This window comes from Pongo pygmaeus, chromosome 1, assembly GCF_028885625.2.
Source record: "Pongo pygmaeus isolate AG05252 chromosome 1, NHGRI_mPonPyg2-v2.0_pri, whole genome shotgun sequence".
Lineage (NCBI taxonomy): Eukaryota > Metazoa > Chordata > Mammalia > Primates > Hominidae > Pongo > Pongo pygmaeus.
In genome coordinates this window covers 738,880-799,827 of record NC_072373.2, presented here as the reverse complement: position 1 = coordinate 799,827, position 60,948 = coordinate 738,880, and the positions used below count along the sequence as shown (strand labels likewise).

Here is a 60,948-nt window from a genome sequence, read left to right as displayed (position 1 = left end):
GTATCTGTTTGCTTTGGAGACATATTCTTTTTGGAAAACTCCATCAATAATGTATTAAATATTGTTATTCTAATATTTCAGTTGAGAAAAAGGACATTCTGAAGAGAAACTTAGGACAGGCTCCATAATTTTATCAGTGAGGCAGTGCTGAAAGAACACATTTTGTTCTGATTCTATACTTTTTGAACTTTTAGTTTCTTACTTCTGGTCATGCTGTATTGATCACTGACCTGCAAAATTTACCACAGTCACATGCTTTATAAGGTACTGGGTAAAGTTTTACCAAATCAGTGAACTGGTTTTGTGTTACTAGGTAAAAGGCACATTCGTCATGGCATGGGTGAATCAGACCTTCAACTCTGACTTCATCCTCCTGGGAATCTTCAGTCACAGCCCCACCCACACCTTCCTCTTCTTTCTGGTCCTGGCAATCTTTTCAGTGGCCTCCATGGGAAACTCTGTCATGGTTCTCCTCATCTACCTGGACACCCAGCTCCACACCCCCATGTACTTCCTCCTCAGTCAACTGTCCCTCATGGACCTCATGCTCATCTGCACCACCGTACCCAAGATGGCCTTCAACTACTTGTCTGGCAGCAAGTCCATTTCTGTGGCTGGCTGTGCCACACAAATTTTCTTGTATGTATCACTGCTTGGCTCCGAATGCTTTCTGTTGGCTGTTATGGCTTATGACCGCTACACTGCCATTTGCCACCCTCTAAGATAAACCAATCTCATGAGACCCAAAATTTGTGGACTTATGACTGCCTTCTCCTGGATCCTGGGCTCTACGGATGGAATCATTGATGCTGCAGCGACATTTTCCTTCTCCTACTGTGGGTCTCGGGAAATAGCCCACTTCTTCTGTGAGTTCCCTTCCATACTAATCCTCTCATGCAATGACACATCAATATTTGAAAAGGTTCTTTTCATCTGCTGTATAGTAATGATTGTTTTTCCTGTTGCAATCATCATCGCTTCCTATGCTCAAGTTATTCTGGCTGTCATTCACATGGGATCTGGAGAGGGTCGTCGGATAGCTTTCACGACCTGTTCCTCTCACCTCATGGTGGTGGGAATGTACTATGGAGCAGCTTTGTTCATGTACATACGGCCCACATCTGATCGCTCCCCTACACAGGACAAGATGGTGTCTGTATTCTACACCATCCTCACTCCCATGCTGAATCCCCTCATCTACAGCCTCCGCAACAAGGAGGTGACCAGAGCATTCAGGAAAGTGTTAGGAAAGGGCAAGTGTAGAGAGTGAGTACTTTGTAAACTTTATGCTTTGCTGTCTGCTAAATTCTTTTAAATGTCCCTTTTTTTCCATTAAGTCCTCAAAATAGCTTTCATTTCGTATATAAATGGGCACCTATATAATCTATTTCAGATAAACTATTTTAAATATTTCTTGTTTTATATTCAATTCGGTTGTTACTACAATATAAGGCATTTTCAATAACGACATTAAAGTTTATTAAATTTTTTTATTTAAATAGGTTTTTGGGGAACAGATAGTGTTTGGTAACATGAATAAGTTCTTTAGTGGTGATTTCTGAGATTTTGGTTCATCCATCACCCAAGCAGTGTTCGCTGTACTCAATGTTTTTTCTTTAATCCCTCTTCACCCCTACCTTTTCTCCAGGTCCCCAAAGTCCAATGTATCATTCTTATGCCTTGGTGTCTCATAGCCTGGCTCCCAGATATGAGTGACAGTATTCAATGTCTGGTTTTCCATTTCTTCATTACTTCACTTAGAATAATAGTCTCCTATTCTATCTTGGTTTCTGCAAAATGCTATTATTTTTTCCATTTTTTGGCTGATAGTATTCCATGGTATATATATATAAAACACCTTTTCTTTATTCACTTGTTGATTGATGAGCTTTTGGGTTAGTTCCATATTTTTGCAATTGCAAATTTTTGTGCTATAATCATGTGTGTGCAAGTACTTTTTTTGTATAATGACTTCTTTTCCTCTGGGTATACACCTAGTAGTGGTGTTTCTGGATCAAATGGTAAATCTACCTTTAGTTGTTTATGGAATCTTCACAGTGTTTTCATCTTCACAGTGTTTTCCATAGTGGTTGTACTAGTTTACATTCCCACCAAGAGTGTAAAAATGTTCCCTTTTCAGCACATCCTGCCAACATATATTTTTTTTTTGATTTTTTGATTTTGGCCATTCTTGCAGGACTGAGGTGGTATCACATTGTGGTTTTGATTTGCATTTCCCTGATAATTAGTGATGTCCAGCATTTTTCCATATGCTTGTTGGCCATTTGTATATTTTCTTTTGAGAATGGTCTATTCATGTCCCTTAGCCCACTATTTGATGGAATTTTTTTTTCTTGCTGATTTGTTGGAGTTCTTTGTAGATTCTGGAAATTATTCCTTCATCAAATGAATAGACTGTGAAGATTTTCTCCCACTCTGTGGGTTGTCTGTAACTCTCCTGATTGTATCTTTTGCTGTGCAGAAGCTTTTTAGTTTAATTAAGTCACATCTATTTATTTTTGTTTTTGTCACATTTGCTTTTGGGTTCTTGGTCATGAAGTCTTTTCCTAAGCCAATGTCTACGAGGGTGTTTCTGATGTAATCTTCTATAATCTTTATGGCATCAGGCCTTAGGTGTAAGTCCTTAATCCATCTTGAGTTGATTTTTGTATAAGGTGAGAGATGAGGATCCACTTTCATTCTCCTACATGTGGCTTTTTAATTATTCCAGCACCATTTGTTGAATACCTTGTCCTTTCCCCACTTTATGTTTTGGTTTGCCTTGTTGAAGAACAGTTGGCTGTATTTGACTTTATTTCTGGGTTCTCTATTGAGTTCCATTGATCTATGTGCTTATTTTTATACCAGTACCATGTTGTTTTGATGACTATGCCTTTATAGTATAGTCTGAAGTCAGTTAATATGATGTCTCCAGATTTGTTCTTTTGCTTAGTCTTGCTTTGGCTATGCAGGCTCTTTTTTGGCTCCATATTCATTTCAAGATTGTTTCTTCTAGTTCTGTGAAGATTGATGGTGGCACTTTGATGGGAATTTCATGGAATTTATAGACTGCTCTTGGAAGTATTGTCATTTTCACACTACTGATTTTACCATCCCTGGGCATGAGATGTGTTTCCATTTGTGTGTATTGTCAATGATTTCTTTCAGCCGTGTTTTGTAATGTTCACTGTAGAGGTCTTTCACGTCCCTGGTTAGGTATAGTCCTAAGGTTTTTTGTTCTTGTTGTTATTGTTGTTTTTGCAGCTATTGTAAAATGTGTTGAGTTCTTGATTTGATTCTCAGCTTGTTCGCTGTTGGTGTACAGCAGAACTACTGATTTGTGTACATTAATTTGGTATCCTGAAACTTTGCTGAATTTATTTACCAGTTCTAGGAGCTTTTTGGATGCATCTTTAGGGTTTTCTAGGTATACAATTATATCATCAGCAAACAGCAACAGTTCTACTTCCTTTTAACCAATTTGAATGCCCTTTATATCTTTCTCTTGTCTGATTGCTCTAGGTAGGACTTTCAGTACTATGTTGAATAGAAGTGGTGAAAATGGGCATCCTTTTCTTGTTCTAGTTCTCAGGGGAAATGCTTTCAACTTTTTTCCATTTGGTATAATGTTGGCTGTGAATTTGTTGTAGATAGCTTTGATTATCTTAAGGTATGTCCCTTCTATGCTAATTTTTCTTAGGGTGTTAATTGTAAAGGGATGCTGGATTGTGTCAGTTTTTTTTGTGTGTGTCTATTGAGATAGATGATCGCATGATATTTGTTTTTAATTCTGTTTACGTGGTGTATCACATTTATTGACTTATGTTAAACCATCCCTCCATTCCTGGTATGAAACCTTCTTGATCATGGTGGATTATCTTTTTGACATGCTGTTGGATTCAGTTTGGCCGTATTTTTGAGGATTTTTGCATCTATATTCATCAGGGATATTGATTTGTAGTTTTCTGTTTTTTGTTGTGTGCACCCCTGCTTTTGGTATTAGGGTGATAGTGACTTTATAGAATAATTTAGAGAGGATTCCCTCTTTATCTTTTGGAATAGTGTCAATAGGATTGGTACTAATTCTTCTTTGAATGTCTGATAGAATTCAGCTGTGAATCAGGTCCCGGACTTTTTTTGTGTAGGCAGTTTTTTTTTTTTTTTTTTTTTTTATATATATATATTTTTTATTATACTTTAAGTTCCATGGTACATGTGCACAAAGTACAGGTTTGTTACATATGTATACATGTGCCATGCTGGTGTGCCGCACCCATTAACTCGTCATTTACATTAGGTATATCTCCTAATGCTATCCCTCACCCCTCCCCCAACCCCACAACAGGCCCCGGTGTGTGATGTTCCCCTTCCTGTGTCCAAGTTCTCATTGTTCAATTCCCACCTATGAGTGAGAACATGCGGTGTTTGGTTTTTTGTCCTTGCAATAGTTTGCTGAGAATGATGGTTTCCAGCTTCATCCATGTCCCTAAAAAGGACATGAACTCATCATTTTTTATAGCTGCATAGTATTCCATGGTGTATATGTGCCACATTTTCTTTTCTTTTCTTTTTTTTATTTATTTATTTTTATTTATTTTATTATCATTATTATTATTATTATTATTATACTTTAGGCTCTATGGTACATGTGCGCAACGTGCAGGTAAGTTACATATGCATACATGTGCCATGCTGGTGTGCTGCACCCGCCAACTCGTCATCTAGCATTAGGTATATCTCCCAATGCTATCCCTCCCTCCTCCCCCCAACCCCACAACAGTCCCCGAAGTGTGATGTTCCCCTTCCTGTGTCCATGTGTTCTCATTGTTCAATTCCCACCTATGAGTGAGAATATGCGGTGTTTGGTTTTTTGTTCTTGTGATAGTTTACTGAGAATGATGATTTCCAATTTCATCCATGTCCCTACAAAGGACTTGAACTCATCATTTTTTATGGCTGCATAGTATTCCATGGTGTATATGTGCCACATTTTCTTAATCCAGTCTATCATTGTTGGACATTTGGGTTGGTTCCAAGTCTTTGCTATTGTGAATAATGCTGCAATAAACATACGTGTGCATGTGTCTTTATAGCAGCATGATTTATAGTCCTTTGGGTATATACCCAGTAATGGGATGGCTGGGTCAAATGGAATTACTAGTTCTAGATCCCTGACGAATCACCACACTGACTTCCACAAGGGTTGAACTAGTTTACAGTCCCACCAACAGTGTAAAAGTGTTCCTATTTCTCCACATCCTCTCCAGCACCTGTTGTTTCCTGACTTTTTAATGATTGCCATTCTAACTGGTGTGAGATGGTATCTCATTGTGGTTTTGATTTGCATTTCTCTGATGGCCAGTGATGGTGAGCATTTTTTCATGTGTTTTTTGGCTGCATAAATGTCTTCTTTTGAGAAGTGTCTGTTCATGTCCTTCGCCCACTTTTTGATGGGGTTGTTTGTTTTTTTCTTGTAAATTTGTTGGAGTTCATTGTAGATTCTGGATATTAGCCCTTTGTCAGATGAGTAGGTTGCGAAAATTTTCTCCCATTCTGTAGGTTGCCTGTTCACTCTGATGGTAGCTTCCTTTGCTGTGCAGAAGCTCTTTATTTTAATTAGGTCCCATTTGTCAATTTTGGCTTTTGTTGCCATTGCTTTTGGTGTTTTAGACATGAAGTCCTTGCCCATGCCTATGTCCTGAATGGTAATGCCTAGGTTTTCTTCTAGGGTTTTTATGGTTTTAGGTCTAACATTTAAGTCTTTAATCCATCTTGAATTGATTTTTGTATAAGGTGTAAGGAAGGGATCCAGTTTCAGCTTTCTACATATGGCTAGCCAGTTTTCCCAGCACCATTTATTAAATAGGGAATCCTTTCCCCATTTCTTGTTTTTGTCAGGTTTGTCAAAGATCAGATAGTTGTAGATACGTGGCATTATTTCTGAGGGCTCTGTTCTGTTCCATTGATCTATATCTCTGTTTTGGTACCAGTACCATGCTGTTTTGGTTACTGTAGCCTTGTAGTATAGTTTGAAGTCAGGTAGTGTGATGCCTCCAGCTTTGTTCTTTTGGCTTAGGATTGACTTGGCGATGCGGGCTCTTTTTTGGTTCCATATGAACTTTAAAGTAGTTTTTTCCAATTCTGTGAAGAAAGTCATTGGTAACTTGATGGGGATGGCATTGAATCTGTAAATTACCTTGGGAAGGATGGCCATTTTCACGATATTGATTCTTCCTACCCATGAGCATGGAATGTTCTTCCATTTGTTTGTATCCTCTTTTATTTCCTTGAGTAGTGGTTTGTAGTTCTCCTTGAAGAGGTCCTTCACATCCCTTGTAAGTTGGATTCCTAGGTATTTTATTCTCTTTGAAGCAATTGTGAATGGGAGTTCACTCATGATTTGGCTCTCTGTTTGTCTGTTATTGATGTATAAGAATGCTTGTGATTTTTGTACATTGATTTTGTATCCTGAGACTTTGCTGAAGTTGCTTATCAGCTTAAGGAGATTTTGGGCTGAGACAATGGGGTTTTCTAGATATACTATCATGTCATCTGCAAACAGGGACAATTTGACTTCCTCTTTTCCTAATTGAATACCCTTTATTTCCTTCTCTTGCCTAATTGCCCTGGCCAGAAATTCCAACACTGTGTTGAATAGAAGTGGTGAGAGAGGGCATCCCTGTCTTGTGCCAGTTTTCAAAGGGAATGCTTCCAGTTTTTGCCCATTCAGTATGATATTGGCTGTGGGTTTGTCATAAATAGCTCATTATTTTGAGATACGTCCCATCAATACCTAATTTATATTGAGAGTTTTTAGCATGAAGGGTTGTTGAATTTTGTCAAAGGCCTTTTCTGCATCTATTGAGATAATCATGTGGTTTTTGTCTTTGGTTCTGTTTATATGCTGGATTACATTTATTGATTTGCGTATATTGAAGCAGCCTTGCATCCCAGGGATTAAGCCCACTTGATCATGGTGAATAAGCTTTTTGATGTGCTGCTGGATTCTGTTTGCCAGTATTCTATTGAGGATTTTTGCATCAATGTTCATCAAGGATATTGGTCTAAAATTCTCTTTTTTTGTTGTGTCTCTGCCAGGCTTTGGTATCAGGATGATGCTGGCCTCATAAAATGAGTTAGGGAGGATTCCCTCTTTTTCTATTGATTGGAATAGTTTCAGAAGGAATGGTACCAGCTCCTCCTTGTACCTCTGGTAGAATTCGGCTGTGAACCCATCTGGTCCTGGACTTTTTTTGGTTGGTAAGCTATTGATTATTGCCACAATTTCAGCTCCTGTTATTGGTCTATTCAGAGATTCAACTTCTTCCTGGTTTAGTCTTGGGAGGGTGTATGTGTTGAGGAATTTATCCATTTCTTCTAGATTTTCTAGTTTATTTGCGTAGAGGTGTTTGTAATATTCTCTGATGGTAGTTTGTATTTCTGTGGGATCGGTGGTGATATCCCCTTTATCATTTTTTGTTGCATCTATTTGATTCTTCTCTCTTTTTTTCTTTATTAATCTTCCTAGCGGTCTATCAATTTTGTTGATCCTTTCAAAAAACCAGCTCCTGGATTCATTTATTTTTTGAAGGGTTTTTTGTGTCTCTATTTCCTTCAGTTCTGCTCTGATTTTAGTTATTTCTTGCCTTCTGCTAGCTTTTGAATGTGTTTGCTCTTGCTTTTCTAGTTCTTTTAATTGTGATGTTAGGGTGTCAATTTTGGATCTTTCCTGCTTTCTCTTGTGGGCATTTAGTGCTATAAATTTCCCTCTACACACTGCATTGAATGCATCCCAGAGATTCTGGTATGTTGTGTCTTGGTTCTCGTTGGTTTCAAAGAACATCTTTATTTCTGCCTTCATTTCGTTATGTACCCAGTAGTCATTCAGGAGCAGGTTGTTCAGTTTCCACATAGTTGAGCGGTTTTGAGTGAGATTCTTAATCCTGAGTTCTAGCTTGATTGCACTGTGATCTGAGAGATAGTTTGTTATAATTTCTGTTGTTTTACATTTATTGAGGAGAGCTTTACTTCCAAGTATATGGTCAATTTTGGAATAGGTGTGGTGTGGTGCTGAAAAAAATGTATATTCTGTTGATTTGGGGTGGAGAGTTCTGTAGATGTCTATTAGGTCCGCTTGGTGCAGAGCTGAGTTCAATTCCTGGGTATCCTTGTTGACTTTCTGTCTCGTTGATCTGTCTAATGTTGACAGTGGGGTGTTAAAGTCTCCCATTATTAATGTGTGGGAGTCTAAGTCTCTTTGTAGGTCACTCAGGACTTGCTTTATGAATCTGGGTGCTCCTGTATTGGGTGCATATATATTTAGGATAGTTAGCTCTTCTTGTTGAATTAATCCCTTTACCATTATGTAATGGCCTTCTTTGTCTCTTTTGATCTTTGTTGGTTTAAAGTCTGTTTTATCAGAGACTAGGATTGCAACCCCTGCCTTTTTTTGTTTTCCATTTGCTTGGTAGATCTTCCTCCATCCTTTTATTCTGAGCCTATGTGTGTCTCTGCACGTGAGATGGGTTTCCTGAATACAGCACACTGATGGGTTTTGAGTCTTTATCCAATTTGCCAGTCTGTGTCTTTTAATTGGAGGATTTAGTCCATTTACATTTAAAGTTAATATTGTTATGTGTGAATCTGATCCTGTCATTATGATGTTAGCTGGTTATTTTGCTCGTTAGTTGATGCAGTCTCTTCCTAGTCTCGATGGTCTTTACATTTTGGTATGATTTTGCAGTGGCTGGTACCGGTTGTGCCTTTCCATGTTTAGCGCTTCCTTCAGGAGCTCTTTTAGGGCAGGCCTGGTGGTGACAAAATCTCTCAGCATTTGCTTGTCTGTAAAGTATTTTATTTCTCCTTCACTTATGAAGATTAGTTTGGCTGGATATGAAATTCTGGGTTGAAAATTCTTTAAGAATGTTGAATATTGGCCCCTACTCTCTTCTGGCTTGTAGGGTTTCTGCCGAGAGATCTGCTGTTAGTCTGATGGGCTTCCCTTTGATGGTAACCCGACCTTTCTCTCTGGCTGCCCTTAACATTTTTTCCTTCATTTCAACTTTGGTGAATCTGACAATTATGTGTCTTGGAGTTGCTCTTCTCGAGGAGTATCTTTGTGGCATTCTCTGTATTTCCTGTATCTGAATGTTGGCCTGCCTTGCATTCTCCTGGATAATATCCTGCAGAGTGTTTTCCAACTTGGTTCCATTCTCCCCGTCACTTTCAGGTACACCAATCAGACGTAGATTTGGTCTTTTCACATAGTCCCATATTTCTCGGAGGCTTTGCTCGTTTCTTTTTATTCTTTTTTCTCTAAACTTCCCTTCTCGCTTCATTTCATTCATTTCATCTTCCAGGGCTGATACCCTTTCTTCCATTTGATCGCATCGGCTCCTGAGGCTTCTGCATTCTTTATGTAGTTCTCGAGCCTTGGTTTTCAGCTCCATCAGCTCCTTTAAGCACTTCTCTGTATTGGTTATTCTAGTTATACATTCTTCTAAATTTTTTTCAAAGTTTTCAACTTCTTTGCCTTTGGTTTGAATATCCTCCCATAGCTCGGAGTAATTTGATCGTCTGAAGCCTTCTTCTCTCAGCTTATCAAAGTCATTCTCCGTCCAGCTTTGTTCCGTTGCTGGTGAGGAACTGCGTTCCTTTGGAGGAGGAGAGGTACTCTGCTTTTTAGAGTTTCCAGTTTTTCTGCTCTGTTTTTTCCCCATCTTTGTGGTTTTATCTACTTTGGTCTTTGATGATGGTGATGTACAGATGGGTTTTTGGTGTGGATGTCCTTTCTGTTAGTTTTCCTTCTAACAGACAGGACCCTCAGCTGCAGGTCTGTTGGAGTACCTGGCCGGCCGTGTGAGGTGTCAGTCTGCCCCTGCTTGGGGGTGCCTCCCAGTTAGGCTGCTTGGGGGTCAGGGGTCAGGGACCCACTTGAGGAGGCAGTCTGCCCGTTCTCAGATCTCCAGCTGCGTGCTGGGAGAACCACTGCTCTCCTCAAAGCTGTCAGAGAGGGACATTTAAGTCTGCAGAGGTTACTGCTGTCTTTTTGTTTGTCTGTGTCCTGCCCCCAGAGGTGGAGCCTACAGAGGCAGGCAGGCCTCCTTGAGCTGTGGTGGGCTCCACCCAGTTCAAGCTTCCAGGCTGCTTTGTTTACCTAAGCGAGCCTGGGCAATGGCGGGCGCCCCTCCCCCAGCCTCGCTGCCGACTTGCTGTTTGATCTCAGACTGCTGTGCTAGCAATCAGCGAGACTCCGTGGGCGTAGGACCCTCTGAGCCAGGTGCGGGCTACACTCTCCTGGGGCACCGTTTCCTAAGCCCATCAGAAAAGCACAGTATTCGGGTGGGAGTGGCCCGATTTTCCAGGTGCCGTCTGTCACCCCTGGAAAGGGAACTCCCTGACCCCTTGCGCTTCCCGAGTGAGGCAATGCCTCGCCCCTGCTTCGGCTGGTGCACGGTGCTCTCACCCACTGACCTGCGCGCACTGTCTGGCACTCCCTAGTGAGATGAACACGGTACCTCAGATGGAAATGCAGAAATCACCCGTCTTCTGCGTCGCTCGCGCTGGGAGCTGTAGACTGGAGCTGTTCCTATTCGGCCATCTTGGCTCCCCATGTGCCGGCAGTTTTTTTTTTTTTAATTACCATTTCAGTCTCACTGCTTGTTTTTGGTCTGTTCAGAGTTTCTATATCTTCTTTGTTTTAGCTAGAATGGTTATATATTTCCAGGAATTTATCTATCTCCTCTAGGTTTCCCAGTTTATTCACATTAAGGTGTTCATAGTAGCCTTGAATACTCTTTTGTATTTCTGTGGAATCAGTTGTTATATCTCCCATTTCATTTCTAATTGAGCTTATTTAGATCTTCTTTCTTTTTCTTGGTTAATTTTACTAATGGTCTATAAATTTTATTTATCTTTTCAAAGAACCAGCTGTTTGTTTCATTTATCTTTTGTATTGTCTTTTGGTTTCAATTTCATTTAGTTCTGCTCTGATCTTTGTTATTTCTTTTCTTCTGCTGGGTTTGGGTTTGGATTGTTCTTGTATCCCCAGTTCCACGAGATGTGGCTTTAGATTGTCTATTTGTGTTCTCTCAGACTTTTTGATGTAGGCATTTAATGGTATGAACTTTCCTCTTAACATTGCTTTTGCTGTATTGCAGAGGTTTAGATAGGTTGTGTCACTATTATCATTCAAGTTAAATAATTTTTAGTTTCCACCTCTATTTCATTGTCGACTCAATGATCTTTCAGGAGCAGATTATTTAATTTCCATGTGTTTGCATGTTTTTGAGTGTTCTTTTGGGAGTTGATTCCAATTTTATTCCACTGTGTTCTGTGAGAGTACTTGATATAATTTCTATTTTCTTAAATTTATTGAGATTGCTTTGTATCCTATCATATGGTCTTAGAGAATGTTCCATGTGCTGATGAATAGAATGTATATTCTACAGTTGTTGGGTAGAATAGTCTGTAAATAGGCTGGGCACGGTGGCTCACGCCTATAATACCAACACTTTGGGAGGCCAAGTTGGGCAGGTCAGCTGAGGTTAGGCGTTCGAGAACAGCCTGGACAACATGGCGAAACCTCATCTCCATAAAAATAAAAATAGCCAGGTGTGGTGGCAGGCACCTGTAATCCCAGCTACTCAGGAGGCTGAGGCAGAAGAATCACTTGAAACCCAGAGGTGGAGTTTGTAGTTAGCTGAGATCATGCCATTGCACTCCAGCCTGGCTACAAGAGCAGAACTGCATCTCAAGGAAAAAAAAAAAAAAAAGAATGTTGTGTAAATATCTGTTAAGCCCATTTGTTGTGGGGTATGGTTTCAGTACATGGTTGACTTTCTGTTTTGATGACCTGCATAGTGTTCTCAGTGGTTTATTAAAATCTGCCATTATTTTTTATAAGAATTTTTTATTGTATTTATTTTATATATATATATATATTTTTATTATACTTTAAGCTCTAGGGTACATCGAACACCACATGTTCTCACTAATAGATGGGAATTGAACAATGAGAACACTTGGACACAGGAAGGGGAACATCGAACACCACCACTATTTTTGTGTTGTCATCTATCTAATTTCTTAGGTCTAGTAGTAATCGTTTTATAAGTTTGGGAGTTCCACTGTTACGGGCATTTATATTTGTGATTGTGATATTTTCCTGTTGGCCTAGTCCTTTTATCATTATATAATGTCCCCTTTTGTCTTTTTTAACTACTGTTGCTTTAAAGTTTTTTTTTTCTGATATAATAATAGCTACTCATGCTCACTTTTGTTGTCCATTTGCATGGAATATCTTCTTCCACCACTTTAAGTTTGTATAAGTCCTTATGTGTTAGGTGAGTCTTTTGAAGATGAAGAAACATCTTTGGTTAATTCTTAACCATTCTGCCATTCTGTATCTTTTATGTGGAACATTGAGGCCACTAACATCTATGTCAGTATTGAGATGTGAGGTACTATTCTATACATTGTGCTATTTGTTGCCCGAATACCTTGGTTTTTTTTTTCATTCTGTTATTGTTATGTAGATCCTGTGAGATTTATGCTTTAAGGAGGTTCTATTTTGGTGTATTCTAAGAATTTGTTTCAAAATTTAGAGCTCTTTTTAGCAGTTCTTATAATGCTGGCTTGGTAGTGTTGAATTGTCTCAGCATTTGTTTTTCTGGAAAAGACTGTCTCGTTCTTTCATTTATAAAGGTTAGTTCCATTGAATACAAAATTCTTGGCTGATAACTGTTTTGTGTAAAGAGGCTGAAAATAGGTCCACAATTCCTTCTAGCTTGTAAGGTTTTTCATGAGAAATCTGCTGTTAATCTGGTACGTTTTTCTTTATAGATTACCTGCTGCTTTTGTCTCATAGCTCATAAGATTCTTTCCTTCATCTTGACTTTAGATAACTTGTTGATTATGTGCCAGGTGATGAGATCTTTTGCAATGAGTTTCCCAGGTTTTCTTGGAGCTTCTTGTGTTTGGATGTCTAGATCTCTAGCAAGGCTGGGGATGTTTTCTTCAATTATTCCCTCAAATATGTTTTCCAAACTTTTAGATGTCTCATCTTATCAGGAACATCAATTATTCTTAGGTTTGGACATGTAACATAGTCCCAAATTTCTTGGAGGCCTTGTTCATTTTTTAAAATTCTTTTTCTTTGTCTTGGATGGATTGAGTTAATTAAAAAACCTAGCCTTCAATCTCTGAGGTTCTTTCTTCTGCTTGTTCGATTCTATTGGTCATGCTTTCCAGTGCATTTTGCATTTCTCTCAGTGTTTCCTTGATTTCCAGAAGTCGTGATTGTTTTTTATTTATGCCATCTATTTCATTGGAGAAATTTCTTTTCAGATCCTGTATCATGTTTTTGATTTCTTTAAGTTGGACTTCATCTTTCTCTGGTTCCACCTTGATTAGCTTAATAATCAACCTTCTGAATGCTTTTTCTGGCAATCCAGAGATTTCATCTTGGTTTGGATCCATTGTTGGTGAGCTGGTGTGATCTTTTGGGGGTATGAATGAACCTTGTTTTGGCATATTACCAGAATTGTTTTTTGTTTCCTTCCCATTGGGTAGACTTGTCAGAAGGAAGAGCTGAGATTCAAGGGCTGCTATTCAGATATTTTTGTCCCACTGTGTGTTCCCTTGATGTGGTGTTCTCCCCCCTCACCTAGGAATGGGGCTTCCTGAAAGCCAAACTGTATTGGTTTTTATGCTCTTCTGGGTCTAGCCACACAACAAAGCTACCAGACTTTTAGCGGGTACTGGGGAATGTCTGCAAAGAGTCCTGTGATGTGATCCCTCTAAAGGTGTTGCAGCCGTGAATACTAGCACCTGCTCAGGTGGAGGCAGCAGGGGATTTAAGTGGACTATGTAAGGGTCCTTGGGTCCTTTTTGTGTTGGTTGTGGTTGGCCTCCAGCCAGGAGGTGGCGCTTTCCAGAGTGCATCAGCAGTGGCCCTGTAGGGAGGATGCAAACTTGCCCTACCTACAACTGGTCAAGTATTCAGGTTTCTAAGGTGGTGGGCAGGGCCACAGAGCTCACAGAGATTATGACCTTTGTCTTGAGCTACAAAGGTTGGTAGATAAATACCACCAGGTGGGGGCAAGTATAGGTGTGTCTGAGCTCAGCCTTGCCTTGGTTGGGCCTTGCTGCTCCTGCTGCTGTAAGGGATGGGGGTATGGTTTCCAGTCTAATGGAGTTATATTCCCAGGAGGACTATGGCTGTCTCTGCTGCAGCACAGAGGTTACCAGAGAAGTAGCAGAAAGCCAGCCGTCACAGGCCTTGCTCAGCTCCCACACAGCCTGCAGTTCTGAAGGCCAATCTTACTTCCCTGTTGCCTCCACAACAGCAACAAGTCTATTTGCAGGCAGCTGGTGACCAGGGCTGACAACTTGCCCCAGACCATGGGCCTGTCTTTTGAGAAACCAAACAGGCTCACAAGTTCTGAGCATCTCGGGGAGCCTGCATCAGTGATCCAGTTCCTTCAAAGGGTCTCTGGATTCTCTCAGCTTTCCTGGTATGTTCCTGTAGTAGTTCTTGGTGCAAACATTCACAATGTGAGTTTCCACATGCTACTCTGTCCATCTGAGTAGGAGCTGAAAGCTAGTCCTCCCTCCTATCCATCATCTAAATCAGGATGTTAAATTTCCATGTTTTTTCAGTATTATAAACTGCATTGTGTGCAGCCACGTAGCAAAGAAATCTTCCTTTCCAAAGGTATAAACTCAAAATTTTATTGAACGTCTTGAAATTCACTTTGAAATAAAAGTTAATACACCAATTTTTACATATTTAGTCAGCGTTTCTTCTTGATTTTTTTTATTTTTGGTGGCTCTTGGAAGATACTGCTGTAACTTCAACCCAGACAACATCTTAATTTTTCACCTCTAATTGCTTCCATCCAAAAAATTTAACTTATATTATGGGATACTAGATCCAACTCTCTTTCAAGTTGTTAAAATTAATCAAATCTTCATGCACTGATCCAACAAAGAAATAGTTTTGTTATTTAGATTCCCAGTGAATAGATAATTTACAAGTGCCCCTAAATTACACACTGATACTTAAATATTTTAGTAATGATTATTGGACTTACATTGAAATTCACAATATAAGTAAACTTTTCTGAATTTTCAAATGTAAATATCTTTTTACATAATAGTAAGAATAAAATTTTTGTAACTCTGTTGCTGTCACATTCCCAATAATGAAAAATCATTTAATCTTAGTTGGACTGACTTTATTTGTCTTATTGATTCATGGGTGAAGCAAATTTTTCTATAATTGGTAAATGTTTCAGTGGTTCTGCTTATTGAAAAGGATTAGAGTTTTTGGAATATATTTCCAGTCCTTGAAGTTGTTTTAAAGAAAATCATATCAGGCATATGGATTAAATGGCCAAAGACATATATCCACAGTGGCTCAAAGTAATAAACTAAGAAAATAACATTTAGACTTTATTCCATGACTATAATAGATGTTCCTTACCTTGAAATGAGTAGTGAACCTGTACATAAAACAAAAAGTATGGTAATAGCTAACAAATATTTTTAATATTAATCCATAATATTATACATTAATGACTATGCATCACAACAATGTATATATTGGGTTGAAGGAAATAAAGAGAGAATATTCAATAATCCTTATGTTTTTTTATTATACTTTAAGTTCTGGGGTACATGTGCACAATGTGTAGGTTTGTTATATAGATATACGTGTTCCATGTTGGTTTGCTGCATCCATCAACTCGTCATTTACATGAGGTATTCCTCCTAACGCTGTCCCTCCCCCAGCCCCCCACCCAATAATCCTTATCTTTTTGACAATTAAGAAAAAAGCGTGATCATAGTTATTTAAAATCACTTGGCTAAATTAGAAAATTAAATTTTGTAATATCTGCTTTTAAGCATAATACACTTTTGATTACATAAAGTTAGATTTATTTATATCCATAAATCTATGGTATTATGAGATATAGATAATTTCATTCAGGCCACCATCTGATTTTTTAAAACTCAAATAGTTTCTAAATTATCAAAATTATTTTCTAATCCAGTTGTTTTTTTCTTCTTGGTCTAGTATTAAGTATTTTACTGAAGTTAATTTATAATTTGAAACGTAATAGTTTTTGCAAGTTAATTGAAATTACTGGTAAGGAAAAAGAATCTAGACACTATTTAAATTTATATAGACCATGCAAAACAGAAACCAGGCTCATGTCTTTGTTCCTGGTGTCTCCTATGTCCAGCAGGGAGCACAATATTCATTCTGTAGAGTGGTGTTCTACAATGCCCTATTTGTTTCAAACTCAATGTTACCAATAATTTAACATCTTCTTACATCATTTTGTTTTACTCATGTTATAAAAGATTATGTATCTCTGTGGGTATGGAATATCCAGTATGTATTTTAAAATTTCTGAAACCACTGAGAACAATAAAAACATATTTAATAGATTATTATTTGTGAAGATAATTACCATCATTCTGGTCACTGAAGAGTAAGCTGTCTTTGCTGTTTTTTCCTTCTTCCTCCATATCTCTGTTTCTTTGATGTTCACTAAAAATGGTTAGCATTGCTTGGTACTGAAACATCAGAGTCTGTTTCTAAATCTAGAGGCTGTCTCTATTAGTGTTCAGGAAATTTTCTCTTCATATCATGTAAAAACAATACATATCTCCATTTTTCCTGATATCTCCAGCCCCTGCTCTTGTCTCATTGTACCCACCAAACTCCCACTTCCATCAGTCCTGCTGATTATCAACACAACTTTGTTAGTGGACATTCAAGACTATCTGCAACTATTATTGCTTACACCCTAATCATAATAATGTGTAACATTTTTTTCCTTTCATATGTATATATAATTGTATACAAACACGTACACACACATATATAATTTAACCATTTAATGAGGCCATTTGTACTTACATCAATGTAACTCTAGAACAAAATACCAGAAGCAAAATGTATAATAGCATAAAACCTCAACATTGGTTCATTTTGAAAAATGTGGATATGATATTAATTCAACAATAACTCAATTCACACACATATCTTTGTATCAGCCTTATATTGTTTTATGCTTTTTAAACTTGTACTATAGGCTCCTACCTGCAGCCTCTACTATGTGTACCTTATGTGCGCATGTGTGTATGCACACATACACACACACACACACAAACGAAGTGTCTATTTTTTTGGGTACTTAGATGACACTTTAGTTCTGCGATCTTACTGGTATTTCTGGCCATATCATGGTTCCTTGGTTTTGGGATTAGAACAAGTTCCTCTGGCAGTATGGGTCCAATTAGGAGACAGAAAGTACAAGGGGATTTTTAAAAGGAGACATTTAATATACAGAATTGCTGTCTATAATAAAGTGTAACTATAATGTATATTATTTTAAAACTCTGTATAATATTTGGAATTTCTTGACCTAGGGCAAGGGAGAGTACCCAAAAAAGACCAAGTTGGAAAAGGTGCACAGCTCACTGGAGAAAGGATGGTTCAAAGCAGTAAAGTTTGCTGGTTTAGCCAGGGCAGAGCTGGTATAGAGCTGCTGGGAAAAAAACAGGAAACTGTCCAGAGTGCAGTCCAGAGAGCAGGCAAGCAACAGGCAGTGACCTGGGAATATAGCTGAAGTCCAGGTGCCAATGGAGGTAGAAGGACTTCAGAATACAGAGGCTAAATACCATGACAGCAGTGAACTTACAGAAGGAGCTACTGCTCAGCGTGTGACCTTCTGGGCCACAGACAGTATTAAGCATGTTACACAGGCCTTTGTTTCCATGGCAACAGGACTACAGGAAGGTTATGGCCAGACTGACATAGACAGTGTTCTAGGAATCTTCCTGAGGAAGGATCTACTAGAAATTATGGTACTCAAACCTCTCTGACATCCTCCAGAGATTGTAGAAAGTGTCTTCTGCCAGCAGAGTCCCTCTAGTACTAAATACTGAAAAAGCCTAATGTCATGTTCACTTTAAATGAAAAACACTCAAAGAAATTCCATTGTTCACCACAGAAATTATATTAAAGGATGCACTTGGAGCTGAAGGACAATAGATCGAACATTCACACTCTATTGTTTTGGCCAGTCAGCTTCCATATGCAGCTTTCAATACATGTTTGACCTTTTTTATAATAGCAAAACAATTCTATATTCCTGTAGTAGCAACATATATCTGTAGCTCTTTCAAGTAAAGAAGTTCTCACTCTTCCCTAGAATAATAAGACACACAATCCTAACAATCATTTATATATTGTGGGCTATATTAATTTTTTCCAACTTAGTCATGGTCTCACTGAATACATTATCACCTAAGGACTAAGTTGTAAAATTTACCTCCAGTAAGTCTTACATAATTTTTAAGTGAGAAGCTATAGAAAAATAGAATGATTAGTATATGTACAAATAAACACCCGCATGTAACAAGCATAGAGAAAATATGAACTGCTACCACAATCCTCATTTCTATAACTGGATATTAATTTGTAATTAATATTTATTGCTTCTTTCTTCAATCTGTTCCATGTAATACCCTGAGCTTTTTTTTTAAATCATACTTTAAGTTCTAGGGTACATGTGCACAACGTGCAGGTTTGTTACATATGTATACATGTGCCATGCTGGTGTGCTGCACCCATTAACTCATCATTTACATTAGGTATATCTCCTAATGCTATCCCTTCCCCCTCCCTCCACCCCATGACAGGCCCCGGTGTGTGATGTTCCCCTTCCTGTGTCCATGTGTTCTCATTGTTCAATTCCCACCTATGAGTGAGAACATGCGGTGTTTGGTTGTCTTTTCTTGCGATAGTTTGCTGAGAATGATGGTTTCCAGCTTCATCCATGTCCCTGCAAAGGACATGAACTCATCCTTTTTATGGCTGCATGGTATTCCATGGTGTATATGTGCCACATTTTCTTAATCCAGTCTATCATTGATGGACATTTGAGTTGGTTCCAAGTCTTTGCTATTGTGAATAGTGCTGCAATAAACATACGTGTGCATGTGTCTTTATAGCAGCATGATTTATAATCCTTTGAGTATATACCCAGTAATGGGATGGCTGGGTCTAATGGTATTTCTAGTTCTAGATCCCTGAGGAATCGCCACACTGACTCCCACAATGGTTGAACTAGTTTACAGTCCCACCAACAGTGTAAAAGCATTCCTATTTCTCCATATCCTCTCCAGCACCTGTTGTTTCCTGACTTTTTAATGATTGCCATTCTAACTGGTGTGAGATGGTATCTCATTGTGGTTTTGATTTGCATTTCTCTGATGGCAAGTGATGATGAGCATTTTTTCATGTGTCTTTTGGCTGCATAAATGTCTTCTTTTGAGAAGTGTCTGTTCATATCCTTCGCCCACTTTTTGATGGGGTTGTTTGTTTTTTTCTTGTAAGTTTGTTTGAGTTCTTTGTAAATTCTGAGTATTAGCTCTTTGTCAGATGAATAGATTGCAAAAATTTTCTCCCATTTTGTAGGTTGCCTGTTTACTCTGATGGTAGTTTCTTTCGATGTGCAGAAGCTCTTTAGTTTAATTAGATCCCATTTGTCAATTTTGGCTTTTGTTGCCATTGCTTTTGGTGTTTTAGACATGAAGTCCTTGCCCATGCCTATGTCCTGAATGGTATTGCCTAGGTTTTTGACTAGGTTTTCTTCTAGGGTTTTTATGGTTTTAGGTCTAACATGTAAGTCTTTAATCTATCTTGAATTAATTTTTGTGTAAGGTGTTAAGAAAGGGATCCAGTTTCAGCTTTCTACATATGGCTAGCCAGTTCTCCCAGCACCATTTATTAAATAGGGAATCCTTTCCCCATTTCTTGTTTTTGTCAGGTTTGTCAAAGATCAGATGGTTGTAGATGTGTGGTATTATTTCTGAGGGCTCTGTTCTATTCCATTGGTCTATATCTCTGTTTTGGTACCAGTATCATGCTGTTTTGGTTAATGTGGCCTTGTAGTATAGTTTGAAGTCAGGTAGTGTGATGCCTCCAGCTTTGTTCTTTTGGCTTACGATTGTCTTGGCAATGCAGGCCCTTTTTTTATTCCATATGAACTTTAAAGTAGTTTTTTCCAATTCTGTGAAGAAAGTCATTGGTAGCTTGATGGGGGATGGCATTGAATATATAAATTACCTTTGGCAGTATGGCCATTTTCATGATACTGATTCTTCCTATCCATGTGCATGGAATGTTATTCCATTTGTTTGTATCCTCTTTTATTTCATTGAGCAGTGGTTTGTAGTTCTCCTTGAGGAGGTCCTTCACATCTCTTGTAAGTTGGATTCCTAGGTATTTTATTCTCTTTGAAGCAATTGTGAATGGGAGTTCACTCATGATTTGGCTCTCTGTTTGTCTGCTATTGGTGTATAGGAATGCTTGTGATTTTTGCACATTGATTTTGTATCCTGAGACTTTGCTGAAGTTGCTTATCAGCTTAAGGAGATTTTGGGCTGAGACAATGGGGTTTTCTAAATATACAATCATGTTATCTGCAAACACATTCTTTACTAGGTAAAGTGACCCAAACCTTTATTTTCAAATGTTCTGAGTCATCAGTCATTCTGCATTTTTTTTATTTGTGTGATTTTATGGTTATTTATATTGTCAGTCATGAAAACATTAAAAGTTACACTAGGGAATTCCCTGGGCCCGACTTACAGAATTTCTTCCTTTTATTGGATAGCAGCAACCAAAGTTTTGCCTAGGTAAGCAGTATCAATCACCCCATTCCATAAATTGAGCTCTCTTTTTATTTATAGGTTCAGTGTCATAAGGGGCATTAAATGGTTGAATGTCAGTTTCATCTTCTAATTCAGGGCTACTATAGCTGCATTCACAATGGAATAATTTTCCCCTTATGGAACCAAACCTTCAAACCAACAGAGGTCAAAATTTCTAGGACAGAAAGTAAATATTCTGCAAATGGGTAATTAAATGTAATGTTGAGAGGAGCCACCGTTTCTATTACTTCATTCTCAGACTCATGGATTCTGGCCTGGAAGGAGACAGAATTCTATAAGCAAATCTATACCCCGTAAAGCAGAACCCCGTCTGATCAAGGGGTTGTTTCCTGAGTGGTGCTGCAATTAAATCAACTCCACCCTTCCATTAGGCCAACTTCTTCTGGGCAATGAGGTATATGGTAATGCAAGTTGATTCTATGACCATAAACCCATTGTTGCGCTTCCTACGCTGTGAAATATTTCCCTTCATCTAAGTCAGTTCTCCATAGAATACCATGATAGTGGATTAGACATTCTGTGAATCCACAGTAGTGGTGCTGGCAGAGCATTATCATCAAGGAAGGCAAACACATATCCAAAATATGTGTTTTTTCCAGTGAGGACAAATATTTGTTTCCTCCACTGTGGAGTAGGTCTATTGGTGGCAGTCTGTTATCCAGGGTAATAATATGATGTGAGGAACTCAGTGTTCTTCTCTGCTTTTTGCAGAATAAGCACTCAGTAATAGGAGTAACCAGGTTATTTCAATAAGGGACAGTTTAGAATGTTGAGCTCAGGCATAGCCTTCATCCATGCCACTATGGTCATTTTGTTCAGGGACCATTGACCAGGAAAAGAAGCTGACTAAGTTTTATACAGTGCATGATTTCATTCAATGCGGGATAAGAGTTTCCTCTAGGACAGATGCTTTTGGACTGTATAAAACACAGATATCTTCACAATCCATGCCAGTTATGAGAGGTTTACCCACATACTTCCTCATCAAACTTCCTTGCCACCAATCTTCTGATTTTTTTCCTTCCAGGTTCTTGACTGTCAGAAAAATCATTCACCACTGATATGTAGAGCAGTTGTGCTGCAGCCTGATTCTTCAGCAGAGACTTTCCTTGCTCTAGTCTCCACTCAAAACAGACAGCCTTACAGTGACTCTGTAGATGGGTCAATGTAAAACACTCAAATGTGGTCTATGCTGCTTCCAAAATCCAAAATATTTGCCTATGTCTTTATGGTAGGTCCTGGTAGGTAAATCAACTTGTTTTCTACCTAGGAGGGAATATCTCCTTATGTTTTAGATCACTGTAACCTTCACTGAGATGGTGAATTCTTTAAATTGTCTGGGGCTATTTTCTAGCCTTTTACTTCAATACACCTTATTATAGCATTTAAAGTCGTTGCTACTTTCTACTAAATAGAACCAATCAGCATAAGTTCATCAATATAGTAAACCAATGTGATGATCTTTGGAATATCAAGAAAATAAAGATTTCAGCAGACAATATTATGGCAAACAGTAAAGAAATTTGTGTAGCCCTGATATAACATATATATTGCTGGCCGCGACAGGTAAAAGCAAACTGCCTGTTGTGGTAGTTATATATTGTTATAGAGAAAACAGAAAACAAGTTAATGGCCACATACCGAGTAGCAGGAGTTGTTATAATTGACTGCAGAAAAGACAGAATATTTGAGACAGCAGGTTTTATTGGATTTACCCTTTGGTTAAGTTGATGATAGCCCACAGTCGTATTCTAATATCCATCTGACTTCTGCACAGGCTGCAACGATGAACTGAATGAGATGTGATTGTTATCACTGCTTCACCTTTTTTTATGTCTTTGAAAGTAGCATTAATCTCTGCAACTCCCCTAGGGAGACACCTTGCTTCTGGTTTACTGTCTTGGCAGAAAGGTGAAGTTCCAGGTGGTTTCATTTTGCCTTTTGCATTATAATATCCCTCATCCCATGGGTCAAATTCTCAACTTCAGGATTCTACCAGTATGATATTTACCAAATATGCTTATCCCAATTACACATTCAGGAACTGGGGAAATAGCAACAGGGTGGTTCTGTGGACCAACAGGTCTCACCGTGAGTCAGACGTGAGCTACAACTCCATGTATCCCCTGACCATCATAAGTCTCTACTTTGACTGGTCAACCACAATGATGTTTTGACATACCAGAAATTAGCATCATTCAGAGCTGGCGTTTAGTAATCCTTCAAAGTTGTGGCTACTTTCTTCCCCTAATGTGTGGTTACTCTAGTAAATGGCCTCAGGCCAGGTTCAGAAAAGTTCGAAGACAGTAACTTATCCATATCAACTCATCTATACCCATCTAGTGTTATATTTTTCTCTATTTGGTTTGCCATCCTGAGAGTTTCTTCACACACACGTTGCCTAGCTACCTGCTTCACACAATATTGCAATTATTTTAGTGCATTAACTACTTTCTCTTAGATCATAGTGTGAGCTTATCTCTTGGAACATGTTGAAATTTGACTCTAGTTATGTGTCTAGTGTCAACAAGGGGTGATTGTGTTAGGCCCTAAGGATGATGATAGTTTACTTTCAATGGCCTTCCCAACAGGTATTGCATGTTTTCCAACTAAGGAAGGCTACTCAGATATCAGAGGGCAAGCTGCTTTCACTGGAAAAGGAGTGTCTTTGTCCATTTGGGCTGCTGGATAACAAAATACCATAAACTGGGTAGCTTATAAGCAACAGAAATGTAAACCTTGCAGTTCTGGAGGAAGGTGCTGGCAGATTTGGTGTCTTTTGAGGGTGTGCTTCCTAGTTCACACTCAGAGCCTTCTTGCTCTATCTTCACGTGGTAGAAGAGACAGCTAGTTCTCTTGTGTCTCTTTTATACATGTGCAAATGCCAATCATGAGGTCTCCTCGTTCATGATCTAATCAACTCCTCCCAAATACACGTACTATTACCATCATCTTGGGGGTTAGAATTTCAACGTGAATTTTGTGAGGACACAGGCATTCAGACTATAGCAGGTGGATTAAAATGACTTGGGATTTCAGGATTGTCAGTTATACCTTAGTATAACCAAATGTCTCTATTCAATTTCTAGGCTGTGAATCTGTCTGGTCTTGGGCTTCTTTTGGTTGTTAGGCTATTAATTACTGCTGCAATTTCAGAAAATGTTATTGGTCTGTTCAAGGATTTGACCTCTTCCTGTTTTAGGCTGGGGGGTGTTCCTGTGTCCAGGAATGTATCCATTTCTTCTAGATTTTCTAGTTTATTTTCATAGAGGTGTTTACAGTATTCTCTGATGTAGTGTGTATTTCTGTGGGATCAGTGGTGATATCTCTTTTACTACTTTTTATTGTGTCTATTTGATTCTTCTCTCTTTTCTTCTTTATTAGTTTGGCTAGTGGTCTATCTATTTTGTTAATCTTTTCAAAAAACCAGTTCCTAGATTCATTGATTCTTTTGAAGGATTTTTTGTCTCTATCTCCTTCAGTTCTGCTCTGATCTTAGTTATTTCTTGTCTTCTGCTAGCTTTTGTATTAGTTTGCTCTTGCTTCTCTAGTTTTTTTTTTAATTGTGATGTTTGTGTGTTGATTGTAAATCTTTCTTGATTTCTGATGTGGGCATTTAGTGCTATAAATTTCCCTCTAAACACTGCTTTAGCTATGTTCCAGAGGTTCTGGTACATTGTCTCTCTGCTCTCATTGGTTTCAAAAAGCTTCTTTATTTCTGCCTTAATTTCATTGTTTACCCAGTAGTGATTCAGGAGCAGGTTGTTCAGTTTTCATGTAGCAGTGTGGTTTTGAGTGAGTTTCCTAATCTTGAATTCTAATTTGATTGCACTGTTGTCTGAGAGCCTGTTTGTTACAATTTTTATTCTTTTTGCATTTGTTGAGGAGTGTTTTACTTCCAGTTATGTAGTTGATTTTAGAATAAGTGTTATGTGGCACTGAGAAGAATGTATATTCTGTTGATTTGGGGTTGAGAGTTCTGTAGATGTCTGTTAGGTCTACTTGGTCCAGAGCTGAGTTCAAATCCTGAATATCCTTGTTAATTTTCTGTCTTGTGGATCTGTCTAATATTGACAGTAGGGTGTTAAAGTCTCCCACTATTAGTGTCTGGGAGTCTAAGTCTCTTTGTAGGTATCTAAGAACTTGCTTTATCAATCTGGGTGCTCCTGTATTGCGTGCATTTACAGGAATTCAATATTTAGAATATTAGCTCTTCTTATTGCATTGATCCCTTTACCATTATGTAATGCCCTCCTTTGTCTTTTTTGAACTTCGCGGGTTTAAAGTCTGTTTTTATCAGAGACTAGGATTGCAACCCCTGCTTTTTATGCTTTCCATTAGCTTGGTAAATATTCCTCCATCCCTTTATTTTGAGCCCATGTGTGTCTTTGCACATGAGATGGGTCTCCTGAATACAGCGCACTGATGGTTCTTGACTCTTTAACCAATTTGCTCATCTGTGTCTTTTAATTGGGGCATTTTCATTTTTTCCCACTTAACTTGCACACAAAAAACTTGCGGCTAGACTGAATTTAACTGTTGTTGCATCTTTGCAATTTACACAATTTAAATTTTATGTTTTGTTTCAGGCACCATTGTAAATAGATACTTTTGGTGCTAACATGGAAGCTGTCTGATTTTCCAGTCATGAGTTGAAGTGCAAGTTAATGGAGCTGAGCTTGTCGTTTTCCCTCTAAACATACATATGCACACTTAAAAGAACCCAATACACATAACTGTCCTTAAGGTCATTATTACTGCCCTCAGGGTCAGGTCCAGTAGCCATCTAAGTGTCCAATGCAAGTGCTCCATTCGCATTTTATTACAATAAAACATGAGTGATATCTTGATTAATTGTGATGCCACTGCACGCCATGAATTACTAGTATCCCATTTCCCATTGAAAAGGAGCTAAGCATCATGCTTAATCCTGAAGCCATGACCAAAACTATCTCTAAACTGCATCTTTCTGGACAAGCAATATGAAATTCTCAGGAGGGCAAGTAATCAGCAACCCATAGCCTGTGTATGCAATTAGAGACCGTCAGAGGACACAAACCACACAGTCAAAGGTGGGAGGCTGGGGCCTTGCTGAAGAAACACTGATTGGCCTGAACCTTTGGGCCATAGGCAGCTGCATGCAATGCACACCAGGGCTTGCCACGAGAGTCTGGGCAGGTGGCTGCATACAGAAAATATGGAGATTTGACAAGAGAGTTCACTTCTTACAGGTGCCAGCATGAAGAAGGTGTGTAGCCTTGCAGAGGGAGTCTGGATAGACAGCTGTGCCTGGGCCGCATAGAGCTCTGTCCTCCATGTTCAGAGGACTGCAGAAGTCTTAACCCTAAACCCAGATTACAAGATTGTTCAGTGACTGCATTCTGTGCCTGAAGCTAGAGCAGGATCTGCAGAATATTCTCATATTCACAACACAAAAGTCCCTGGGCTACACAGAAACTCCCAGTCTCTTCCTCCTGCAATGAACCATAAGTGCCCTATACTGAGAAAACTTAATATTATACTCATTTTAAAGCAATTTTAATGAAATTCCATATTACAGAGTTTATTTTGAAAAGGGCATGAAGAGCAGAAGTGAAATACATTGACAATTGATGAAGGTGACTCAGAAAGAAAGATTTGTTCAAAAATTTGACATGCTAAGCTTCAGAGTATCCTTCAAATTCTATCTGTGGCCCCAGACACAGTACACAATCATTCCCATAGGAAAAAAACTTTAAAAGGTTACAAAGTTTGACATGTCATAACGGATGTGTTATGATTTTCTCTGTCTATAAAAAAAAAGAAATCAGAGCTTCACTAAATTATGTGGTATTCAAATTCAGAGTCAGGGAAACAATTTGAAACATGTTGGTGGAACAGCTAGAGGCATAGGCAAAGTAAAACTAAACAATTAGAAGCCAAGGGAATGGAGATGTAACATGCAAACTCACACACATAACATAAGATTGCAGGAAAAACTGTAAATATAAGCTTGGATAAGGTGAACCATTAGAAGATAGAGCTGCCAAAGACTGATTTTTAAGATGTAGTTACATAAGTTTAAAATAAAGTCCCATAAAATTACAGAGAAATATTTTAGTTGGGCAAATGTTAACAAGAAATTCAGTCCAGCTATTTTAATAAAACATAAAATGCAATGTAAGATGAAATAAAATTATCAATGATAGATATTTCATAATGAAAAAGTAGTAACAATTAAAGAAAGGATCCAACTATAAACTTGTAAGAACTAAGAAGTTTATTTTCAATATGAAATCCTCAAATTGTTAGAAATGGAAGAAAATATTGGTACTTCCACATTATGTTTTTAACTTTTATTTTAGGTCGGGGTACATGTGCAGCTTGTTTATATTGGTAAATTTTGTGTTATGGGAGTTTGATGTACAGGTTATTTCATCACCCAGTTAATACATATATTACCTGAAAGGACGTTATTTGACCCTCAACCTCCCTCCTAGCTGCCACACTCATTTGTGTCCACATGTACTCTATGTTTAGCTCCCACATATAAGTGAGAACATGCAATATTTGGTTTTCAGTTCCTCTGTTAGTTCACTTAGGATAATGGCATCCAGCTCCTTCCATGTTGCTGCAAAGGATATGATCTCATTCTTTTTTATGGTTGTGTAGTATTGTATGGTGTATATGTACCAAATTTTATTTATGCAGTCTACCATTAATAAGTATCTAAGTTTATTCAATATCTTTGTTATTGTGAATAGTGCTGCCATGAACATACATGTGCAGGTGACTTTATGGCCAAATGAGTTATATTCCTTTGAGTGCATACACAATAACGGGATTGCTGGGTCAAATGGTAGTTCTGTTTTAAGTTCTTTGAGAAATCACCAAACTCCTTTCCACAATGGCTGAACTAATTTACATTCCCACCAGCAGTGTATAAGTACTCCCTTTTCTCTACAATCTCACCAGCATGTGTTATGTATAGACTTTTTAATAATAGTTGTTTTGACTGATGTGAGATGATATCTCTTTGTGGTTTTTATTGCATTTCTCTAATGATTATTGATGTTGAGCATGTTTTCATATGCTTGTTGGCAACACTTATGTCTTCTTTCGTATAATGTCTATTTATATCCTTTGCCAACTTTTAATGGAGTTGTTTTTTGCTTGTTAATTTGTTTGTTATAATACTTATAGATACTGTATATTAGACTTTGTTGAATGCATAGTTTTCAAATATTTTCTTCCTTTCTGTAGTTTGTCTATTAACTCCGTTAATAGTTTCTTTTGCTGTCCAGAAGGTCTTTAGTTTAATGGAGTCCCATTTGTCAATTTTTGATTATGTACAATTGCTTTTGGTATGTTCCTCAGGAAATATTTGCCAGGGCTTCTGTCCAAAATGGTATTTCCTAGGATATTTTTCAGAGTACTAATCATTTTAGGTTCTACATTTAAGTCTTTAATCCCCCTTGAGTTTATTTGTGTATAATGGTGCAAAAAGGGTTCAGTATCAGTCTTCTGCATATGGCTAGCCAGTTATGCCAGCACCACTTATTGAATAGGGTGTCCTTTCCTGATTGCTTGTTTCTGTTGACTTTTTTGAAGATCAGATGGTTGTAGGTGCAACTTTATTTCTGGGCTCTATATACTATTCCATTGATCTATACGTCTTTTTTTTTTTTTTTTTTTTTTGGTAGCAGTTATTATGCTATTTTGGTTACTGTAGCCTTGTAGTATAGTTTAAAATCAGGTGATGTGATACCTCCAGATTTTCTCATTTTGCTTAAGGTTACTATTGCTATTTGAGCTTTTTTGGTTCCATATAAATTTTAGAATTTTTTTTTTTTTTCAGATTTTCACTCTTGTCACCCAGGCTGGAGTGCAATGGCACAATCTTGGCTCACTGCAATCTCTGTCTCCCGGGTTCAAGAGATTTTCCTGCCTCAGCCTCCTGAGTAGCTGAGATTACAGGTGCATACCACCACGCCTGGCTAATTTGTTTTTAGTTTTTAGTAGAGATGGGGTTTTGCCATGTTGTCTGGGCTGGTCTCGAACTCCTGACCTCAGGTGATCTGCCCACCTTGGCCTCCCAAAATGCTGGGATTACAGGCGTGAGCCACTGCACCTGGCACAATGTTTTTTTCTAATTCTGTGAAGAATGTCATCAGTAGTTTAATAGGAATAGCATTAAATCTGTAAATTACTTTGAGCCGTATGACCATTTATTTATTTTTATTTATTTATTTATTTATTTATTTTTTAATTATACTTTAAGTTTTAGGGTACATGTGCACAATGTGCAGGTTAGTTACATATGTATACATGTGCCATGCTGGTGTGCTGCACCCATTAACTCATCGTTTAGCATTAGGTATATCTCCTAATGCTATCCCTCCCCCCTCCCCCCACCCCACAACAGTCCCCAGAGTGTGATGTTCCCCTTCCTGTGTCCATGTGTTCTCATTGTTCAATTCCCATCTATGAGTGAAAACATGTGGTGTTTGGTTTTTTGTCCTTGCGATAGTTTACTGAGAATGATGATTTCCAATTTCATCCATGTCCCTACAAAGGACATGAACTCATCATATTTTATGGCTGCATAGTATTCCATGGTGTATATGTGCCACATTTGCTTAATCTAGTCTATCATTGTTGGACATTTGGATTGGTTCCAAGTCTTTGCTATCGTGAATAGTGCCGCAATAAACATACGTGTGCATGTGTCTTTATAGCAGCATGATTTATAGTCCTTTGGGTATATACCCAGTAATGCGATGGCTGGGTCAAATGGTATTTCTAGTTCTAGATCCCCGATTTTTCCTATTCATAAGCATGGAATGTTTTTCCATTTGTTTATATCATCTCTGATTTCTTTCAGCAGTGTCATAATTTTTGTTGTAGATTTCTTTCGCCTCTCTGGCTGGCTGTATTTTATTCTTTTTGTGGCTATTGTGAATGGAACTGTGCTCTTGATTTGGGTCTTAGCTGGGGCATTAATGGTTTATAGAAATGCTGCTAATGTATGTACATTGATTTTGTACCCTGAAACATTGTTGAAGTTGTTTATGGGATCAGTAAACTTTTGGGGAGAGACTATGGGGTATTCTAAGTATAGAATCATATCGTCTGCAAACAGAGACAACTTGGCTTCCTCTTTTCCCATTTAGATGCCTTTTATTTCTTTCTCTTGCCTGATTGTTCTGACTAGGAATTCTAGTTCTATGTTGAATAGGAGTGGTGATAGAGGGAATCCGTGTCTTGTGCTGGTTTTCAAGGAGAATGCTTCCAGCTTTTGCCCATTCAGTATGATGTTGCCTGTGCATTTGTCATAGATGGATATTATAATTTTGAAGTATGTTCCTTCAGTGTCAGTTTGTTGATGATGTTTATCATAAAGGATGTTGAATTTTATCAAAAGCCTTTTCTGCATCTATTGAAATGATTATATGCTTTCTGCTTTCAGTTCTGTTTATGTGATGAATCACATTTATTGATTTGCATATGTTTAACCAACTGCACATTCCTGGAATAAAGCCTACTTGATTGTGGTGGATTAGCTGGATTCAGTTTGCTAGTATTTTGTTGAAAATGTTTGCATTCATTTTCATCAAGGATATCATCCTGAAGTTTTCTTTTTGTATGTGTGTCTCCATCAGGTTTTGGTGTCAGAATAATGCTATCCTCAAACAATGAATTAGAGACCATTCCCCTCTCTTCAATATTTTGGAAGTTTCAGTAGGGATGGTACCAGCTCTTCTTTATGCATCTGGTAGAATTTGGCTGTGAATCAAATCTGGGCATGGGACTTTTCTATTTGGTAGGCTGTTTATCACTGACTCAGCTTTTGGAGCTCAGTATTGGTCTGTTCAGGGTTTCCATTTCTTCCTGGTTCAATTTTGGGAGGTCATATGTTTTCAGGAATTTATCCATTTCTTGTAAGTTTTCTAATTTATATGCATAGAGGTGTTCATAATAGTCTCTGAGGGATTTTTGTATTTCTGTGGGGTCAGTGATATTATCCCCTTTGTGATTTCTTATTTTGTTTATTTGAATCTTCTCAAATTTTTCCTTATTAGTCTAGCTAATGGTCTATCAATCTCATTTGTTATTTAAAAAAACTAATTCATGGATTTCTTGATATTTTGTATGTTTCTTTTAAATATCAGTATCATTCAGTTCACCACTGATTTTATTTCTTGTGTTTTGCTTGCTTTGGGATAGTTTGCTCATGTTTTTCTCCTTGCTGTAGGTGTAATGTTAGGTTTTTAATTTGAGATCTCTTTAACTTTTTTGATGTGGAAGTTCAGCATTATAAAATTTACTCTTAATGCTGCTGTGTCCCAGAGATTATGGTATATTGTATCTTTGTTTTCATTACTTTCAAAGAATTTCTTGCTTTCTGCCTTAATTTCATTGCTTACCCAAAAGTCATTCAGGAGTTTAATTTCCATGTGATAGTATGTTTTGAGTGATTTTCTAAATATTAGTTTATGTTTTTATTTTTCTGCGGTCCAACAGTATGATTGGTATGACTTCAGTTTTTTGCAGTTTGGTGAAAATTATATTATGACTAATTATGTCGTCAAGTTTTAAAGTATGTGTCATGTGCAGATGAGAGGAATGTATATTATGTTTCTTTGGCTGGAGAGTTCTGAAGATGTGTGTTAGGTCTATTTGGCCAAGTATTGAGTTCAGATCCCAGATATCTTTGTTGATTTCCTGGCTTGAATACTGTCAGTGGGGAGTCGATGTCTCCCAGTATCATTGTATGTTCATCTACATCTCTTCATATGTCTCTAACTATTTGTTTTATGAATCTGTGTACTCCTGTATTGATTGTGTAATATTTAACATAGATAGGTCCTCTTGTTGAATTAAACCCTTCATCATTATGTAACGCACTTCTTTGTGTTTTTTTATCTTTCTTGGTTTATAGACTGTTTTGTCTGAAATTGAAGTAGATGTTCCCCACTAACAGTAGTTAGAGACATATGAAGGGATGTAGATAAACATGTGCAGATGAGAATAATGTATATACTGTGTTTTTTTGGTTACAGAGTTCTGTAGATGTGTGTTAGGTATATTAGGCCAAGGGTTGAGTACAGATCCCAGGCTCTCCTCTTTTTTTCTGTTTGTTTGGTAGACTTTTCTCCATTCCTTTATTTTGAGCCTGTGGGTGCCATTAAGTGATGTTTCTCTTGAAGACAGCATACATTGGGTTTTACTTCTTTATCCAACTTAACACTTTGTGTCTTTAAATTGGGGCACTTAGCTTATTTACATTCAAAGTTAATATTGATATCTGCAGATTTGATCCTGTCATCACATTGTTAACTTGTTATTATGCAGACTTGATTGTGTAGTTGCTTTATAGTTTCAGCGGTCTATGTGCTTGTGTGCATTTTCATGGTCTTTCATTTCCATATTTAGCAGTCCTTTAATGATTTCTTGTAAGACAGGTCTCATGGTAACAAATTTTCTTAGTGTTTGCTTGTCTGAAATGACTCTTATTTTCTTCATGTATGCAGCTTAGTTTGGCTGGATATGAAATTCTTGCTGGGAATTCCTTTTCTTTATGTATACCAAATATAGGCCCCAAACTTTTCTGGCTGATAAGGTTTTTGCCGAGAGGTCTTCTGTTAGCCTTATGGAGTTCCCTTTGTAGGTGACCTACCCCTTCTGTCTGGCTGCCTTTAACATTTTTTATTTCATTTTGAATTTGGAGAATATGATAACTATATGTCTTGAGGATGGTCATCTTGTATAGTATCATGCAGGGGTTCTCTGAATATCCTAAATTTTGAATATTGGCCTCTCTAGTATGATTGGGGAAATTTATATAGATGACATTATTAAATATTTTTTCCAGTTGCTTGCTTTCTCTCCCTCTTTTTCATGAATGTCAATGATTTGTGGATTTGATCTCTTTACATAATACTATATTTCACAGAGGTTTTGTTCACTATTTTTTATTATTTTTTCTTTATTTTTGTCAACCAGTTTTTGCACTCTGAGATTCTTTCCTCAGCTTCATCAGTTCTGCAGTTAATACTTGAGATTGTATCATGAAATTCTGGGAGTGAGTTTTATACCTCTATCAGATCAATTTGCTCTTTCTTAAAATTACCACTTCATCTTTTCATTCCTATATCATTGTATTGTGTTCCTTAGATTCTTTGAATTGGGTGTTGATTTTCTCCTGAATCTCAATGGTCTCCATTCCTATCCATATTTTATGTCTGTCATTTCAGCCATTTCAACATGCTTAAGAACCATAGCTAGGGTGTTAATGCAGTCATTTTGTGACAAGAAGACACTCTGGCATTTTTTAGTTGCCAGAGTTCTTATACTGTTTTTTGTTTGTTTGTTTGTTTTTCCAGTCTGGTTGGGCTCATGTTCCCTTAATCTTTGAAGTTGCTGTCCTTTGGATGGTGTTTTTTTTTTTTTTTCTTTGCTTTGGTCTTCTTTGATGTCCTTGGGAGTTTGATTGTGGTACATGGTGGGTTCAATGATATGGCTTTGTTTCTGGAAGCTTTTAGGGGCCAAGTTTCAACGGAGTACCTTTGGGCTGTGTGTTCTAACTCTGGGGGTCTGGAGCTGGGCCCTAGCTTTGATCTCTGGCCTTTTGATGTTAGAAACCTACTGCACTGGAGGGACTTAGGTGCTTCTTGTCCACTGGCACAGCACTCCAATGGTGCATGCTGGCCAAAGCACTTAGTCAGGGTGGTAGCATTGGGATTGGTTCTTGCTCGCATGTACCAGCATTTTTGGTAGTGCAGTGGGAGGCATGAACATCAACTGGGGCAGGATATCAGCAGAAGCAGGGTGGTGGTGCTCCTGTACGTGCTTATGCTGGTTTTGGCATAGTGGGGGTGAGGCTGTGGTATTCAGACTTGCACTTGCTCTGATTGTCATGACAGAGGTGCAGTGCGGTAACTGTGCATCTTCAGAGCTAGGGAACCAGCAGGAGCAGGGCAGTGGTGTCTGTGCACACTTTCACAGTGGCTTTTGTGGCAGATAAGTGGTGGTGGGCCTCTGGCAGTGGTGGGGGTTGCTAGCATCAGTGCACACAGATGTGTTAGTGGTAGGGGTGCAACAGGCTGTCTGTGCATCTGTGAATACTGGGAGGCAGGGTACACTCATGCTGGTAGAGTGAGGTGGCAGGGAGTACATGCATACCTGTGCCTGCAAGGGATGGGAGATGAACTCCCTTAGAAAGCAGTGGGCGTGTCCCAGCAAAGCAGTAGTGGAAGGCTTCAGCTGGGGGAGCTATAGGTCAGCTGGTGCATGTCTGTAGGGCCAGTCCGCAGGAGCTCTCTGACAGGAGCAGTCTGTGGCAAAGTGGTGATGATGAAAGCCCCCAGGAAGCACATACGTTGGGCATCCAAAGCTGTGCTGCAAGCAGGCATGGCCAGGCTGGGGACCCAGAAGAGGCTGGCAGATGAAGAGCCTTCAGATTAGACTGGCCCTGTCCCACAGGCAAGACCAATCTGCTCTGTCCAGTTCTGACAGTCACCCAAAGCCTTATAGAAGAGCCTGGTGAGCCTTGGGGGATGGGCATCCCTGGCTGTGATCCACTGCAGTCACTTCAATGCCAAACTGTCTGGGTTTTACACAGGATGGAGTCCTGCCCCTGTCATCTCTCTAAGTAGCTCTCCTTGCAGCTCAAGTATCTGTGAGAATCATAGAGTCTTGTCCTGCCAGAATTCTGGAGATCCACATTGAAAGCTGGCTACTCATCACCTGTTCAACTCATGCCTTCCCCAGGAGTTGCATGCAAGGCTTAAAACCTAGATGATAGCCAGGCGTGGTGGCTCACACCTGTAATCCCAGCAATTTGGGAGGCTGGATCACAAGGTCAGGAGATCAAGACCATCCTGGCCAACATGGTGAAATCCGATCTCTACTAAAATACCAAAAAAAAATAAATAAATAAATAAATAAAATAAATTAGCCGAGCATGGTGGCATGCATCTGTAATCCTAGCTACTCGGGAGGCTGAGGCAGGGGAATCGCTTGAACCCGGGAGGCAGAGGTTGCAGTGAGCCGAGATCGTGCCACTCCACTCCAGCCTGGCAACAGAGCGAGACTCCATCTCAAAAAAATAATAATAATAGATAAAAATAAATAAATTAAAAAAAAATCTAGATGATGGGTTGATGTGTGCAGCAAACTACCATGGCACATGTAACAAACCTGCATGTTCTGCACACGTATCCCAGAACTTAAATTAAACTTTAAAAAAACATCATTGCTGCAGACAAATGAAAGCTTTTGAGAGTGGAGAGAAGCAAGACCAAATGTAGACTTGTTTTGAATTAGTCCAGTGAATTTACTGGAAAATGCAAAGGATACATCTTAAAGATATAGGCCACGTACAAGTCTTTAGTGCCCCTTTAAATTGTTAATCACATGCTTGCATATGTTTAGGCATCTAAGAGCTTACTTACATTTATATCAGCGTAAGCATTTGGTGGTTTTTTTTGTTTGTTTTTGTTTTTGTTTTTGTTTTTGATGGAGTCTCACTCTGTCACCAGGCTGGAGTACAGTGGCGCGATCTCGGTTCACTGCAACCTCCACCTCCCGGGTTCAAGCAATTCTCCTGCCTCAGCCTCCTGAGAAGCTGGAACTATAGGCACGTGCCACCAAGCCCGGCTAATTTTTTTTTTGTATTTTAAGTAGAGATGGGGTTTCACCGTGTTAGCCAGGATGGTCTCCATCTCCTGACCTTGTGATCTGTCTGCCTCGGCCTTCCAAAGTGCTGGGATTACAGGCATGAACCACTGCGCCCGGCCCAGCTTAAGTATTTGATACGATATACTAGAAATAAGTTAAAAATGTTAACACAATTAAGAAGGCAGGTTGACAGATTTCATTTACTTTGTAATAAATATTCCGTTTTAATTTTAATCGCATTTTAATAATCTGTAAATATTTAAGTTTATCATTAACACAATTTACTTCCTAAAGAAAAGTAGGCAGCCATTTATGACTTTATAGCAAGTAAAGAATGACAGTATTGGCAAAAAGTAACTAGAGCCTTGGGGTCCACATGGATTTTGTTTCCTAGGAGAAATTCTGAAAGAAGGCATGCCATCTATAGTTGATGTCAAGGGATTGAACATTTTGTGGAGGTATAGAATTTAAGGTCCGTGATGCTGTGGGGTGAATAGGCCTTCGGACAAGTGGGTCATTTGGACTACTGGAGTTGCTGCTTTTGAATCTTTTCTAGAAGAGAAAGAAGAAAAGGTTGTGATGCAGCTCAGACAGTGATTATTATATTCCAGAGTATAAAGAACCCAGAATTGATTTGGCGAATTTTCCCCTTGATCACCACCTGTGAGTAAGACATATAACACTCTTCAAAAAAAAAATTCCATTATGTCTTATGCTGACCTTATATGAGTTTGTTGAGGAAAATCATGAGTTCATGTGCATTAAAAAGTTTTTGGAACACTATACAGAATTACACAAGTGTAAGCCTTCCTCAACCTGATTATTAAAATTAGGTAGTTCTTCACAACTACCTAATTGTGGAGTATCCTGGAAATGTCATCATTTCTCCTGCAATCCTGGACTCTCTTTCTGTTTCATACTAAAAATGAAGGAAAAGAAGAAAGAGAGACATAGTATTCTTAATGGTTAAGTTATTTTAATTTATTGAATATTTATTGAAGCCTTTATGAGAAACATAAATATCTTCTACCTGGTAGATCTGCACCTCAAAATGAATTTACAAAAACAATCATATACCAAGTGGTGTCTATCTACTGCTTAAAACATACATGAAAATTTGGACTTAAAAATTTTCTACATACGTAACCCAGTGTAAATTTTTAGTTTAGAAATTATTGGGGAAGTGATTCACTCCCACAAAGTACCCAGTTTTCTTATTTGTGTTCTTAATTTTTCATGAAATATACTAATTCATAAAATTCTGACAATCAATATTATAAAGACAAAGTAAAGAAAAATTTAATAAAATCTGATTTAGTTAAATTCCACAGTGTGTGAGACATTCTTGAAATCTGGACACATTGAATATGCTACAATATGTGGTTGGAAATCTTCAGGTTGGTAAAAATCACAAGGTCTAGGGAAAAGCTGGACTCAGTGGGGTTGAGCTTCTTTCCAAAGACTTTGTGCCCACTTAGATCTCTTCATAGTTTATGTTGTTTCTCCTTCTCTGATCTCCATTAATATTCCAAAATTTCTTATCGCTTCAGGCCCTCTTAATTTTATTTTTCTTTTTATTTCTATTTTAGCTCTAATTTTAGCACTTATTTTCCTCATATGTCTTCACCTCTCTTCCAGACACTTAATTCTTCCTCTCACTTAGTCAAGTGCCTTCTATCATCTTCCTCATTCTTCTCCATTTTTCATTAATAATTGACATAAAATCATATGGAAGAATCAAAATAGTTCTAGCAATGTGAGGATTTTACAATTTCATGTGACATTGTAACCCAATTCTATTCTTAAAACGAAAGAGCAAAGAAAGGTACTGTTCCTTCTTTATGTTGATTACCTTCAAAATGAGGCTAGATTTTGTATTCATTTAGAGAGACATCAATATTTTTACATATTCTTGTAGGAAATTTGGATTCCCTCTACATCTATGCAGGATTAAAATAAAAGAAGTACCTAGAACATACTAATCATACAAATGAATGAATGTGTCACCAGTTGAGGAGTTATTCTCTGGTTCAACATTTGCTATATCTTGTTATTTATCACATTCTTCTATTTCTAAATGTTAAAATGGATAATGTAAATTTTATTTTGGAATATTGACGTAACAGTTTAATTTAGTTAAGATAAAATAAAGCCATGTTACTTTTTGTGTGTCATGAACATAAGTAAAAGAGTCTCTGTTATTTAGTTTTCCTGCTTTAAAAGGGATTTTACCATTAATTATAATCAGCAGAAGTTCATTTAGAGTACCAAGATATAAACAGAACATTTCCTGGGGAAGGTGTTAGCAGCAAAAGGATTTCAAACTAGTTTTCACTTTATAAATAAAGTGTTGTGATAGGCATATGCCACATACCATTAAGATGTAACAGAATCTGCTCTGGCCTTAAGGGTGTATAATACTTGGTTTGATGTACAAATTTGAATATATAGCTTGCTATATGGCTACTTATGGGATGAGTCATGGATGTGTCCAAGAAAAAAGAGGAGATAATTGGATTTCTTTATAATTTCATTGAATTCCACAGAATAAATTTGAAAACTACTACCTGCTTAGTATTTCTTAATGGAATAAAAAATAAACAGCAAGGATAAACACTCGCAATGGTAAATAATCCTTAGAAAATAAATAGTATCAAAAAAATTATATGAGTATGCAAAAATGTTGATGTTTCTATAAAGCTAAATAAATTTTGAAAAATAGTGGTAGAAAATAACAACAAAGACATTTCATCATTTCAAGCTTTGAAATCTGGAAATTCAAAAAAAATTTGGTGGCAGTTATGTATATCAGGCAGAAATAACAGCAGGACTAGCTTTGGATTGAGTTTTATTTGGGATATAATTAATTTGGGACTCCAGGGTACTGTTTTACAATATGATATTTTAGAGCCATGTTTGAAAAAAAGGCAGGGGAGGGGCTAGAGATAATAATTGAGAGCTTTTTACAAAGACCTGATGGTTGATTTCATTTCCACCATCTTCTTCTTCCACTGTTATTGCCTGGGGTTTACTCTGGCTCCCTTGGATAAAGGTGTTTGCTCCATGATCTTCAGGCTTCAGATTTAACTGATTCAAAGCATCAAATGTGCAATGTCCAAGATATTTTCTTAACACAAAATCATTTTACTTCACTTCACATCTTTAGTCCACAACATAAATTTCCTCTTTGATATTTGCTTAATTAGAAACAAAATTGAAATGTATTTAAATACTCTGATTCTTCATATTTCTCCAGATGTGTTTCTTGCAGTGCTCCCTGCTCCACACAACTACATCCTGAGTTCTGCCCATCTTGAACTAGGCTGAGTCAAATATTTCTTTTTTTTTTTTTTTTTAATTTGTATTTCAGGTTCCAGGATACATGTGCAGAACATGCAGGTTTGTTACATAGGTAAATGTGTGCCATGGTGGTTTGCTGCACCTATCAACCCGTCACCTAGGTATTAAGCCTCACATGCATTAAGTATTAGTCCTGATGCTCTCTGTCCCCTCAACCCCCTTAACAGGCCCCAGGGTGTGTTGTTCCCCCACCGCTGTGTCCATATTTTTCAACTGTTCAGTTCCCACCTATGAGTGAGAACATGCAGTGTTTTGTTTTCAGTTCCCATTCTATAGGTTGCCTGTTTGCTCTGATGAATTATTCTTAGCAAACTAAAACACCTTCATTCATGTCCCTGCAAAGTACATGATCTCCTTCCTTTTTATGGCTGCATAGTTTTCCATGTTGTATATGTGCCACATTTTCTTTATGAGATGGTATCTCATTGTGGTTTTGATGGGCATTTCTCTAATGATCAGTGATGTTGGGTTTTTTTTTTTATAGGTATGTTGGGCACATATATGTCTTCTTTGAGACGTGTCTGTTCATGTCCTTTGCCTACTTTTCGATGGGGTTGTTTTTTCTTATAAATGTAAGTTCCTTGTAAATCCTAGCTATTAGACCTTTGTCATATTGGTAGATTCCAAAATTTTTCTCCCTTTCTACAGGGAGAAAAACAGGTTGCCTGTTTGCTCTGATGATAGTTTATTCTGCTGTGCAGAAGCCCTTTAGTTTAATTAGACTCTATTTTTCAATTTTAGCTCTTATTGCAATTGCTTTAGGTGATTTTATGATAAAATCTTTGCCCATGCCTATTTCCTGAATCGTATTGCCTAGATTTTCTTCTAGGGTTTTTATGGTTTGGAATTTTACATTTAAGTCTTTAATCTATCTTGAGCTTATTTCTATATAAGATGTAAAATAAAGGTCCAATTTCAGTTTTCTACGTATGGCTAGCCAGTTTTCCCAGCACCATTTACTAAATAGGGAGTCCTGTCCCCATTGCTTGTTTTTGTCAGGTTGTCAAAGATCAGATGGTTGTAGATGTCAGGTCTTATTTCTGAGATATCTATTCTGTTCTATTGGTCTATGTGTCTGTTTTGGTACCAGTACCATGCTGTTTTGGTTACTGTAGCCTTGTAGTAAGGTTTGACGTCGGGTAGTGTGATACCTCCAGCTTTGTTCTTTTTGTTTAGGATTGACTTGGCTACATGGGCTTCTTTTTGGTTCCATAGGAATTTTAAAGTAGTTTTTTCTAATTCTATGAAAAATGTCCATGGTAGTTTGATGGGCATAGCATTAAAGGGCATACGTTGAGCAGTATAGCTATTTTCATGATATTGATTCTTCCCATCCATTAGCATGGAATATTTTTCCATTTGCTAGTGTCTTCTCTTATTTCCTTGAGCAGTGGTTTGCAGTTCTCTTTGAAGGGGCCCTTCACATCCCTTGTTAGCTGTGTTCCTAGGTATTTTATTCTCTTTGTAGCAATTGTAAATGGAAGTTCATTCATGAGTTGGCTCTCTGCTTGTCTATTGTTGGTGTATAGGAATGCTTGTAATTTTTGGACATTGATTTTGTATCCTGAGACGTTATTGAAGTTGCTTGTCAGCTTAAAGAACTTTTGGGCTGAGACAATGGGGTTTTCTAGGCATAGGATTGTCATCTGCAAACAGAGACAATTTGACTTCCTCTCTTCCTATTTGAATACCCTTTGTTTCTCTCTTGCCTGAATGCCCCAACCATAACTTCCAATACTATGTTGAATAGGAGTGGTGAGAGAGGGTATCTACAGAACTCTCCAGTACAAAGTAACATAATATACATTTTTATCAGTGCCACATAGCACCCACATAGCACTTACTCTAAAATAGATTACATAATTGGTAATAAAGCACTCCTCAACAAATGCAAAAGAGCTGAAATCATACCAAACAGTCTCTCAGACCAAAGCATAATCAAATTAGAACTCAAGACCAAGAAACTCACTCAAAACCACACAACTACATAGAAATTGAACAACCTACTCCCAAATGACTCCTGGATAAATAATTAAATTGAGACAGAAATCAAGGAGTTATTTGAAACCAATGAGAACAAAGAGACAATGTAGCAAAATCTCTGGGATGCAGCTAAAGCAGTGTTAAGAGGGAAACTTATAGCACTAAATGCCCATATCAGAAAGTAAGAAAGATCTCAAACTGACACTCTAACATCACAACTAAAAGAACTAGGGAAGCATGAGCAAACAAATCCAAAGGCTAGCAGAAGACAAGAAATAACTAAGATCAAGTGAAACTGAAGGAGATAAAGACACAAAAAAAAGCCTTGAAAAAAATTAATGAATCAAAGAGTTGATTTTTTGAAAAAAAAATAATGAAATAGACTGCTGGCTAGGCTAATAAAGAAGAAAAGAGAGAATAATCAGATAGACCCAATAAAAAATGATAAAGGGGATATCACCACTGACCCCATAGAAATACAAACTACCATCTGAGAATACTATTGACACCTCTACACAAAAAACTAGAAAATCTAGAAAACATGGATAAATTCATGGACACATACACCTTCCTAAGACTAAATCAGGAAGAAATTGAATCCTTGAATAGATCAGTAACAAGTTCTGAAATTGAGGCAGTACTAAATGGCCTACCAACCAAAAAATGCCCAGGACCAGATGGATTCACAACCATCTGTACCTCTATCAGAGGTACAAAGAGGAGCTGGTACCATTCTTCTGAAACTATTCCAAACAGTTGAAAAAGAGGGACTTCTTCCTAACTCATTTATGAGGCCAGCATCATCCTGATACCAAGACCTGGCAGAGACACAACAAAAAGGGAACACTTCAGGCCAATATCCCTGGTAAATATCGAGGCAAAAATTCTCAGTAAAATACTAGCAAACCAAATCCAGCAGCACATCAAAAATATTACCTACCACGATCAAGTCAGCTTCATCCCTGGTTCAACATACATTAAACAATAAACATAATTAATCACATACACAACTAATGACGACAACCACATGATTATCTCAATAGACACAGAAAAGGCCTTAGATAAAATTCAACATCGCTTCATGTTAAAAACTCTCAATAGCCAGGCACGGTGGCTCATGCCTGTAATCCCAGCACTTTGGGAGGCTGAGGTGGGCGGATCACCTGAGGTCAGGAGTTTGAGACGAGCCTGACCAACATGGTGTAACCCTATCTCTACTAAAATACAAAAATTAGCCAGGTGTAGTGGCGGGTGCCTGTAATCTCAGCTACTTGGGAGGCTGAGGTGGGAATATTGCTTGAAACCAGGAGGCAGAGTTTGCATTGAGCCAAGATCGCACCATTGCACTCCAGCCTGACAACAGAGCAAGACTCTGCCTCAAAAAAAAAAAAACAAACAAAAAAACAAAAACAAAAACAAAAAAAAAACCCTCAATAAACTAGGTATTGATGGAACATACATCAAATTAATAAGAGCTATTTATGACAAACTCATAGCCAATATCATACTGAATGAGCAAAACCTGGAAGCATTCCCTCTGAAAACCGGAACAAGATGAGCCACATATTTCATACAGTTGAGCCTTTACTCGCTGTGGTAGAACATGCCCCGTAAGTCTCCAAAGTAGCACATTGCAGTGAAGCTTTTAAAGACCACAGAAGGGTTTTCTTTTGTCCCTAGATGTTTATCTGATTTGATTTATAACACTTTATTGTGAAAAGAAGAAATCAATTTTTTCAAAAATACAAAGGTTTTTGAATGTCCTCACTACAAAAAAATGATAAATGCATGAGGTGATGGTCACACTAAATACCCTGATTTGATAATTATGCAAAATATATGTTTTGAAATGTCAAAATGTGCCCCCATAGATATTTACAACTTTAATGTATCAACTTAATAAAATTAAAAATAGAAACAAAACAAGCAAATAAACAAACAAAAAAATGCAGCTTCTTTTCCACACAGAATTGGAAGAAAAAAAGTTATCCTCAGAAGATAAGTGGACGATTTATTCTTCCTTAGAAAAATATTTTAATAGGTGTTTTGATTAAGTAAGACAAGACTTCACAACTTGGTCTGAGATAGAAAAGTTAAAACATAGAGTACTATATACCCTTCTCTGAATTAAAGTGTACAGGTGTCCCCAAGGAGTAATGTCATTGATCTCATATAATTCTTCACTGGGCTGCAGGTAGGATGGTAGAGAAAAAAACATGCGAACAGGAATTCTGTTGTTAACCAGACTACTAACCTGGAGAAATATTAGGAGAGAAGGAGAAAAAATTCTGTAAGGAATTTTCTTTTATGAGGTATGATCCTAAAATTTAGCAATAAAGGCATACAATGATTTTTCTCCTAGGTTTTCTATTGACTGTACATGTGGGTAAGTAGGGAAGCTCCTATACACTTCAGCATTCTTGTCTGTAAAGTAAATGTCCAAATGTACTCCATGTATACTCTGTGAAAGTTGGATGAGGAAATAATTGTAAAAGCAATGGACTAATCCACACAATTTACCATGACTAAAGGAAGGTAACTGAAGGTTGGTGAGAAGGCCTTATGCATGCATATAAACTGCCCAGTAGAGTATGTCACAGTATGTATTTGAAAACTGAATTGATAAATAAGCTTGTACCTTCTCTGGAATTCTCAGATAAGGCAAATTATCCAGGATGGTGTGGGAAAACCAGACCTTCAACTCCATCTTCATCCTGCTGGGAATCTTCAATCACAGCCCCACCCATACCTTCCTTTTTTCTCTGGTCCTGGGCATCTTCTCATTGGCCTTCATGGAAAATATTGCCATGGTTCTCCTCATCTACATAGAGAAACAGCTCCACACCCCCATGTACTTCCTCCTCAGTCAACTGTCCCTCATGGACCTCATGCTCATCTGCACCACTCTACCCAAGATGATCTTCAGCTACTTGTCTGGGAAGAAATCTATCTCTCTGGCAGGTTGTGGAACTCAGATATTCTTCTATGTGTCCCTGCTTGGAGCTGAAAGTTTCTTGTTGGCTGTCATGGCTTATGACCGCTATGTGGCTATATGTCACCCTCTTCAGTACACCATCCTCATGAATCCAAAACTGTGTCTTCATGACTGTTGCTTCCTGGACCTTGGGGTCCCTTGATGGGATTATAGTGCTTGCAGCTGTCCTGTCATTTTCTTACTGCAGCTCTCTGGAAATTCATCACTTTTTCTGTGATGTTGCTGCCCTTTTACCTCTATCCTGCACAGAAACATCTGCATTTGAAAGACTACTTTTCATTTGTTGTGTGGTAATGCTAATCTTTCCAGTTTCAGTTATCATACTTTCCTATTCCCGTGTCCTTTGAACCGTCATCCACATGGGCTCTGGGGAAAGTCGTCGCAAGGCCTTCACTACCTGCTCCTCCCACCTGTCTGTGGTCGGACTCTACTACGGTGCTGCTATGTTCATGTACATGAGACCAGCTTCTAAACATATGCCAGACCAGGACAAGATGGTGTCGGCCTTCTACACTATTCTCACCCCTATGCTGAACCCTCTCATTTACAGCCTCCGCAACAAAGAAGTCTTCAGGGCACTACAGAAGGTACTGAAGAAAAGAAAGTTAATATGACCTTATCAAAATCTTTGTGAGTGCCTACTGTGGTCAACACTCATTCCAAAAAACTGGAATCTCTTAAATTATTCTATTTCTATTTCTGGTAATTTGTATTAATATTTTCCACTTTTCAAAATTATCTATTTAGTATATTATTACATATACATCGTTTGTATACTAAGCTAGATTTGGATGTTAGTATAAGTGGCTTAATCCCTGTGAATGACAATTATATTATTAGGTGTCACACATGGGTGGTACTTGATTTTAGGATGCTTACTTTTGAAGCCAGGTATAAGTCTGAAGTGTCTTAGCTGTATCAAAAAGCAAAGGTTGGAGTTGATCCTCTGTTTTTGGAGAGATGCTTCTTTGTTCACAAATTACTTACTTATTAGTACTTGTTTTTAATTTTACCCATCCTCAAACCCAAGAATGACTATTTTAATACTGATTCTTCTTTACTTGACTCCCAAGTGTTTAAAAGTGTGGAGTTAGTATCAACACTTTCTTCAATCAAGTTTTATATCTGCATAAAATATTTCTTAGAAACTCGTATATACATACACACACTTAAGTATATATGTGTGTATGCTAATAAAATTAAATATTTTAATATTAAATTAAATTAATAAATTAAATTTAAATAAAATAAATTAATAAACTAATAAATTAAATTAATAAAGTGTTATAAATCAAATCAGATAAACATCTAGGGACAAAAGAAAACCCTTCTGTGGTCTTTAAAAGCTTCACTGCAATGTGCTACTTTGGAGACTTACGGGGCATGTTCTACCACAGCGAGTAAAGGCTCAACTGTATGAAATATGTGGCTCATCTTGTTCCGGTTTTCAGAGGGAATGCTTCCAGGTTTTGCTCAAAATTAACTATTTTAAGGAGTCCACATAAAATATCTATTTGGTTGGGCTGCACAGTCAACATCTGTATCATGTCTGCTTTTATTCCTTATAATCCTTATATTAACCATCAGAATCTGAAGGCAGAGCAAGATGATGGAATAGAAGGCTCCACTGATCGTTCATATGCAAGGACAGCAATTTAACAACAATCTACACACAAACAACACATTCATGAGAGCCAAAAGTCAGGTGAGCCCTCACAGTACCTGGTTTTAACTTTATATCACTGAAGAGGAAGTGAAGAGGTAGAAAAAACAACTTGAACAGACAATGCCACCCCTCTCTCACCACTGACAGAAGCAACAGGGTGCTAAGAGTGTCTCTGGGCTCTGGTGAGAAAGAACACAGCAATTGTGAGGCTTTGAGCTCAGTGCTGTCCTGTAAGAGCAGAAAGGAAAACCAGATAAAATTCAGCTGATGCCTGGCCACAGACAGAGCATTTAAACCAGCCCTTGTCAGGGGGAATTACTGATCCCAGTGGTCAAAACTTGTGTTCCCACAAACCTTGACACTGAGAGCTAAAATGTGCTGAGGCTCTAAGTAAACTTAAAAGGCGATCTATGCCATAAGTACTGCGACTCTTAGGTAAGTCCTAGTGCTGAACTGGGCCCAGAGATAGTGGACTGTGCAGGGGGCACATGAACTACAGAGATGCCAGCTGGGGCAACTAAGGTTGTGCTGGCATCACCCTTGCCTAATCTCAGGCTACACAGCTCATGGCTCCAAAAGAGTTCTTCCACTTGAGAAAAGGAGAAGAGTGGAGAGGACTTTGTCTCGCATCTTGGATACCAGTTTAGCCACAGCAAGAAAATGCACTCGTCAAAGCTGTGAGGCCCTTATTCCAGGACCTCCATCCCAGACGACATTTCTGTACACACCCTGGGCAAGAAGGGACTAACACTGTTGCTTAATATTTTGCTTCGTAAGCACCAATGGATTGATTCAATTGAAATTTTTATACTCACCACTGTAATATTCATAATTATTATTTAGATTGACATGCTTATTTTTAAGTATAGTATAATCAAATGTTTTCTAATTTAAAAATGTGCTAGCAAATTTTAAAAATTAAAACAAAGGCTAATTTTATCCTTAAAAAAATAATTTCTGGGCCGGTTGCAGTGGCTCATGCCTGTAATCCCAGCACTTTGGGAGGCCGAGGCAGGCAGATTATCTGAGGTTGGGAGTTCAAGGCCAGCCTGACCAACATGGAGAAATTTCATCTCTACTATAAAAATACAAAATCAGCCGGGCATGGTGGCACATGCCTGTAATCCCAGCTACTCGCGAGGCTGAGGCAGGAGAATCGCTTGAACTTGGGAAGTGGAGGTTGCTGTGAGCCGAGATCATGCCATTGCACTCCAGCCTGGGCAACAAGAGCAAAACTCTGTCTCAGTAAATAAATAAATAAATAATTTCTGTTAAATATAAAAAGTAGTTTTTATCATAGCAAATGTTGCCCTAGCTATGTCAAGTCAAAAATTTAGATTTATTGGGATTTTAAAAGAAGATAATACTATGTCCCTATGTGTTTCATTCCACTTTATGATATACACTGGAAATGTTTATGCTCAGTTTTTGGAAGCAGAATATATGTGTCGTGGGTACAGTTGCTCAGTTTATTCAATTTATACTTGTAAATGCTGATTCTTCACCAATGAATTCAATTTTATTAATCCAATTAATTAAATTTTATAATACAAAACAGTGAATTTAATGACATATCTTTGCCAGTCAGTGTTCACTGGTTGAGCCAGAAAGAGTTTTACAAAGTTTTTTTTGAGATGGAGTCTTGCTCTGTCACCAGGCTGGAGTGCAATGGTGGGATCTTGGCTCACTGTAACCTCCGCCTCCTGGGTCCAAGTGATTCTCCTGCCTCAGCCTCCCGAGTAGCCAGGACTACAGGCGCACGCTGCCACACCTGGCTAATTTTTGTATTTTTAGTAGAAATGGGATTTCACCATGTTGGCCAGGATGGTCTCGATCTCTTGACCTCGTGATCCGCCCGCCTTGGCCTCCCAAAGTGCCTGGATTACGTGTGTCAGCCACAGCACCCAGCCCTGAGTTTTACAAAGATTTACTGTACTTTCATTCCCACTCCGGATCTTCTTTAATCAAAATATATAGCAAGCATTTCAATAATCATGATAACAAATAGAAGTGTGATTTACATTTTGTCAGCAACATCACACTTTATGTGAAACAGGTAAATTTAGAACAACCAGAAAAGAAAGACTTATCTGTGATCTACTAAGAGAAGTATGAAAATTGAACTTGAAATGGAAACATTTTATGATATGAATCGATAATGATTTTGTACATTTTATGATTTTACACATAATATGCAGAAAAAAGTAATTTTAATATGCAATTATGTAAATTGCAAAATCTATAAGAAACATTTGAAAACAATTTTGATATTGATGAATTTAAAGTTACTTTTTAATTTATATGTTAAATTTTTGAATTTGATGTTAATAATACCGACTTGAAAGAAGTTATATTGTTTACTCAATTTAGTGATGAAAAATATTTTGAGTATGTTTGGGACATTGCATATATGTGAATCTAATTTTTCAACTGTAAATTTTATTAAATTTAAATGCAGACCAAGTATTTTTGAAAAAAAATTAGTGTCTGAATTATGAGCTGAAAATGTAAAATAAACGCTTGATTTTAAAAAGTTTATACATAAAATGTAAAATATATCATTATTAATTTTTAAGGTTGCTTGCCTGTTGAAACAGTATTTTGGACCTATCAGTTTTAACTTAATTTTTGGTGTTGAAGTTTGGGCTGTAATCCAGTAGATGGCGCCTAAGAGTAATGCCCGTAGAGAGGCTCTTGATCGGCCACTTGGCTCTTTCGTGTTTCCTGGCATTCGCAGGCACGCAGTCCGGTAGGGGCTGAGAGAGATGACTTCTTACCAGGACGACTCCTGAGCCTTAGAGGAGGCCCCTCCAATTACGAGCACCTCGCCTGCATTTCTTTTGTTAGATGTTTCGGGCTACAGCCCTCCCTCAGGCAGAGGCCACAGCAGAGAGAGCTACCTTTCAGCATATACAGAAATTAACTCGAGATGGATTAAAGACTTAAACGTAAGAAAATCCTAGAAGAAAACTTAGGAAATGCCGTTCTTGATATCAGGCTTGGCAAATAATTTTTGGCTAATTTCCCAAAAACATTTGCAACAAAAATTGACAAGCTAGACCTAATTAAAGAGCTTCTGCACAGCAACAGAAATTATCAGCAGAGTAAACAGACAATCTACAGAATGGGAGAAAATATTAGCAAAACGTGCATCCAACAAAGGTCTAACATCCAGATTCTATACGGAACTTAAGTCAACAAGCAAAACCCCATTAAATAACCCCATTAAAAAGTGGGCAAAGCACATGACCATACATTTCTCAAAAGAAGGCATATGAGCAGCCAACAAACATGAAAAAACGGTCATCATAGTTAGTGATGAGAGAAATACAAATCAAAACCGAAATGAGAGACCATCTCACACCAGTCCAGTCAAAATGATCATTAATAAAGTCAAATAATAACAAATACTAGTGAAGCTGTGGAGAAAAGGAACACATATACACTGTTGGTGGGAATGTAAATTATAGTTGAGCCACTGTGGAAAGCAGTTTGGAGATTTCTCGAAGAACTTAAAACAGGGCTGCTACTTGACCCAGGAATGCTATTACTGGGGATACATCCAAAAGAAAATAAATTGTTCTACCCCAAAGACAAATTACTCATACATTCATTGCAGTGTTATTCCCAATAGCAAAGAATCAACCTACGTGCCCATCAATGGTGGATTGGATAAAGAAAATGTAGCACATAAACACCACAGAGTACTACATAGCCATAAAAAAGAACAAAATCATGTCCTTTGCAGCAACATGGATGCAACTGGAGGCCATTATCCTAAGTGAATTAATGCAGTAACAAAAAACCAAATACTGCATGTTCTCACTTATAAGTAGGAGCTAAACTTTGGGTACTCAAGGATGTAAAGATGGAGACAATAGACACTGTGGACTACCAAATGGGGAAGGAAGAGAGGGGAGTGTGGGTTGCAAAACTACCTATGGGATACTATGCTCACAACCTGGGTGATGGGATCTATACCCCAAACCTCAGCGTGATGAAATATACCCATGTAACAAACACACACATATACCCACTGTGTCTAAAATAAAAGATGAAATCATTTAAAAAAATAATTTAACATTTCATCTGAACTTTTAAAACTGTGATCACTAGTATATTTTTAAATTACCTAGATGGCATATTTCTTTTGAAGTATGTTTATCCAGATGACTAAGATATGGTGATTTCCATTGTATTTCTGTTAATTTATTACTTTAACCTCTTCAAAACCCACACAATTCCTGAAACTCCAGTAAGTAGAAGTTCCTATGTTAGACTCAGTATCTTTTCTAGAGCAAATTAAGATGGTCTTATGCACCTACTATTGATTTGGTAAATGAGCTCTTTTCTATCACTCTGAGGAAAGAATATGAAGAACAACTCACATTCATAAGGATAAGACATCTTCTATTTATAATACCTCGGTCTATGCTTATCCTCCTGTCCTCTGTCATGATGTAAGTGAAAGAAATACAAGCTACCTGGACATGCTGCATAGAAAAAATATGTACCAGATTTAGATGACAATATGCTAATTGGACTGAGCTGTAAGAAATAGCTAGCACACTGGAGACATTGTAATACATTTGTTATCCAAAGGTGCAAGATATACCTTACCAATATCAGTGGTCTTCCACAAAAATAAAGGTTGTAGGAAGTTGCATGCCACTTAAAGTCTCATGGGATATCCAAAGCAATGGAAAGATTACTGCATCTTGCCCTCTCATCAAAAGATAGATACATGATAGATAGATAGATATAGATAGATAAATAGATAGATAGATAGATAGATAACAGATAGATAGACAATACTTGGTATACCTTTTTGGGTTTTGAAGGCAGCATATACCACACCTGGATTATTATTTAGATCTATATAGTGGGTTATGCAAAAAGATACTGACTTTGAGTAACTTCAATAACAGAAAGAGGATTCACTGCAATCCAGGATGCAGTGCAAGCAACTCTGAAACTTGGACCATGCAAGTGTTAGAATCTATAGTATTAGAGATATTATTATTGGGAAATTACATTGTGTGGCATTTATTGTATGTTCCCATGGGATAATTCAAATGAAATCAGTAAAATTCTGGAGTAAAATCATGCTATCCACATTAAATATTTTAGACCTTTTTATTTTTAATTTTTACTTTCTGTGAGTACATAGTCGGTGTATATATTTATGGGGTACATGAGATATTTTGATACATGCATGCAATGCATATTAATCATATCAGATAATTGAGATATCCATCATCCCAAGCATTTGTCCTTTATGTTACAAAATATCCAATTATACTTTTAGTTATTTTTAAATGCACAATTATCGTTGGCTATAGTCACTCTGTTGTGCTATCAAACACTAAGGCATTCATGCTTTCTAATTATATTTTGTACCCATTAAACATCCCCACTTATTCTCCCTAATCCCCACCCCCACTACCCTTCTCAGCCTGTGATAACCATCCTTCTACTCTCTATCTCCATGAGCCCAATTGTTTTAATTTTTAACTCCCACCAATAAGGGAGAACATTTGAAGTCTGTCTCTCTGTGTCTGGCTTATTTCATTTAATATAATAACCTCCAGTTCCATCCATGTTGTTGCAAATGACAGGATCTCATTACCTTTTATGGCTGAATAGTACTTCATTGTGTATATGTACCACATTTTCTTTATCCATTCATCTATTGATAGACACAGTTTGCTTGCAAATCTTAGTTATTGTGAATACTGCTCCAATAAACATGGAGTGCAGATATCTCTTCAATATACTGATTCCCTTTCTTTTGGATGTATACCTAGCGGTAAAATTGCTGAATCATATGGTAACTCTGTTTTTAGTTTTTTGAGGAACCTCCAGACTGTCCTTTATGGTGGTTGTACTAATTCACATTCCCACCAACAGTGTAGGAGGGCTCCCTTTTCTCCACATTCTGGCATAATTTGGTATTGCCTTTCTTTTATATGAAAGTCATTTTGCCTGGGGTGAGATGATATCTCACTGTAGTTTTAATTTACACGTTTCTTATGATCAACATGTTGAGCACCTTTTCATATACCTGTTTGCTATTTGTATGTCTTCTTTTAAGAAATGTCTATTCAACTCTCACCCATTTTTAAATTGGATTAATACATTTTTTCCTATAGAGTTGTTTGAGCTCCTTATATATTCTGGTTATTAATCCCTTGTCAGATGAGTAGTTTGAAAATTTTTTCTTTCATTCTGTGGGTTTTCTCTTCACTTTATTGTTTCCTATGCTATGCAGAAGCTTTTTAAATTGATGTGATCTTATTTGTCCATTTTTGCTTCAGTTGCCTATGCTGCTTGTATATTTTTACATTTCAAATTATTGTGAGCCTTGCAAGTAATATCTTATCTCCCATTACTTAAAATTCATGACTAACGTAACCCTGATTTCATAATCAAACAAGAAGCAAGCAAAAAGGAACTTAAAAAAAACCCTCTACACTTTAACTTCATACCTTCACTTTGTAAGTTTTTGTTGTTTCAATTTATATCTTATTGTACTGTCTATGTCTTACAAAGTTGTTGTAGTTACCATTTTTGATTGGTTCATCTTTTCATCTTAAGATATGAGTAGTTTACACACCATGATTACAGTATTATAATAATCTGTCTTTTCCTGTGTACTTACCATTACCAGAGAGATTTGTACCTTCAGATGCTTTCCTATTGCTCATTAATACTTTTTTTCTTTCATGTTGAAGAACTCTCTCTAGCATTTCTTGTAAGACAGGTCTGGTGTTGATGAAATCCCTCAGCTTTTCTTTATCTGGAAAAGTCTATATTTATAAAGAATTAATACAGAGAAGGAAAGGAAGTCAATAAAGTGTGTTTTATTGAGTAAGCTACTACAGAGGGCAAATCCAACCTAACCCTGTGGCTCACTTCTGAGAAAGTATATAAAATGCACAACCTTGAGAATCATTCTTGCCTGTGAGAGAGGAGACAGAACTTGATTTTCACCAGGGGTTCTTTGGGTGCTTCTCTGCTGGCGATTTTTATTCTCTGGCACTTCTAGTCTGTGTACACATAGACAGAGTGACCTTCTATGGAGACTGAAGGAATGTGGTTGCTGCTCAGAGTGCCGGCTGGAAATTCATGTGTAATTAAAAACCTCAATCGGCATACCAACCAAGTGCAACATGTGGAGTTTTTTTTGTGTGTGGGTGTCTTCATCCAAATAAGTCAATTGTAAGACATGAGATTATTGAGATTATTAAGAAATGTGTTTGCAGATGTCCTATTAGGTGATATTGTGGAAATACTGTTAATTGTATTTGTGTGATAAGGTATTGTGGTTAAGTACAAAGGAAGAAACTATGAATTCAAGATTATGTATAATGAAGAAGTGATAAGATGTCTAAACAAATGGCCGGGCATGGTGATTCATGCCTGTAATCCCAATACTTTGGGAGGCCAAGGCAGGCAGATCACAATGTCAGGAGTTCAAGACCAGCAAGACCAACAAGGCAGGCAGATCACAATGTCAGGAGTTCAAGACCAGCCAGACGAACAAGGTGAAACCCATCTCTAATAAAAATACAAAAATTAGCCAGGCGTGGTGGCATGCACCTATATTCAGCTACTCAGGACGCTGAGGCAGGAGAATCGCTTGAACCCGGGAGGCAGAGGTTGCAGTGAGCTGAGATCGCACCACTGCACTGGGGAACAGAGCGGGACTCCGTCTCAAAACAAAACAAAACTCCACAAACATTAAATGTATGTAGATTTGTTGGGTGGATAAATATGAAACAAGATTTTTTGGATCCATGGTAGTTCCTTAATTTTTTTTTCTTTGATGTGGTGCTCTATTTTTAAAAAATTAAAAATTTTTAAAAGAAATATGAGTATTTCAGCAAAAGAAAAAAAGGGAGTGACAGAGGGAGGAAGGGAGGAAGAAAGGGAGGAAAAAAGGGAGGAAAAAGAGAAACCCTCCCCGGGGTGCTTTCTTGCACATTATATTTTTCACTGTGGCTGTTCAATGGAGATGTCCCAAGGAAACCCAGGCAGGGACTCTGTCTTCCTAGGTCCCTGAAGCTGCACCAACAAGCAGTACATGTCCACACTTCCAACACTGCTACAAAAACAAGAAGTAAGCTTCATTTGGATGTAAGACATTATACATTATTGTGACTAATTTTTATTACAATTAATCTGCCTCAAATAATACCACTTTTTGAACAAATGTAAATCTACTTAATTTTAATAAAATTATTGAGAAAATATTACTTATAGGGAGATATATTAAATTTAGTTCCTACTGAACAATGTACAAAAATCAACCCCAACTGTATTAAAAACACATATTGAAAACACAACAAATATTTGTTTTAAATTATAGGCAAATATTCACGAGCAGACATCAATTTCTTAAGCAAGTCATATAAAGTAATAACTATAAATACATCATTGACAAATTTGACCAAGTTAAAAATTTTAAACTTTGTCCATTGATAGATACCTCAAATAGGTGGAAATTCTAGTTATGCACTAAGATGAAACAGTATACTAAATAAATATATACCTATATTTAATAATATTATTTGATTCAACTTCATATATATATATATATATACTGAAAAATAAGAAAAATACATGAGCAGTTATTTCACAGAAAAACAGACACACATGGCCAGCAAACTTCTGACATAATTGTCAAGAATGGTATTTTATCCCCATTCCAGCAGAAAAAATAGAAAACTCAAACAATACTGAATGTTGTTGAGTATGTTTATTAGCAAAACAATTTAGCATTGCTGATTAGAATGAAAATCGATATTGGCACTTTGGAAAAGAAATCAGCACCATGTTTTATATTGGACTTCTACATTCCAAACAGTCCAACCATTCTATTTCTCTCCACAGAACCCAAGAAACTTCTTCCAGTATACTAGGAGTCACACAAAGGCACGTTCAAAAGGTTTGTTTCTATGGTAGATATATAAAATTTCTGTGTCTAAATAATATGATAAATAATTTTTCTTGTATTCACAAAATGGAATATTTTACAATAGCTGACAGCAATATATTTGAGCAATTAAAAAATAGAATGAATCTTAATAATACCATAAAGCAAGCTCAGGAAGATTACTTGCTGCACAATAGATTTTGTAAAATTTTATGAATCATTAAAGAATCAAAACAAAAGATGTTTAACATCTACATAAAGCTAAATAAACATGAGAATGAGAGGATGTGGAACACTGGGTTTAGGATGCTCGAAATTTTGGCAGTAGAAGTAGTGAAATGGAGTAAGGTAAGACCACATGTTATATGTAAATTGCTATTGAGTTCTTAGATTTTATGTTGGGTGAAAGGTTCAGATGTACTTTTTAGATAACCAAAATTTAACTACCACTTAAAGGATATTTAAAGAGTCTTTGCTTCCATAATGACAGGCAATTGTAACACTTAGATGCCTATTTTAGTATGAATACAAATAGAATTGCGACATGGTAAACTGAGTGATCCAACTAGTGTTTGAAACACAAGTTTCAAAACAAACAAAACAATTTTGCTTTGTTTTTTGTTTTGTTTTGTTTTGTTTTTATGGAGAGGCCTTCCTTTACTTTCTTCTTAGTGTGTGAGCCTTCCTGTGGCCACATCTATAAAGACATGAGCTTGCCTGTGAATTTAGGCAGAAAGTACATAGAGGGAACACAGGGTATTTTAAAAAGCTCCATAAGCAACTAAATTGAGGAGTGAAGAAAAACGGACAAAAATAATGAGATTTTAAAAGGGTCTTTTGCAAATCTCACATATTCTCATATGTGGGAACTAAAAAAGATGATCTCATGGAGTTAGAAGGTAAAATGATAGATACCAGAGACTGGGAAGAGTGTGTGTAGAAGGAGATGAACAGAAGTTGATTAGTGGGTACAAGCATACAGTTAAATAGAAGGAATATATTCTAATGTTCAATAACAGAGTACAGTGACTATACTCAAAAACAATGCATTATACATTTCAAAATAGCTAGAAGAGAGAACTTGAAATATTCCCAAACCCTAGAAATGATAAATACTCGAGGTGACAGACATCCCAAATACCCTGACATCGTCATTATACATTCTATGCATGTAACAGAATATCACATGTATCCCATAAGTATACAAATATTTGCATCAATAAAAAATAACACAAAATAAAAATAAAGGGTCTTTTTTCCTGGCATTGATCACAGTATATATTTCCCTCAGGGAGGCATCTAAGTGAGTGGCTATGAGAATCAATGTGTGAAGATGAGCTTCTGAGTCTTTGGATCAGTATGCTCATGATTTATACTAATCTACAATGCCTTAGCACTCTCATGCCTACCTATCATTGAAAGTAAAATATTATCAGTAATATACTACAGCAGTAATTAGGGATGAAAAGGATCTCAGAAAAAAATGGTTTAATACCTCTCACCCCTTTTTGTACAAATATAGATATAAATTATTGCCTGAAAGATTGTCTAGTGGGTTATTATTTATAATATTCTTAAATGCCTGTACATTAAAATATTAAGAAGCAAAGAGAGAGTAGAATTAATATCATCTCAACAACTTTTTAGCTTTCAGAGTTTGCCATACAATCTCTCTCAACCACTATTAGGTTTGTTGGACTTATTATATCCTTTATATATATACATATATTTTAATTTGTATTTATTCTAAAAATGTTTAAGAAAGATTCTGAAGTCTTCTATTACTCAACAGATCATTAACAAAGTTAGTACACAGAAGTTGAAGGGCACTTCCACTGCCCTTAAAGCATTGATAAACTCTACAAAACTTAAATTATTTTGTTTTCCCTTATAATAATGGAGATGGGGTTGATCACTAACAAAGACAGCAAATCACTAATCACAGGCAACTGTTTCTCTGCTCCAAGCATGGGGAAGAAGGGACTTAATTAGAAGAATGCTGTTCCAGGGCTTGTTAAATCAGGCTTCTGGGATTGTGATATGAAAACTTTTAATGAATTTGTCAAAGTTGAACACCCACAGAGTCTTATTAAATGGCCTCTCATTAGCAAGAGTTAAAACTTTATTTTATTCCCTCAGAAGTTGTAGCTAATTGGAGCCTTATTCTATTAGAAAAATTCAGGGAAATTCTCAGAGACTAATAAGAACCCTTTATTAGAAAACCCAAAGGAGACAAACTCGTGTGGTTGCCATGGTGATGCTTGGCAGAGAAATGAGTCTCATAACAGTCAAGTTATCTTTCTATCTCTATGAATTTGAATATTCTAGTATGTCATATGTTTCCTTTTATGCATAGCTTCACTTCATCTAAGTTTTATCTATGTTGTAGCATGAACCAGAATTTTATTCTTTTTTAAGGTTATATAATGTTCCATCACATGTATATACATTTTGTTTCTCCCTTCATCCATTAAGGAATATTTAGGTCATTTTTTATCTTTTGACTATTGTGAATAATGATGCTATAAACATAGGTATGCAAATATCTGTTCAAATTCAAGCTTTCAATTCTTTTGTGCATAAGCCAAGAAGTGGAATTGCTGGATAACATGATAATTCTTTCACTTTTTAAAGGATGTACCATTTGGTTTCCACAGTGGCTGCAGGAGCAATGTACAACAAGTTCCAATTTCTGCACATCTTCCCCAACACTTTCTGTTTCTGATTTTATTTGTTTAGTTTAATAATAACCATTTTAATAGGTATAAAGTGGTATCTCACTGAGGTTTTGATTTGCATTTACCTAATGATTAGTGATGCACGACTTTTTTCACATCCTTATTGGTCACATGCTTATCTTTTTTAAGAAATGCCTATTCAAGCTCTTTGCCTGTTTTTCGGTTGGGTTGTCTATTTTGTTGTTATTTCATTGTAAGTTTTTAAAATATATTGTAGATTTAATTTCTTATCAGCTGTGTACTTTGCAACTATTTTTCCCATTATAAGAGAGCTGCCTTTTTACTTTTCTGAAAGTGTCCTTGGATGTGCAAAATGTTAATTTTGATGAAATAAATTTTATTTGTTTTCTTCTTTTAATGCCTATACTTCTGGTTTTCACATACAAAAAATTATTGCCAAATACCATGTCATGATTTTTCCCTTTGTTTTCTTCTAAGAAGTTTTGTCATTTTGGTTCTTATATTAAGGTTTTTTATCTACTTGAATTAATCTTTACATGGTGTAAGATAAAAGCCTGACTTCACTATTTTGCATATGGATATACTGTTTCTCATCACCACTAGTTGAATAGACTGCTTTTTTTCAGCATATAAAAACACAAGTAATTTTTGCATGTTGATTTTTTCTTTTTACTGAATTCATTTCCTAGCTCTAACAGTTTTATTAGTGGACGCTTTGAGTTTTTTCTATATACGTGTCATCTGCAAACAGAGACAATTTTATGTCTTCCTTTCAGATTTGGATGATTTTTATTTATTTTTGTTTCCTATTTTTTCCTAGCCTCTAACTAGGACTTATAGTACTGTGTTAAATAGAAGTGGCAAGAGCAAACATCATTCTCTTGTTCCTGATCTTAGAATAAAATATTTCAGCTTTCCACCATTACATATGATGTTACCTCCGGGCTTGGTATATATGCCCTCTATTTTGTTGAAGTAGGCTATCTATTAATGCCTCAATTTCAGAACTCATTTTTGGTCTGTTCAGGGATTCAATTTTTTTCCTGGTTCAGTCTTGGGGGTGGGTACGTGTCCAGGAATTCATCCATTTCTTCTAGATTTTCTAGTTTATATGCATAGAGGTGTTTATAAATTTTTAACAAAATACTGGCAAACTGAATCCAGTAGCATATCAAAAAGTTCATTCATCATGATCAAGTAGGCATTATCCCTGGAATGCAAGGTTGGTTCAACAGACACAGACCAGTAAATGTGATTCATCACACAGATGGAACTAAAGACAAAAACCACATGATTATCTCAATAGATGCAGAAAAGGCATTCAATAAAATTCAACATCCATTCATGTTAAAAACTCTCAATAAACTAGGTATTGAAGAAACATATCTCAAAATAATAAGAGCCATCTATGACAAACCCACAGCCAATATCATACTAAAGGGGCTAAAGCTGGAAGTATTCCCCTTACAAACTGGAACATGACAAAGACGCCTTCTCTCACCACTCCTATTAAACATGTATTGGAAGTTCTGTCCCAAACAATCAGGCAAGAGAAAGAAATAAAGGGCATCTAAATAGGAAGAGAGGAAGTCAAACTATCTCTGTTTGCAGATGGCATGATCTTGTATCTAGAAAACTCCATAGCCTCAGCCTAAAACCTTCTTACATTGATAAACAACTTCAGCAAAGTCTCAGGATACAAACTCAATGTGCAGAAGTCACCAGCATTTTAACACACCAACAACAGTCAAGCCGAGAGCCAAATCAGGAATGCATTCCCATTCACAATTGCCACAAAAAGAAGAAAATACCTAGGGATACAGCTAACAAGGGAGGTGAAAGACTCAACAAGGAGAACTACAAACCACTGCTTAAAGGAATTATAGATGACACAAGCAAATGAAAAAAAATTCCATGCTCATGAATAGTAAGAATCAAAATAATTAAAATTACCATATTGCCCAAGGCAATTTACAGAGTCAGTGCTACCACTGACATTCTTCACAGGACTATAAAAACAAAACTAACTATTTTAAGAATTATGTGGAACCCAAATAGAAGCTCAAAAGGCCAAGGCAATCCTAAGAAAAAAGAAAAAAGCTGGAGGCATCACGTGATCTAACTTCAAACTATGGTACTGGGCTACAGTAATGAAAACAACATAGATCCTGGTACAAAAACAGAGGCATACACCAATGGAACAGAATAGGGAACCCAGAAATAAGACCATACACCTACAACCATCTGATCTTTGACAAACCTGACAAAAACAAGCAATGGGAAAAATATTCCCTATTTAATAATTGGTGCTGGGAGAACTGGCTAGAGATATGCAGAAAATTCAAATAAAACCAAAAAAAGAGCCCATATATTCAAGACAATCCTAAGCAAAAAGAACAAAGCTGGAGGTATCATGCTACCTGACTTCAAACTACATTGCATGGTTACAGTAACCAAAAGAGCATGGTGGTGGTACAAAAACAGACACACAGAACAATGGAACAGAACAGAGAACCCAGAAATTAGACCAGACACTACAACTATCTGCTCTTTGACAAACCTGACAAAAACAATGAGTAAAGGATTCCCTATTCAATAAATAGTGCTGGGATAACTGGCTAGCTATATGCGGAAGATTAAAACTGGACCCATTTCTTAGACCATATATAAAAATTAATGCAAGACAGATCAAAGACTTAAATGTAAAACCCAAAAACACCCTGGAAAATAACCTAGGTAATACCATTCAGGACATAGGAATGAGCAAATATTTCATGATGAAGATGCGAAAAGTATTTGCAACAAAAGCAAAAATTGACAAATGGAACCTAATTGAACTAATGAGCATCTGCACAGCAAAATAAACTCTCAGCAGAATAAACAGACAACCTACAAAATGGGAAAACAGTTTTGAAAACTATGCATCTGAAAAAGGTCTAATATCCAGCATCTATAAAGAACTGAAACAAATTTACAAGAAAACAACAAATAACCCCATAAAAATGTAGGCAAAGAACAAGAACAAATGCTTTTCAAAAGAAGATGTACATGCAGCCGACAATCATATTTAATAAAGCTCAGCATCACTGAGAAATGCAAATCAAAACACAATGAGACACCATCTAACACCAGTTAGAATGGCTATTATTAAAAAGTCAAAAAATTACAGATGCTAGCAAGGTTGCAGAGAAAAAGCACCGATTATACACTGTTGGTAGGTAATGGTAAATTAGTTCAACCATTGTGGAAAACAGTGTGGCATTCCTCAAAGACCTAAAAACAGAAATAGCATTCCACCCAGCCATCTCTATATTAGATATATACCCAAAGGAGTGTAAATTGTTCTACAGTGAGGTCATCTGCTTCATTTGTATGTTCATCACAGCACTATTCCCAATAGCGAAGACATGGAATCAACCTAAATGCCCATCAGTGACAGACTTGTTAAAGAAAATGTGGTACATATACACCATGGAGTACTGTACAGCCACAAAAAACAAAATCATGTTCTTTACAGCAACATAGATGGAGCTGGAGGCTATTATCCTTAGCAAATAAACACAGGAACAGAAAACCAAATACTACATGTCATCACTTATAAGTGAGAGCTGAATGATGGAAACACATGGACACACAGAGGGAAACAACACACACTGTGGCCTCTTAAAGGGTGGAGTGTGGGAGGAGGGAGATATCAGGAAAAATAACTAATGGGGACTAGTTATGGTAATGATGAAATAATCTGTACAACGAACCCTCATGAAACAAGTTTACCTATGTAACAAACCTGTGCAGGTACCCCTGAACTTAAAATACATTAAAACTTTTTTTAAGAAAGATTATCCTTTCCTTTGGACACTTTGTTGATATCAATTGGCTGTAAATGTGT

At 37.2% G+C, this 60,948-nt stretch overlaps 2 protein-coding genes across 2 annotated transcripts; both read left to right on the top strand.

The window, feature by feature from the left end:
- The first annotated feature begins 331 nt into the window (after positions 1-331).
- LOC129033149 (olfactory receptor 2M5-like) lies at positions 332-1,270 on the top strand. Its single transcript, XM_054481224.1, is given in 1 exon segment — positions 332-1,270. A coding segment is annotated over 1 exon segment (939 nt).
- Positions 1,271-43,436: 42,166 nt separating this feature from the next.
- Positions 43,437-44,370, top strand: LOC129033145 (olfactory receptor 2M4-like). The gene is given in 2 exon segments (XM_054481212.1): positions 43,437-43,852; positions 43,854-44,370. Coding segments are annotated over 2 exon segments (933 nt in total).
- Positions 44,371-60,948: the final 16,578 nt, after the last annotated feature.